The sequence below is a fragment of the Rattus norvegicus genome, chromosome 1, assembly GCF_036323735.1.
Source record: "Rattus norvegicus strain BN/NHsdMcwi chromosome 1, GRCr8, whole genome shotgun sequence".
Lineage (NCBI taxonomy): Eukaryota > Metazoa > Chordata > Mammalia > Rodentia > Muridae > Rattus > Rattus norvegicus.
Genome location: NC_086019.1, coordinates 267747757 through 267819845, shown reverse-complemented (window position 1 = coordinate 267819845; position 72089 = coordinate 267747757). Strand labels below are relative to the sequence as shown.

General features: G+C 43.0%; 1 protein-coding gene across 2 annotated transcripts; it reads right to left on the bottom strand.

The window, feature by feature from the left end:
• Positions 1-22048: 22048 nt before the first annotated feature.
• On the bottom strand, positions 22049-59773 carry Pnlip (pancreatic lipase). 2 transcript variants are annotated; one of them, XM_039102162.2, is made up of 13 exons: positions 59290-59773; positions 35077-35122; positions 33821-33975; positions 32566-32688; positions 31902-32036; positions 30675-30786; positions 29567-29686; positions 29334-29453; positions 28555-28673; positions 26127-26256; positions 25703-25811; positions 24946-25110; positions 22049-22172 (listed from the first exon to the last, which is right to left on the bottom strand). In XM_039102162.2, exons 2-13 carry the CDS (start codon positions 35120-35122, stop codon positions 22109-22111), a joined length of 1398 nt encoding a protein of 465 aa, XP_038958090.1. In that variant the 5' UTR covers positions 59290-59773; the 3' UTR covers positions 22049-22108. The 2 variants fall into 2 exon arrangements, with proteins under 2 accessions (XP_038958090.1, NP_037293.2); NM_013161.3 differs by lacking the exon at positions 59290-59773 and adding an exon at positions 35209-35236 and having other exon boundaries at positions 22051-22172.
• Positions 59774-72089: the final 12316 nt, after the last annotated feature.

The following is a 72089-nucleotide window of genomic DNA, read 5'->3' as shown; positions in this document are numbered from 1 at the left end:
GGCCTGAGTGTAAGAACTGGCTGCAATCCCTAGGAAAAGGGAGATGACATCTTCCTCGCCTCCACTTTCTCAAGAAAAATCTGCTTTTAGTTTGTTTACTGTTATTTAAAGCAGATTTCCCTCGAATATAGGATCTGCTTCTATGTAAAGATGTTTATTTAGTTCCTGAGAGAACCCTGGTTACTGGCAGCAAAGGAGAGGATGATGATGAGAGACAGGGCACGATAGAGCAACAGACTACAAACCTCCAGGAGAGTAAGGCCCCAGAATGGGATAATAGTTCACTGAGTGACAGGAAAGAACATTCCAGACAAACTTCTTCTTTTCAGCAAATAAATAGAAATTCCAGATACTCCCATCAATCTAAACTAACTTTTCTAAAGTATTAAAAAAAAGTGAGGGGGAGCTAACAGAATGGTTCATTGGATAAAATCCTTGCCATGAGTTAGGCTCCCTGATACCCACATAAAAGTGAGGTACAGCACCCCACATCTGTAACCCCAGCACAAAGGGTTTGGAGGGAAGAGGAACCCCAGAGCTTACTGGGCATCCCACTCTGGTGATGGAAGCAGGAAGATCTCTGTGTCTTCAAGGCCAGTTAGGTCTGCATAGCAATTTCCAGGACAGCCAGGGATACCTGAGAATCATCAGATCAGCACAGAAAGTTGGAAGACAGAAGAGGAAATTGGTTGTTCCTGTAGTGGCCATGCCTCAGATCCAGGACAGTGTCTTCCTCATGAAGTTACTGGAATGGTCAGCATATGAAAAAAGGCAGTTCAAATACAGTTAGTGGCACACAAAAGAGAAAGGACGCTTTTCTTCCCTGCAGCCCATTACTGAAGCTGACAGGTTCAGATCCCTCACGCACCCCACTGAAACAGAATTCATATAATTCTATGCATGTTAGCTGTGGGTGACATACCAGTGCTGTGGTGCCTATTCTTTTTGTGAACTTTGTCTTTTGTGAAGGCCTGAGCATGGAGGAAATAAAGGAATAGGGCCTCTGGTTGTCACTAAGCCTCACTTTAGGTGCAGTAACTGTATTTTAAAGAGGACACTGTAACGCAAGAGTAAATGTCAGTTGCCAAGTCACCAGGCCTGACAGAACACCCAAGTCTGACAGGCCAGAAAGAACCCTGCTCCAGATTTCCTTCCCAGCCTTCCTCTTGAATCTCACAGAGGCATGAGTGGTCTAATTTTGTTGTTTTTGTTGTTGGGACCAACTTGTGATTCATCCAATGGCCCCATTCAATCTCTTTCCAGCCATGCCTGTTATCATGGAAACACAGATTGTGGATGATGAGGTAAATGGTAGAGGGCGAATATCTGAAGTCAGACTTCATTATCCAAGACATCTCCCCTCTGTGTGTCTCTCCTGCCTCTCTCTCTCCCCTTCTGTGTCTCTCCTACCCCAACCTCCCCCTCCCTTTCCCTCTCCCTCTCCTTTTCCCTGTCCCTCTCACTCTCCCTTTCCCACCCCCCTCTCCTCTGCCCTTCTCTCCTGCCTCTTAAAGGCATGCATCCACACCTGGAACATCATGTCTCTTTGCCAGTGCTAGTTTTTACCCTTTTTGAAGACTTGGAAACTCACAGAAAAAAACAAAACAAAAATGACCAGTGCTCTTAAAAATAGGCTTATGGAGAAACTTTACTATTCTATTATATACAGTGAAGAACAGCTGCTACCCCGGGATGGTGAAGCAAGAACTGGAAATGCACAGCAACTATCAAGTCCAATTCAGGGCTAGCATTTTCTGTCTTAGGCTACTCAGACAGGTTAGCTTCCAGTTGTTGCGCGTCTCTAAAAATATGTAGCTAGCTAATCCTGAGATCAACATTATCATATCTAATAACCAATAAAACTAGGACAAAGAAGACTTATAAATTCCCTTAAGTGAAATAACAACCACCACAACAAAACTTTCTGGGCTTAGGTAGGTTTACAGGTTAACCCAAATAATGGTTGCTTTACATTGTTTACAAGATGGATGGCCATGTCTTCCACAAAGACCAAGAATGTCAATTCTTATACTTCCTCCAGGGTAGCAGTCTAAGTACAAGTTATTTTTGATATGACCCCCAAATCACAGAAAACAAAAGCAATAAATGACAAATGGATAATGTCAATTGTAAAAGTTTCTGCATAACAAAGGACTCTGTAACATTGAGAGGAGACCTACAGAACAAAAGAAAATATTTGCAAACTAAAATCAACAAGAAGGTAATATCCAATGCTGAAGAGGTGCTCAAACAACTCAATAGCAAAATGAGAATGGTCTGATTTTATAAAAGGGCAACACACCCAAATAGACATCTGTCAAAAGACAGAGAGCCAATGGGTAAATGAAAAAACATTCAGCAGCAAAGTACAAATCAACATCATGGGGGTTGGGGATTTAGCTCAGTGGTAGAGCGCTTGCCTAGCAAGTGCAAGGCCCTGGGTTCGGTCCCCAGCTCCGAAAAAAAAAAAAAAAATGAACACCATGATGAGCTATCACCTAGTTCCACCAAGAATAGCAAGTGAAAGAAAGATCAAAGATACTGCATGCTGACAAGGATTAGGAGAAAAAGAGCCCTAGTGAGGGAGAATATGAAGCTGTACAGTCATTGTGGAAAGCACCACGGAGCATCCTCAAAGTTAAACAGAATTACCATGTGACTCAACAACTCTACAGTTGAGGGTGGCAAAAGGCATCTGTGTTCCTAATGTCATGCAGCATTATTTCTAACAGCCAAGAAGTGGAAACACCCTAAGTGTCAATCAACTGATAAGACAAATAAATAACTAAAACATGACACCTATACACAATGGAATGTGACTTGGCCGTGACAGGGGTGACATTCTGTCATTTGCAAGAATATAGATAGACCCATGTTATGTCAGGCATAGAAGGGTAAGTAACACATGATCCCACCAACTTGTATCTGAACTGGAAGGAAGGTGGTCATGTAGAACCCAAGGGGTAGGTCTGTGAACACTAGAGTCTAGAAAGCATAAAAGCAGAGGAAGGTGAAACTGTTGATCAGTGAGCACTAAGCCAGAAGCAGGGTAGAACTTCCGGGGTGGGTTTCCCCAGTGAGGCAAGCGTAGGATATAGAATGTAAATGTTTCAAAGGCCAGGAACTCAAGGTGAAATGTTCACCTTGACACATGCATTTACCTTGACTTGAACACAACGAAGTATAAATTGTGTAGAAGCTCTACATGGTACACATTAAACATGGTCTATTCTTCTGAACTAGCTAAAAATATGTTGGAATGGAAAATGCTCATAGCTACAGTTTTCTTTCGGTAAGAGGATTGAGAGAGGAAAAGGTACGTGTTATTAAGTAATCAGGAAGTACTTACCTGAAGGGCCTTAACCAAATAAGTAATTTCTGCACCTATAATTTGAAAGTTCTGCGTAGCCTGAGTGTATCCAGTTCAAGAGCCCCCTTCTGAGTCCACACAGAGGCAATTTGCATTTGCCACCTGGAATGTATTCTGAAGGGAAAGGCGCACAGCAAGAACGTAAATATTCTTTATTTATATTCTTCACTTGTTGCTGGCACATTTGAAGACTGGGTAAATTCTCTCCTTTACCCAGACAACATCACGCACGTATTTTTTTTAATCCGAGGTTACTAACAGAGCACTTAGAAACGGGTATAGAACTCCTCTTCCGGTCTGTCACTGACTCCAGGCCAGAGACATGGGCCTCGTGGGAACTGCATTCTTGGGATTTCCACTGCAGCAGGTGCATCGACATTTTTTTTTAATTTAAAAAAAAATGTAGGAGATGTGGCATGGTGAATCATCTCCTTAGAGTAGCTCCATGTCTCCGGACCCCACTGTGCCTTGCTAAACAGCTCTCAGGACACTGCCCATTTCTCTCGATGATGTGTCCTCAGTGTGTACAACACTTCTCAGCACACAGTGGGTGCTCAGTAAAAGTCAAAAGGATCTCTTCTACATGAAGACAGAGTAAGGAGGATTGGAGCAAGCTTTTCCATGCTGGAAATCTAGTCTGGCTTTGGGTCAGCATACTGTACTCTGTGTCATTGAATTTACCTCACAGGAGAGCACCATCAGCCATCTATGTCCTGACATTCATGAGTGACCAAGCCAACATACTGTTTCTCAGCCACTAAGGAAACATTCTATCTGGTTTTGTCTTCCCAGTGTTCATTATCACTGGAAACAAAGCCAGAAACAAACTAAGGAAAAATAGATTTTTTTTGTGTGTGTGTGCAAAATCATCAAAAGCCAGCCATGAAAACCTCCACAGTATTTCTCAGCATGGCTACCAGAACCCGTCAGGGCACCTAGTGAAAACCAAAAGAAAAGGTCTATGTGAATGGAGTCCTTAGGTCTTCATATGGAAATTTCAAGGTCAGAAAACAAATGGCTCCTTGGTCTCCTGGGAGATGCACATGGCAGCTTCTCCTGTTAAAGCCAGAACTGACCCTGGATGTGTTGTCAATGGCTACCATTTAGGCCACTCACCAACCTCAATGTCCTGACTGTCCCTGGACCATTGTGTCCATCTCCTCCTCCCTCTCCTGTGATAGTCCAGGTTCAGGTGATATGGCAACCAATGTTTTTTCTCAGTGCAGGGCCGGCTCCCTTCTGAGATTGGCACCCCCACCTCCTCCATTAAGTGAGTACCTGCCCTCACCTCACAGATATTGAGCAGTCAATTGTCTCCAGTCTTGTCTGAATCTGTGAATTAAGAAGTGGGTTTTTCTGTTTGTTTTGAAATTGACCTTGCCAATTCTGATACTTGATATGTAGTGATTGCTTGTTTGCAAAAGTATTTTAGGCCAAGTTTCTTCTGGTAGGTGGCAGGTAGGCAGAAACTATTAGAATTTGAGATCCTTGAAAGTAAGAACTCTCACATTATAGCTAAACCATGAAGTTGGTGCCTTTAAGTCGACACAAAAAATTGCATAGCTACTTACTTTGATGTTATATGGCCAGTATAATACTGATAATGAGGCTCTTTTCTGCACATAGTAGAAGCTTGTGTGTGTGTGTGTGTGTGTGTGTGTGTGTGTGTGTGTGTGTGTGCCTATGTGTTATATATACTAATGGGAAATATGAATCAATACGGAAAAAGTTAAGAACTTCCCTTGAAAGTCTACAAAAGTGCAATTGATTAATTATCCTCAGACTTATTTTCTACTATGACTTAAATATCATTTTGGAAACACATGACTTCCACCTTCCATTTAGATGACAGGAAGAAGTAGGACCTTTAAGAAGTGATTGTGCACAGCTATTAGGAGTGAATTGTAGGGCTGTTTAGTTATTGTGGGAATGAGCACCTCATAAAAGGGTACATTCACACCCTCCTGCCCCATCCCTCTCCATCTCCCTCACCCCCCAATGTCTCATTTGTGGTGCAACAGGAAAACTTTCACCAGTTCACATATTGAATATTGAGCTCCCTAGACTCCAGAACTTTGAGCCAAATAAATGTATTTATTTCATAATTCACAAAGCTAATGATGCTATTATACCACTCTCGTCCTTCCCCCTCCAAAATGACTAAGACAGGAAATTGGACCCAGGAGTGGGGTTATTACAATAACCACCCAAAAATGTGGGTGCTGCTTTGGAACTTAGTACAGAGAAGCAGAGTCAAAATGACCCCATTTTACCAAGAATGGAGCATCAGAATAGCATTAGTGAGAACTCTGAAAGAAGGTAATGACAGTGGTAGAGATGTGACACTTTTTTAGAGACTGCTAAAATGGTTATGATCAGTGCGCTGATGGAAATGTGGGCAGAAAGGTCATTTTCATGAGGTATCAAATAGAAATGAACAGTGGTGCATGGTAAATTGAGAGAGGACTGTCTTTGTTTCATTGTTATAACGAACTTGGCTGAAATGTGTTCATGCTTTAGGGTTTTATAAATTACAGAACTTAAAAGCAACTATTTGGCACATGAAACATCAAGGAAGCAAGGCATTCAGGTGTCTACATGGATGCTTTTCACTGCGTAAGTATATGAAAGAAAATAAATAATTTCAAGGTAGAAGTTATATCAAAAAGCAAAGCAAAACAGAGAGACTGAGAAAACATGCAGCCCAGGCATTTGAAGGATTAAAGGGTGGCCTTAGAGCAGAACAGGTGTGGGCCCGGTAATAGCTTTCCAAGGGGATGATTACAACTTGGGGAAGTCAGCTGGCATTCATTAGAATGAGGGAAGAGTCCAGGACATCCACAAGATTTTGGAGTCTGTGTCTCCTCTCATAGGACAAATGATTAAAAGAGGTGGGCCAGGACCACCATCATGGCCTTGCTGATTTATGCTGCACTAAGTCTCAGGGGTCTCTATAGGAGTTTACATGTGGCTCAAGTATGACTCAGGCCATTCCCCTCTGGAGGGCACACTCAGTAAATCTTGGTTATACACATATAATATTCTCCTCAGTCTCACAGAAAGCAAGAGCTGGGAGGCATAAACTTCCATCTAGATGTGAGAGATAGCTGGGATAGCCTGGGAATGAAGACATACTATAGTATAAGTTAGAACCCTACAGAGACCCTTGCCCTGCCCTCCCCAGGGCAATACCTGAGACAGGAGTCCCTGAGACCTCAGAACTGGCAGCATGCTCACACCAGTCCAGAAGATGTGTGAGGCCCAAGTCTATGAGAGCTTCTGTATTGATTGCGCCCTCAAAACAGTAAGAACAGTTGGAGGCCCAGCCCTTACCTAGAATATTCTGGAGGTAGTTTGTAGAGCACAAGTTGTTTTTGAGTTTAATGTTATCATCCCTACTCAGCGTGGATATACTTAGAGGTGGTTAGTCTTCCCTTTCTGGCATATTTCTTCTGTTCCAAACAGAAACATCGTTCTATACCTGTCCCATAAATGTACTTTGCAAGTAGACATCTTGTTTTATTCTCACATGCTCAGGACTGAAGGACTTTGTCTGAGGATGAATCATGCCTTGAATCTTACCTTCATCTGATTTTGATCAGGCTTTGAGCTTTGGACTTGGAGAGAATTCAGGGATGTGTTAAGATAGGGCTACTGGGGAGAAAGGGTACGTTGTATATGGGAGAAGGGCATGGATTTGGAGAAGTCAGGACTCAGGATGGAATTATTGACACGGTTTGAATAGTTGGAATTTTAATTGTCACTGACACAATGTTAAGAATGAGAGCTGCTAATGGATGATTAGGTCACAAGTCCTGTGCCTTCCTGAGAAGATTATTGCTAGCATTAGAGGAGTGGGTTGGCAAAATGCAAGAGTAGGCTCTCTGTAGCCAGTCTTAAGACTTTGTGGGCTCTTCTTTTGTTCCACCTTTCCAACCCAACACTAGACAGGAGATAAAAAAGACTAGAAAGGAAGCAGGCAACCTCGTTAGACTACTTCCTGCTGATTAGGGATGTGGAGTCCCTTGGGGCAAGTTTGAGCTTCACAGCCAGGATGTCTAATTTCTTCTTTCATGTTCGTGCATAACTACTTAACAAATTGTGGCCAACAGCAACTAGTCAAGAAGCTACCTGCCTCTGAGGGCCCCAGCATTTATATACTTTCTGTAAAGTCCCCAGAGTTCTAAATGTCACAAAATCAAAGAAACAATCCGCAGCTGGCAAAATCATGCCCGCCAAAGAGCAAGGCAAATCACAGTCAGCTGCTGTGGCCAATCCGAGGCAGCCTCATATCCCACACCTGGGATTTGAACAAAAACACATTCTCATAATATTTGAGTGCTTTCAAAATTGTCACTACATAGTACCTTAATCTACTCTTCTTCACTTCTGTCTTACACGCGTCCCACCACGTGATGCTGTTCACAATACTGTGGTGTGGTGTGAAAGTGCTCAACCAGGGGCCTTGAGAGTCTACACCTTTGATCCTAGAGTCCCCTTCTTCTACATCTGTGAGCTATATAAACATCACATTTTAAATAACTTACTCTCTGTAGTATTCTTTTAAAGAAACGTAAAACAAGTCTAAATATGTCCCTATTACCTAAAAGATGGAGCCAAGTCCTAAAGATCCGTGAGTCCTCTTACTTGGTAACTATTGTGGTTCTCATGAGTGTACAGGAGGAAGCAGGTGTTGACCACTTTTGGAGACCAAGCCAACACTCTAGAGATGGTTCCAAGGTTCCTCCATTTGGAGAACCGTCAGTGAAGCAGCAGAGTCTACCATACCAGACTTCTCATCCTAAATCCACTCAATGTTTCAAGGATGTTAGTTTAACCAGAATGTTCTTTTAAGGGTCTCTCAGGCAAAATATGAGTTAAATTTCACCTTGGGGCATATTTTCCTCCTCTGCTTTCCCAAACACTCTTCTGCTCACACAGTCTCAGGGAACAATGCTCCTGCTGCAGACAACCTACTGGTCCTCACTTCTGCTTCAGGGAACCGGTGTTCCCCTCATGTCTCTGCCTAGCCCCACGGGGGTACTCATTCCAACTTCTAGACTCAACTGTTTGTCCACTAATACCCAGACATCAAAGTGCCTCGGTGTCCTGTTCCTTATGTTTGCTCTGTGTGTGTGTGTGTAGGTTCTCAACGACACACAGCCATCATGCGGCTTTGGACTTAAGGTGGAAACATTAAGTTTCATCCCAGAGCCAAACTTTGTATCTCCATTTTGGCTTACTATGTTTGAGGACCATCCTGGATTCCTGCGATAAAGACATCCCTCACAGATAAACCGTCTACGATTTAACACAGCTGTAGGCTGGCATGCCAGTCTGTGAAGGGAGTCTGGAGCAGAACTAAAACCAGATTAGTGACCAAGTTAGAGTACTAACATCAGTGGAGGAAGGTGTTTCTCTAAATAGGACTCCGTACCTGATGCTGGACAAGATGATTTTCTTTACCTAAGCATCACTGTCATCTTGAGAGAGATTTCACTGTATTCCACAGATCGAGACACCAAAACTCAGAAGGGGATGGATTATGGATTATTGTTAGGGTGATAGTTAGTTGATGAGAAGGGTTTGAACCCCTCTTTCTCAGATCCGAGTTAGGATTGTTGGTCTCTGAAGGTAAATGTTAATGTTTAAAAAATCAAATGTTTATCAGAATATTTTTTGAGAAAAGAATGAAAGTAGGCGTACTACACATTTATTCTCATTTGGTTTATTTGGGTGTTTGTGATTCACTTGACCAGGCCATGGGGGTTTCCTCTGACAACACAGCCTGCTTGAGATCGGACTCCATCAAACCCATTTGTCTCCTCATCCTCACCCTCATCACGGCTCGCACCCGGCTCTCACAGCCTTGGGGAGACCCACACAGTGAGGCTCTCCCACCTCCACACACATCTTTTCTTACCAGCTACTGCTCCCAGCAGCACTGCAAATGTCCACAGCATCAGCATCTGCACAGAGGCAAAAACATGGCTGAGTCTGATGGACACAAGATGCAAGCTAACACATGAGTCTACAAATCGGGTTCCTGACTCACCGTGGCGGATCCGTCGGGTTCTATGGACGAGGAGGGAAACACTGAGATGTCCTTTTATAGGCGAGCCTTATCTTTCTGAGCAGTGTCATGGAAAAGCGGCTCGAGAAGAGAGAGGCTCCAAGGACTCACTTCTAAGTTTAATCTCAGATAAGCCCAGGTTGATACAGGAGGCTGAGCGTTCCAAGGTGTCCGTGGGAAGATGAGAAAGTGCTAGATTTGGCATGTTCTCGACCCGTGTGCTGTGTGCTGCTCAGAACCACTCTTTTTGTAAAAGAATTAATTATTTTATCAATTTAAAAATTAGTTTCCAACTTTATTTATAAATGTGCTCTATTTTGGCAGATCCCTCCCTCCCACACCTCCCATTTCTCCACCCCCCTTTACCCTCATTTCCCACTTCTACTTTAGTGTTCTATGTTTTATACTTTTCTCCCTCTCACCCACAGAGCATGTTCATTTAACCTTTACAAAGGGTCCTTTCTGGGTCTGTTTCTTCTATTCACATTACTACCCCCAGCCACATATATCTAACCATTTGAAACTAGGTTCTGCCTATGAAAGAGAAATACAGTATTTATCTTTTTTACTGCAGAGAAGGCTCTTGTCACCTCCTTCTTAGTTTATAGTTCAATAACCAGGACTCTCAATGTATGGCCAATTCCCACAGATTTAAATAATCACGTGAACCAGCACACACATGGTTCTTCTGTTACCTTTTCATCCTCTCAAACACAGAAATGAGAAGCTATCCTTCAGAGGACACAAACCCTCTAGAAAATCAAACGGTGGCTTCCATCAATACTCCAAAGTACTTGACAATTTCTCAAGAATAACAAGCACAAGGAACAGATAAAAAATGAAAGGAATCCTATGAATTGCTAAGAACACAGTGGAGTGGTTAGTCAGCCACATTGATAAGAGTGTGGTGGTTTGAATAAGAATGGTCCCCTGTAGGCTCAGCTATTTGAATGATTAGTCATCAGGGCGTGGCACTGCTTGAAAGGGATTGGGAGGTGTGGCATAGTTCAAGGAAGTACATCACTTGGGGGTGAACTCTCTCAGTGGATCAGGATGTAGCTCTCAACTACTTCTTTAGCAGCTATGTCTGCCTGTGCGTTGCCATGCTCTCCTCAGTGATGATAACAGATACAACATTTAAAACCATAAACAAGTCCCAAATTAAATGCTTTCCTACAGAAGAGTTGCCTTGATCTTGGTGTCCCTTTATAGCAGTAGAACAGTGACTGAGACAAAGAAAGAAGAAGTAGAAAGCTTTGGGAAAAGTGGCCTGGGAATTTGTCTTAAGAAGATGTCTGATAGAAAACAACTGGATATTTTCAATTTGTGACAGGTTAGTTAAAATGAAGCTAAGTTTCTTTTAAACTTTACTCACTTTTATTTTACATATCTGGGTGTTTTGCCTGCATATATGTCTGTATATCAAGGGCATACAGTCTCTGTGAAGGCCAGAAGAGGATGCTAGATTCTCCTGAACATAGAGAGAGTTGTTAGACACCATACAGGTATTGGGACCAAACCTGGGTCCTCTGGAAGAGTACCTAATACTCTTAAGATCAGGGCCATCTCTGCAGGCCCCCAAATTTTAAAGATTATGTGTGTGTGTGTGTGTGTGTGTAGAATGTGTATGTGTGTGGTCTATGTATGTGTGTGTATGTTTTTTGTGTATGTGTGGTGTGTGTATGTGTGTGTTTGTGTGTTTATGTGGTCTTTGTATGTGTGTGCAGTATATGTGTGTGCAATGTATGTATATGTGTGAGTATATGTATATGTATGTGTATGTGCAGTGTGTGTATGTGTGTGTGTATGGTCTATGTGTGTGTATGTGTGTGTTTGTATGTATGTGTGTTTGTGTGTATGTATGTATGTGTGTTTGTGTGTGCATGTGTGTGTGTATGGTCTATGTGTGTGTATGTGTGTGTTTGTATGTATGTGTGTTTGTGTGTATGTATGTATGTGTGTTTGTGTGTGCATGTGTGTATATGTGTGTGGTTTTTGTATGTGTATGTAGTGTATTTATGTGTGTGTATGTGCATGTATGTTGTGTGTGTGCTGTGTGTGTGTGCAGTGTATTTATGTGTGTATGTGCAGTATGTGTGTGTCTGTGTGTGTGCAGTGTATTTATGTGTGCGCGTGTGTGTGTGCATGCAGTGTGTGTGTGTGTGAGTGTGTGTGTGTGTGTGTGTGTGTGTGTGTGAGTGTGTGTGTACTTAGAAAGTTTGGCAAAGGAAACATTAAAACAAGGCACAGGGAGAGATTCCACAGGGGAATGTTGCCTCATCCCAACCCTGTCCTGAGTCTCTGGGCCTGTGCTCTTCTCCCTCAGGTGACTTCATTAGCTTTCCTTTGGTTGCCACCCAAAGCACTTTCCTCACTTAAGATCCATCACCCTGGGTGCTAGGCTACAAAGACATGGGACTTATCTGTAATTATAAATGAAGGATAGAATTGTAGGGAACACGTTGACACAGCAGAACTTGTGTCTGAGTGCTTGCTGCACATCAGGCCCTCAAGTCACTGTTGAATAAATGAGCAAACCAAGAAAGAATGAACCTGGGAAGCAATGTGCTGTGTATGCTGGCTCTAGTAACAACTGCCTGCACCATCCCACAGCAGATTACTCCAAATAACTCTTCATAGCCACTTGCACACTTAAACAAAAGCCTGGACTGAAAACTTGAATGCTTTTCCCAAAGCAGCTCAGGACAGAGGCCTTGCAGCTTCATAGCATTTACTCAGTCACTCAACTTACGTTGAGCACACAGTTATGCTATTCTGGTGTCTCATGAAGTTCTAATCAAATAACTCTGTTTGCACAGGAGGTAATTCTTCTCTTACACAACACCTTGATTCTGACAGCTTTGTGATACCCAACTTCAGGTGAGGGAAAATAAAGGGCTTGAGACACCTGTGTGGCCAGATAACCCGCAAGGGGCCCGGCCTTCAGAGAGTCCGTGTTAGCCCTCTTATCTGGCTTGGCCATGACCAAGGTCCATGGGAAAGAGGACATGTTGACCTCAGATCCCAAAGTTCCCTGAGAAGGAAATTCTGCTGCTACAAAAGGTTGCTAGTGCTCTGAGTCTTCAGAATGCCATCTCACTAAACACAAGGGCTTCAGCCCCTGAAGGTGAAATGACAGTCAGTTATCCAATATCAAGTTAGAGAAGAGAAATCAGCATGCCTACATTTTAGTGAAGTTTCCTCAGGTATGCACTTTCAAATCCAATCCACTTCATCTCTGTGGGAGGTCTGGCTGTTTTCTTATGAAGGTGTGGAGGTCAGAGAGCTTTCACTGTGGGTTCATGGACAGTAGCAGACCTGCTCTGGAGGCACTCACTCCTCCCAGCGACTTCAGCAGACCGGTTTGTGTCGGCACACAGAAGGCCAGTGTTCTGGGGTCGCATGAGTACAGACTTGATCTGAAGAGTGCTCAGGTGTGAGCGAGCACAGAGGTGGTTTTAGGACAGGAAGCGAATCTGCGCATTTTTTGAGAACATAGTTTTGCCACAGTCAAACATCCCTCTTCACTGCTCAAATGCCAATTTTAGTAAACATGTAAAATCTCTGAAATTGAATATAGCAATCGTTTCTCTTCTAGGCTATCACAATAGGATTTCAAAAACACATTTACTTTCTTTTCTGCCAGTATCCAACGATGTATGTTTTAGTTCTAAAAAAATTAATAAAAATCATCAGTGTCCTAATCATTCAAACAAGGAATCATGCAAGCACCATATTCATAACTGACTTCCTGTATTTCCACATGGGTTGAGAGTCAGACCATTTTTTAAAGCCATACAGCATAACTGTGAGGATGATCTCTGTGATAATATTTCACAAATACCATTCTGATATATCTAGGGCATGTTTATATATTTTAAGACACATCAGGATAATTTCTACTGGGAAAATAAGTTTTTTCCTTCAAAACCTTGTGTATGATAATGCATACACGTGTAGGTATTTGCATGCCACAGTACATGTGTGTAAGTCAGCTTTACAAATTATTTTGTCCTCTTTTCTACCGTGTAGACTCTTGGGACCAAACTTAGTTTCTCAGGTTTGGCAGCAAACACCTTTCCCAACTGAGCCATTTTGCTGGACCACATGGCAGTGGTTTTCTCGCTGTCTCCTTGTCTGTCCTCTAGACGGTCTGCTAGACAGTCAGATATACTATGTGGATGGTCCTGTCACTACTCTTAAAATCTAAGTTCCCCTTTCCCTGTTCTGTATTCTCTTGATAAGCACTGCTTGATAGGAATGTATTATTAGACACTTTGGAAATGTAAAAATGGTTCAGACATATATTTTATGGGGTGAGGGGGACTGCACACAACAAACTGCGTTGTAATTTGACCCATTCCAGAAGGTACTTCCTTAGTTTGAGGAGTGTCTCAGTCAGTCCTTTGTGGAAATGACCTCACAGGTCTGCCCAGAGCACTGGTTCTTATCCTTCCTAATGCTGAGACCTTTACTTAATACAGTTCCTTACGTTGTGGTGACCTCCGACTATAAGATTATTGCTGTAGCTACTTCATAACTGTAATTTCGCTACTGTTATGAATCATAATGTAAATATCTTTGGAGATAGAGGTTTGCCAAAGGAGTCCCAACCCACAGGTTGAAAACTGCTACCTACAGACTTCTCAGTTAGTAGGTTCCAGATTAAGTTGCCAGGCAAGGTAATCAATCACCTCGGAGGCGGTCCTTCCTCTTGAAGGGTTTGTAAGTTTTAATGTCTCAGCACTGAGTTCCCGTGGTCCTAGGCCTTTCTTTGACTGGGCATCTCCGCTTCCTATAGTTGTCTCTTACAGTGCTTCTGAAGCACCAGCAGAAATATCTCCCTTCCCAACAGACTCTGTTTTCATCCATGTGTCTCACTGTAAACAAAGCTCTATTGATTTTATTTCTTTACTCTCTGACTCATCTATTTCTTCCTTGATCCTTACTACTCTCATCCTTCTAATAATTTAGTGTTTGATGTGTTCTTGGCTTTCTAGTTTCTTGGTGCATTATTAGGTTATCCATAATACTTCTTGAATGTAGACATTTACACTGTAAATAACCCTCATAACTACTCTTCTCTGTCCTATGAGACAGCATTGTTTCAAAGGTAATAATATAATAAACTTGTGTTATGATGCAGTGTTTACTTTATGATTTATTTGAAAAAGTTAATTTCCCTTTTAGTCTCTTCAATGAGCTGTGCTGGTTAATTTCCATGTGTGAGGGAAGTTGCCGAATTTCCTGCAGGTTTTATGCCATTGTGGTTAGAAAGGATGGTTGGAATGATTTCATTCTTCCTAAATTTTTAAGGCTTTTTTGTGGTCTAACACATGATGTATCCTGAGACTATTTCATCAGTGTTGAGAAATTCACACCTGGCCATTACCTGCCAGCATGATACTGACTGAGGAAAAGTTTAAAGGTCTGACCCCAAGGTCTGTAATAAGTGAGAGCTCTCTGCTTTCATCACATCTACCCAGTATAAAACTAGATGCCCTGGCCAGACCTTGCAGCCAGTAGAAAGAAACAGAGAAGCCCTGTATAAAGAACCAGCAAGACTTCAGGGTATAAAATTTACATTTTTAAAAATTAGCATTTTTACACACTATGAATGAACTATTCAAATGAGAAGTAAGAAAACAATCTTATTCGCAACAGATGCAAAAAATACTAAGAACGGTGCTATAGCAAACTTTTATAACCTCAGCATCAAGGAGGTTAAAGCAGTGTGATCATAGATCTCTAAGGCAATCCAGTGATAGCTTTGATAACAAGAATGCTCATTCAAATGCTCATGCACAGAGCAAAGCAATAGAACACCTATTCAGAACAACACTAAGCTAGCTCAAGATTATTTTGGTTTTGGACCCACTGCAATCAAATTCACCTACAAAAGTATCTTTATGAAACTTGAGGTGTGTATGTGAGTGTGTGTGTGTGTGTGTGTGTGTGTGTGTGTGTGTGTGTGTGTTGGAAGAAAAGGAAGAGCAATTGTCCCATCACAGAAACCCAATAAGCCTCTGTGACATCTATCAGTTGTCCCTAGCCTTCACATGGCCTACAGTATTTTTTTAGGGCAACTTATGTCTAATGCTAACAGCATCCTAATTCTACCATTCAAACTGTAGAGGGAGACTCTCCCTAAAGCTGTAGCCTGACTGTGGTATCTGTTCCCCAACAGGGCTGCCTTATCTGACCTCAGTAGGAGAGGATGTGTGTAATCTGACAGAGACTTGATGTGCCAGGGTGGGAAATATACAGGGGGCCCCACCCACTCAGAGAAGGGGATGGGAGATGGTCTCAGTGAGAGGAGTTCTGGGAAGAGGCAGCACTTGGGATTTTAATTAATCAATTAATCAATTAATTAATTCACTAAAATTGTTCTTTTGCATCCTTTATACAGTAACAATTCTTCAACTTTGCTTTTTACCTTGCCTTAATTCAAAACAGTTATCTGATACTGGTGGACAAATAGCCAATGCGGGATGAAGCAGGCTCTACAGAGTTGCTAGGACTCTTGATGTATGTGACAAAATGGACCAAGTTTTCTGCATGGTTGAAATGCATAGATTCCTTGTCTGGCTTATTCTTTGTTAGGTTTGATTTTAGCTGATTTGATTATGGGGATCGAGCTCGGGAGCTTACTTCACACTTGTGGCCTTCTCCTCATAGGCACAGTAATTGTGTCTCTAGTGTGTGTTTTCTTTCAATGCACCTCAGACGTCTACATGTAGCCATGTGCTGGAATGAACTAAATGAGCTATCTGTGCATCTGGAATTCCTTGAAGCTGGAATTCTGTGTGACTGGTATTCTGTGCAGCTGGTATTCTGCTCAGCTGGAAGTCTGTGCAACTGGAATTCCATGCAGCTGGAATGCTGTGCAGCTGGTATTCTGTGCAGCTGGAATTCCATGCAGCTGGAATTGTGTGCAGCTGGAAGTCAGTGCAGCTGGAATTATGGACACTGCAAACAGAAAATGTAGGGTTGGGGATAAAAGCCCAGCATGATGGTGACCAAGGACAGCATTGATGCCCCAAGGGGAAGTATGGAGAGGGAAGATCTTTAAACAAATCCTATGAATGGCTCTCATTTTTTGACACTTGCACCCAAGAGACCAAAGCAGAAAAGAATCAGCTGTGCTGTGTCATGCAATCCAAACTGTGTCATACAGTTTTCTAGTACAGGAAACTCAAAGCTACCAGAGTTAGTGTAATCTTTAAAAAGTCCTGCATTTTAACTCTGCAGGGAAGCTGACCTTGAAAGGAGCTGCAATTTTTTTACTTCCTTTCTGCTTCCTTCTCTACATTAGATCATAAAGCAAAATTCCACTCTTTAGCTCATTGGATCACTCATCTGTTGAAGGCCAGCTCTGACACCATAGGGTAAACTGAGGCAGCCAGTGGTGGAGTCAGTGATTGGAGTCCATGTTGATAGCAACCAATGGGGCTCCACTGATAGCAGCAAGAAATTAAAAGGAGAAAGGGAGGAGGGGAAAACTGGTGTTCATTTCACCAGACGTGATCATCTACTGATGGCACTGGGCATGAGCCACTACTGATGATGGCAGGCAACTGGAGAAAAGAAAGAAAAGGAGCTGGTAGCAACCAGCTTAAGCTGCTACTGAGAGTGGCCAGAGGGAGTTGTCACTGATAGTGGCCAACGATCAGAGAAAAGAAGGAGAAAAAAAATCATACCACACACACACACACACACACACACACACACACACACACACACACACACACACATCCAAACAGATGGACAGACACATATTTAGTAGATCTAGAAAAGCTTCAACCATCTTACATACACACTTATTTGGTGGATTGAGCAAAGCTCTAACAACGATTTTATATGCACACACACACACACACACACACACACACACACACACACACAGAGTTGATGGATAGTGCAAAGCTCTAACAAGAAGTCTCTAACAACTTCATTTTTTGTCTTTAGTTCTTTTGTGTCCCCTAAGACAAAATTCTCTATGTAAGGAAAAGAATTGCCTCATTAAAAAACAGATAAAATGTTGCACAAGAGGGAGTTACAGCAGGATTATACCCACGCGGGGATTCTGCTTTTCTGAGGAGGAAGAGAGGAGGTATTGAGAGAGGGATTTGCAAGGGCAGGACTGGGAAGAGATCAGGGTGGGGGGCTGCAATTGGGATGCAAAGTGAATGAAAAAAACTATTGGAAAAATTTAATAAAACCTCAAAAAAGAAAAGCTTCTTAAATGAGCAGATCTGAGAGCACAGCTTTCTTAGAAGTAGAGGTGCCTTACAAAGTTACTCTGAGACAGATAAGGGCTATTTATGAATATCATGGAAGGCTTATTAGTCAAGACATAATTAAATATTCAAATAATTGAAAAAAATAAGTTCAAAGCAGTAGTTTTATCCACATGTTCATTAAACCTTCAAAGCGATAGTTTTTGTGTAATAGAATTGCCTAGTCCTTGTTCCTGGCCTTACTTTATCATGGTGTATACCTGTGGCCTCAGCCCTGGACCTGACCTAGAAAGAATGTTTTTCCTTGGTCATTGATTTTTTTTTCCTAAAGTTATTCTTCTTCCTAGAGGAATGTGTGTACGTGTAACACATAAAAGCCCACTGAACTCCTTTTAAACATATGTAGCCTTTATTATTTTGCACATTCTACTTTTGATCCTAGCTTTAAACTTTCTATCAACTATCTTCTTAAAATTATTTGAATCATATCAGGAATTCTGTAAAATCATTACTTCATCTACACAGCATTCTTTCATAAAAGCTCATCTCCATGTTCATCTATAGGAAAATTTCCCAACAGGGTAGGCTAATACCCAAGAATCAATCATAAGAGACTGTAGGTAGAACAGGTCTTTGCCCAATCACACAATGTCAGAAAAACAAGGAATACAGCAATGACAAACATGAGAAGGCACAGCAGCATCAAGAAGCAATCCTGGGACACAGGCCCTGAGGCCACACCTTTCCAGGATACACCCATCCCAGCCATGCATAGCAGGGGCCATCTCAAGGAAGCTCACTTGCCCACTGCAGCTTCTTCTACTTTGGTATCTGCCACTCATTCATTTCAAAGAGTGCCCAACTCAGCAATTGCAAATAAAAGCCAATAAGAATTTAAACTAGGGGGTTGGGGATTTGGCTCAGTGGTAGAGCGCTTGCCTAGCAAGCACAAGGCCCTGGGTTCGATCCCCAGCTCCGAAAAAAAGAATAGGGAAAAAAAAAGAATTTAAACTAGAACTGGAGAGATGGCTCAGTGGGTAGGAGCACTGACTGCTCTTTCAGAGGTCCTGAGTTCAATTCCCAGCAACCACACGATGGCTGACAACCATCTGAAGCCCTCTTCTGGTGTGTCTGAAGACAGTTGCAGTGTATTCATATACACAAGGTAAATAAATCTTAAAAAATAATTTAAACTAATTTATTTTAGAAGTTTTCTTTTTATATTATACATTGTATCAGTAAGGGTTCTTGCAGCTAACCCAACAATGGCTGCTTATGAATGGAAGTTTCAAGAATCCAGTAGCTTTTCAGCTTATGAGGGTAAATGTCTCAGCTGTTTGCCAGGAACTGACTAGGAGAAAAAAAAAAAACTAGCAGGTGATCTTCCTGAGATGGCCTACCATGGATAAAAATCTACAACAGATTTGATCCTTTAGGTAAGGCTAAGGAAAATTTCATTTTAGGAAAATTTCTGCTATTAATATGCTTTCCTGGTATTATTAAACATATATAGCAATCACTAGGTATTAGCACACCCTTTTGAGCAGATTTCTGCAAAACAATGAAAATATATTATCTTGTAATGATGCTATATAGACAAATAGATGATTTCTTAATTCTTAATGATGATCCCATAATTCTTAATGATGATCCTATAAGAATTCCTAAAACCATATTAGTAATTGTTAAGCTCTTTTGTAATTGGACTACTATTAAGTCCTCACAGATAATCAAAACTTCATTGAGAACTCTGCCAATCTTCAAGTATCATGAGCTAATTGCTTCTGAGATAGCAAGCAGGCATTCTGCAACTTAGAGCCCATTCCAAGAGATTGTAAAACAATTAAACAAAGGTCATAAAAAGGGAACTAATGGTTTATTGTAGGTGCGAGGACAGAAGATAAAATATCAACTAGGTTTATCTATACAAAACCTCACTAATAACTTAGTCACAAAAATTATGGTTTTTAACTCTCCATGAATCTGTAGAACTGGTGACAGATAATGAATGTTTAGCCAGATAATTACTGCTAATGGATATGCATGTAAATGTTCTCTGCTGAAACTTACTCAATTTATGATTTGAATTTATGTGTAAACTTGTAATGAACTTTTTACCATGTGATTATGTATTCTGAAAGATGTGTAAGTGTTGAGGGCAAAGAGAAGAGGAAAAAAGGAACATTATTTTTTCTTAGAATCCCCAATTGATCCCCTTTTCTTAGAAAGCTTTTATAGGAAACTTTTTTAGAGATAACTTAGAAATAAGACTAAAATCGCATTTCAAAGTGTCCCTTTATCTTCCTGAGACTTCAACTAGCAGGATGGGAGTTAAAGACTAGCAGTTCCAGCAAAGATAGAACAAAGGGAACATTACTTAATCTCCTGCTGTTTTATGATGAGGTGATAAACAGTTTCTGGCCCAAAGGGAACTCAGGCAGGTCAGCTACAGTAGCTTAGACTTAGACTTAAGATAGGTAAATGTTTTATTATTAAACAGCAACCCTAAATATCTCTCCCGCTTTGATGATCCTCTTGCCTGGAAGCTTACCTTCAAGAGAGAACCAAGAAAAAAGGAAGTGCCAGGGTCTGGCTCCCAGAACCCCAAAGTGAGCTCTAATGCCAGTAACAGAATTGACTTGCTAATGAGGGTGAGAGCAAGCAGCCAGAAAAGATAGCTTTCTTCTTCTATGTCCTTTACATATGCTGCCAGCAGAAGATGTGGTCCAGATTAAAGGTGGACCTTCCCACCTTGAAAGATGTAGATTAAAGCTTTATATTTCCATTTCCAAGATCTGGATTAGAAGTGGTGCTTCCTACTTCAAATGATTTAATTAAGGAAAAAAAAACACTCACACAGATGTGCCCAGTCATTTGGGTTAATCTCCAGATGAGTACATCAAGCTGACAATCAAGATTAGCCATCACATACATATAGTAGGCAACATGTATTATTTCCTCTTAGTAGAATTTAAGAAATCTCTCTCTCCCCCACTCTCTCCCCCTCACTCTCTCCATTTATCCTTCTTTTTCCTCCCTTTTCCCTCTATGTGTATATGAGTGTGTTTGTTTGTCTGTCTATATGACTGTCTGTCTCTCCTTGTCTTTCTTGTGAATGTGTTGTGTGTATGTGTGTATGCATGTATGTATCTATCATCTGTTCATTAATTTTATATCTGTCTATCCATAGTGCTATAGTAACTTCTAGAGTCTTGGGGTTTGGGTACCAGTACATAAAACAGGGATGGCAAGGCTGACTAAACACCCCTGGGTAGTAAAACAAACCCAGAGGAAGACATAGGAAATCTCCTGATGTAGTTAGAAATGATTAGTTTCCCCTTCTCTAGGCTCTCTCTTTTCTTTGCTGATTGCTTCCTTTTGCCATGGTGTGGATTTTTAACTTCACATAACCACATGTATTAAGTATGTCAATTAATTCTCAAACTACTAAAGTCCCTTTTAGCAAGTCCTAGTTTATGTCTGTATACAGAAATGTTTTGACACAGTAGTTTCTGATCTTCACTACATTTTGAGTTGACTACTTTTTTTTTGTAGGGTGAGGGATGAGAATATTTTGTCTATTTTGGACATGTAGATATCCAGTTCCTGCAGCACCAAGTGAAGAGGCTCCTTTTCCTCTAAAGCACATTTTGACATCTTTGTCAAAGACTAGGTGGCCACGGCAGTCTATTTGGTCTGCCATGTTTTTATGACAGTACCATCCTGGTTTTGTTTCTATAGTTTTATAGTGTTGAGATCAGGTATGGGTATTAAAAAAACTGTGTAAGACAATAAATAGTCTGTCCCTGGGGATAAGTCCAGGATATGGAGTTTCAGGTGGAATGGGCTGGGCAGTGAGACTGGAGTCCTAGGTGAAAGCCAGATTGAGAAGGGACCAATAAGGCTATGAAATAGGAACTCTGTCTTAGGCTTACTAGAACAAGATGGGCTTGCCTTATGATTTTGGAAGATCAAATAGATAATGGGGAGGCAGAGTTTCTGTGGGAACCACAGTAAGAGAAGCAGGACCATAGAAAAGATCAGACATGCCTCAGAGTCCCTTCCTTGTCTCCTGCCGTTCCATCGCTCCGGAGATGCACGACCAGAGAATGATGGCAAAAATGGCCAGCTCTAGCACTGTCCCCCACAGTGTTACCAAAAGCCTTGAGCACTGTCTGAGGTGGTCAGGGGCATTAGTAATATTTACAGAAGACATGACGGCTTTATCATTTAAGCGATATTCCCAAACCCAAACGCCACAACAAAAGTTTACAATCATTTATGGCTCTTGACAATAACTGAGAGCTTAAGGTTTTATCATCTTATCCAGAAGATTCATTAGAAATCAACACTGAGAACAGAATATATGGCTTTGATACTAGACTTTATTACAGTGGGACTTGGTGGTCACACATCAGCAGCCTTCTAACATGCAGACAGTGTAAGCAGGACATCCTCCCTCACTGTATCTTGACTACAGAAGTTGAACCTGAGGAGAGAAAACACAAAAAGGTTACCTCTTCTTCACACAAGTAGAAAGTTGGGTAAGAGTTTAGACATACCTGTCCCTTCATGTCTCTACCTCCTGCCCCAGCAGTCTGATAAGAGCATGGTCAGACATTAGGATACTAGAGACTAGATCACCCCACCAACCTCCTACCATAATTACAAATGTCTAGGGAAGAGCTGTCAGTCACATAGTACCAGAAGTACTAGTCTTTTTTATTATTTCAGACCACTGTTGATTGTGCATAACTGAAACTGTGGGGAGCAAAGCCACGTGATCAGGGACTCTAGCAGTGTTGTGGTTGCTATGTTTGGCTTTTAAGGAATTGCCACCAAACTACTTTCTAGATGGCTGCATCATTTTATATGCTACAACCTGTGCTCAAACATTTAGGATTCTCCTCGTCTTCAAACATTCTTGGCATTGTCAATCCTTTTTAAATTTAAGTATTTAAATACAGTATGGTGGCATCTATCATTGCTTCAACTTGTACTTTTCTCAAAAAGTTGAGTAATAACACAACTTTTTTCTGGGCACTTGTGATTTATATCTAAAATATGTTTCAGATAGGCATAATTCAATTAGGTATAGATCCAAAAAAGGTCAATGTGATGATCTCTACCTCCTGCCCCTGATGTTGACCACCTTCATTTAATATAATCACTATATTAGCTGGGTATAGTTCCATCATCTTTCTATGTGTTTTTTTGTCGTTTTGATTTTTTTGCTCTCTTTGCCTGTTTAGGTTCACTCTGAGATTTTTTAATTTCCCCTTTTATGGCTTTTTGTTAATTTGTTGTAGTTTTTTATCCTTACAGTGCTTACTTTAGAAGTGGTAATACATAAGTGTAACTTGCTATATGAAACTTGGAAATGACAGTCTACTGATTCACAGATGGCATGGGTCCTTCCAACAGAATCTGCCAACTCTCCTCTCCTACCCTTCATGATGTTATCATACACTGTATCTATTTATATCCTGCACCCCATCAAATGCTGTATTTATACATGTACCATGCTCCTCCTTCAGCATATGCTGCATTTATATCCTATACCCTTCATACACTCTACTATCACATGCTGTATTTACACATACATAATACGTTCCCCATACTCCATCAGTATATACTGTATTTATACCATGTCCCTCCATCATTATACACTGTATTTACACATATATTATACCCTCCCCACACTCTACTATCAAATGCTGTATTTACAAAAATATTATATTCCTGATGGAGTGTATGCTGTATTTATACAGACCCTCACTACACTCTCACCAAATGCTGTACTTATACATATACCTATCTCCCTCCTTTATCATATGATATGCTTGTACATAAACCCTCCTACCCTCCCAGTACTGCCCTCAGTATCGCCATCTTCTCCTGACATTTTCTAGCAAGCAGAGTAAGTGTTGATAATGATAATACCCTCATCTGTTGTTCTCACATCCATACCAACTCAACTGGATGTTAACTCAGTGATTACTTTCTTCCTTGTAGGTTGTATTGTCCAACTGTTTGTGTAGCTTGAGCTATTAGAATTAGTGTCAGGTGTTGGATTTTTATCTTGTTATTGCTAAACAATTTTACATCTTATTTAAGTGAGTTGTGGGATGAAGTTCTTTCAAGTCTGGCTAAATCTAGCAAAAGAATACAAAAACAAAAAGTAAAAACAAAACCAAACCAAACGTAAACAGGATCTTACTAAATACTCCACCCAGTATCAATAAAATGGTAAGCTTCTGTAACCTGCCTGGTGGAAACAGGCTCTAGTCTCACCCTAGAGAGAAGTGGGCACCAATCCAGTCCTTCTGGGCTTCTTGTTCCCTAGCCATGGTTGTTTGCTGACAATGCGAGGTTGTTAGATTGTGCCAAATAGCCAAGGGGACTTTCAAACTCTACCATTCCTTTCTGTGGACCCATCTTCTCTGGTAGCCCATGCCACAAAATCTAGCTGCTCAAGATCCCAATTCTTAGCTTTATCTCCTAGAAGTTGAGGGTTCACTAAAACCTGCCTACATCACATCCTAGAGATTCCCTCAGGGATGTCAGCTGATCAGCCTATTTTAAGGCACCACCCTGCCTGGTTTTTATCTTCCAGGCTTCACTGTCCACTGTTGCTTAAAGTTCAGTGTCTTGAAAACTCTTGTGCATGTGTTTTGTGTGAACTTTTGTTATCTGAGGGGCCTTAGACTCCTCTGGCAAGAATGCCATTCTCACTGGTTTCTGAAGGATGATCCAGCATTTGCCCCACTCTGCAGCAGAATGTGGTTACCCCACAGAGAGGGGGGCTGACACTGGTGTTGTCCATGGATTTGTTCTCCTGGCATCCCTCTGTAAACATCCTTAGCTCAGGGTATGTCAGTCTCAGTAAAAATGGAGAATTGATCTTCTGGACTGTAGACTTCTCCAAGAAGACCAGTGACACAGAATAGTGTACTTCTAGTTTGTTCCCTAATAATGAGTTCCTGACAAACCTTGGTGAACCAATGGAGCTGGGAGAAGGGCAGAGTACACACGTGAGTCACCCACATAGTTCAAGTCTGCCTTCCAAAGGAAACATTCTTCTCCTGTGTCTAAGAATCCATCGAAATGGCATTCCTAACATTTGACACTATCTCCTAATGACAAATGAGATCTTAGGAAGCAGACCTAGCTGGGGCAGTGTGATCCCCTATGAGAGGTGTGAATTGCTTTAGTGCGAATAGACGCATTTAATCCTTCTCTTTTCAATTCTTGTTACTCACACTCTGCCGTCATTTCGTTCCACTGAAATCCTTGATGCTCCCACTTTGGGTAGAGTTGGGTTGATCACATTGTTGTACCAAATAAATTTAACTTTCTGCAAATCTCCAACATCCACATCAGAGTCAAATTCCTTGACATGAGTGTCACCTGGATGCAGAGAGCCCCTGAGAAGTTGGGATGACAACAGAAGTATATGTGAACACACAGAATCAATTACACACACATATATGCCCAGTATTTAAAAATATACCACTTTTCTAAAACCAGTTCAAATTCTATTTGAACCTAAGCTGCCAACCAGACATTTGTCACTCAAATGTCTGAAGTAAATTTGCAATGTGCACTTGAGCACGGTGGTGGGCATTTCTATCAATAACTCAGATTATTTTTGTCATCCTCTCTTTAACACAAACTCAAATGTGTCTTTGCCACAATCCTCATGGTTTAATAAGTGACACTGTCATGATAAAAATCTTTTCTCTGCTGTTGTGTAGGGAATAATTATTTACTCATTATAAATCAAATGTCAGGTAACAAAATAGACATGAATGGCTTCCTTAGAAAATAGAAAAAGATTAAAACTGTGATATTGCAGTGCATTAATGAGTAATGGCTACACAGCAGCTTTCTTTTTGTTATATGTGACTACATGTTACATACATATAATAGAAAAAACCCATCAACAACATACATCAGACTTTGGAAGCCTGCTAAAATGTAAGAAGCACTCAATGATACTTTGAATCTTTTACTCACTTGAAAACTTCATACTGTTTAGAGTTTCCTCCATTTCCAAACAAAGAAACTAGAATGTGCCCAGTGACCTTCTGTCCAGAGAGGGTGACAGTCACCTGGTACCGCCAACCTGCAGGAGGCAACATTTGTACACTGTCATCTGGGAGGGAAGAGGTTCTGACTACTGGTTAACAACATACTGGGAAGCTGCAGAATGTGATCCATTCTGGGTCAGGCATTCGGAAAGTGTGGACTTAGAGAACATTTCCAGAGGGTTTTGCCTTGCTTTTTTTCAAGTCAAGAGCCTAAGAAGTTCATCTTGTTTAAATTTGCTAGGGATGAAGCTCAGTGGCAGAGAGCACTTACCGGCATTTATCAGGCTCTGGGTCTCACACCCTGTCCCATCCATGCCATCAACTGAAAATCAATTAAAATGGAAACTTACGTGCGAAGTTGCTCTTGTCACCAGTGTTCAGGTAAAATTTCTGGTAGAGTTCTTTTGTCTTCCCAGGGTATTTGTCAGCATAGTGACCCATCTGTGGGCATCCTTCACTCCCACATGGGAAGCACTTATTCTGTGACATTGAGGAAAAGGTGACTTGGTAAGATTCTTGCTTTTAATAGGGCATACTTTTTCCAACATGGTTTATGACTGAATCAAAGCTAATTCTGTTCCCGATTATAACGGTGGGACAGCAATGGCATCTCAGTGAAAGTTCATAGTATATCTCATTATCCTTGGGAGTTTCATTGGCAAATTGCACAAAACTATAAAAACCACACCATAGGATAAATGGCATATAATGTATTTATCTTTTCCCCCCTTTGTCCCTGTAACTTACTTTGTTTATTCTAAAACATCCACTCTCTTGCTAAGTGATTAGAATTTATTTCAGAGAGATCACATAAGAACAGGAAATGACAGTCAACTTCTGCTAGGCACAATAGGTTTCATTAGAGGATGACAGTCCCCAAATTCAGGCCCTTCTCCATTCCCTTAGCGTCTCTTGGCATGCTCACATCTCAGAATGTGAATCTCCCAGTGTGGTGAGAAAATGGCTCAGTTGGACATTAAGACTTAACCAGGCATCTGGCATCTAAAGGAAACCAGTTCAGGAAAATGCCCTCAGCCAGGAACTGTGGTAAAAGGGGTGGAGCATGAACAGCAGAACGCTGAGGACAGATAGCACAACTTCCACTCTGGAGGGAAAGCTCTCCCACAGGAGAGGCTCCTGGAGGACTTCTCCATGAGAAAATTAGACAACGGGCCTAAGGTCATCTAGCAAGCTAAGGAGAGACTAGGTTAGCCAAAGAGAAGCATGTGCATGTTTTCACAGACATTTTCCCAAGAAGAGTACAAAAGTCCCATCCTTAATCAATAAGTATGTTCATCAGTATGACAGACAGGTGTATCCTGGATTCCAAAGAAGCCAGGAGACAATGCACCCAGGGGCCGCAGCCATTTTCTCTGCAGAGCACATGCTTAATTGGATATGTGTGGGCCTGGGTGGCCTGGGCCCACACACATCACCTGGATGGCCTAGGTCCACACACATCTCCTGGGTGGCCTGGACACACACATCACCATGATTACCTGGGCACACACACAGCACCATGATGGTCTGGCTACACACATCACCAGGATGTCCTGAGCACACACACACATCTCCTGGATGGCCTAGACACACACACATCACCATGATGGCCTGGGCACACACACATCACCATGATGGCCTGGCTGCACACATCACCAGGATCCCTGAGCACACACACATCTCCTGGATGGCCTGGACACACACACATCTCCTGGATGGCCTGGACACACAGACATCACCAGGATGACATGAGCACACGGGTTAGGATGGAGACATAGGAAGCAGAATGTGAACACTGGGACATTTTCTGTACAAAAAGTGCTGTGAATCTTACAAAAGGACTTTTATGTCACTGAATCAGACAGCTTCCATTGCATGGAACCTAAATATTTTTGGATCACTTGTTTACAGGAAGATAAACGTAAAATCAAACCAAGTAGGGCTCAGCTCTTACCGTATAAGAAACTTACACATGAACAAAATATGTACCCCTCTCTCATATTTTGATTATTTTATTTTTGTTTTTGTTCTGGGCCAAGCACTTAACATGTGTCCTGTGATTAATTGCTTTACCAAGAGAATTGGGTCTGATGTCATTACATTTCTAGATGAAGAAAATCATCGGGGAAATGAAATACTTCGCCCAATGTCATTTAAGTACTTGTTCTTAATAACTAAGATATATTTGTCTTGTACTTGTGACTTATGTGGAATGTTGGTTACTTCAAATTTTCTTATTTTTTGATTTGCTAAAACTATAGTGCAAAAAAAGTCAACTTTATAAAATCTAAGTCATTAGAAACATCATGTTCAATATTACATGATTGAAAATGTGACAAAACTTAAAACCTAAAGGTCATCAGTTAAATAAAACCTCTAGTTCATCAGTACCTTCTAGTCACAGCATTCAGATTGCTACAAACTAGCTTTCTATGTGTTTGTTTAGGAGTCCTTGACCCTGAACAAGATTGAACATTTACCTGAGACAGAGGAATGTTAGGTAAGGCGTTTCTACTTATGAGCCCCTTGTTCTATACCCCTGTAATGCACTAAGGCTTTTTGACTACTGAAACGCATATGCATGCGTTAATATGACAAATATTTAACTATAAATGGTCAGGAAATGACATCATCACAAATTCTAAAGGGAGTCCAGGGACAGCACACAGTGCCAAGTGTGAGCTTAGCGTGCACATGGCTCTGGGTTGGATCTCCAGTCATGAGGGGAACACAATAAAATGTAAAACAAAACCCACAGGGAAGCTGGATGCTACTTACTGCAGAAAAAACATTGTAAGAGCTACAGGAGAAGCCAGAGAAGCCAGTCGGGTTGACGATACTGTCGGTGTAATATTTGTAGCTTCTCAAGTGGTTACAGGCAGCAAAGTCGCGAGTTCCTGTGAAGTCAGGCATGACATCAGTGGCTGATTTCACTTCTCTAAGTCACACAGCGGTGAGAATGTGGGGCTAATAATCATGCACTCTAGTGAGAGCAAACTCTGAACATAAATCAATTATGAGGTATGTGTAGGGTATAAGAAGGAAAAAGAAATTAAACGAAGTTTAGAACCAATAGTTATTAAGCGACTTGGGAAGAGAAAGGCTGCCCCATTTAGACATCTAGTATGTAATACTTTCCCTAAATTAGGTCTCTCGGCAGTTAGGAGTACTTGCTACTTCTGCAGAGGACTGCAGGTTCAGTACCCAGCGCTTACATGGTAGCTCATCACCGCCTGTAACTACAAGTTCCAGGCTACCTGAATTTTTCTGGCTTTCCACATGAACCAGGAAGCACTAGTGTGATACAATTAAATACAGACAAAATACCTACAGAACCAAATCTTCTTAAAAGAAATGAAAAAGTTGGGTTGTAAAGGCAAGCGCCAACCCAAAGTTTCCTCGCTCTCACTTGTCTCGGCGAAACTTATGTTTCAGGGACATAGTGGGAGTCCTTTGATATAAAAAAATATGAACTCTGTACAACTCCAGAGTGGCTAGCAAATTTAACAATGAGAAACACACTTCACAGAGGTAACCCGTGCGCACCATGGTTTTACCTTCCCAGATCCCGTCGATGTCAACGATTTGGGAAAGGATATTCTTCTGACATCCAGGCATTTCCATCCCTCCATTAGGAAAGAAATCTAGGTGACCCACAGTCTGGCTCATTCCAAATCCTGAAGATTTTTAAAAGTAATAGAACGTTCCTATCACTATACGATCAAGGCACAGTCAAACGTCTCTAATACCCAGATTGAAGTCATTCAGCAGACGGGCTGGCGGAGCTCACCTAAGTTGGGGATGATGGGTGCAGCATCTGTGTGAATTGCATCCACAAACTGGGCATCGGTGGGGTCCAGACGGACTTCTTCAGGTGTGCCCTGGAAGTAAGGTTCAGCCGCGTCCAACCCTGAAACAGATTGGAGGTGCCATCAGTACAACGAGTTATGTCAGTGTGTGAATATTTCACTATTGTAATGTTTGCGTGGAGAGCTGTCGGGACCGGCTGTGCTCGAGGATGTCTAGTTCCCTCGAGAATATTGTTCCTTAGCAGTGGTTCCCCTCAAACAGCTGACCCCAGGAGAGGCCGAACTAAAGGTTGTTCAGGCTAGAGATTTCTGCCAGATTCTAGTCTTCTAGAAAGGCAGGAGCTTTCTATGACTGAGTCCACAGCCTGGCAAGGTACAACACCTGGCAGAGCAGGCTGTGGCGATCAATTTGTAAACCATGGGAAAGAACAAATGTTCTGGGAGAATGACTTTTTCAGTAAACCAACGGAGACCCTGGCTGTCCCGACTGATTCAAATGCAATCAACTTTTCCAATATATAGAACGAGAAAATCTCCAGGTCGGTTTAGACAGTTGAAAGACGGAGTAGGAAACCACGTATTCCCTGAAGTATCCAGGTCTCAGGTCCAGCACTGCAACACCTTCCTTGTCAGGTGACTTGGCCCTAATTCAGGCAGCTGCAGTTTGCAAATGGCATCGTGAATCTAATTAGCCCTACCCAGAGTGGAAGCCCCGGCCAGCAGGGCAGAGCCTCTGCCTCCTCCCCCAGCAATGACGTTATAGTTGATGAAGCTTAGATTTGTCATTCAGAAGGATGCAAGCAGAGCTCAGCTCATCGCGCACAAACTCAGAAATAGGCAGTGTTTCTGGATCGTCTTAATCCAGGGTTTGGTTATATGCAATAGATTTATATGTTAAACAATAGGGTGATGACCGAACACTGGATAGCTCACCAGGTCGCAATGCTCTGAGCTCTGATCACCTGGCACAACTCAGAAAGTGTGACAACTTCTGAGCAACCCTACCACCGTCTCCTCCAGTACCTTCCGGGAGTCCCCCACTGAAGGTCACATACGTTCTCGACATCTAGAACCTGCTGTTGAACCAACCTGTGATCCTCCCAATAGCTCCGAATGTCCTCTTTCCTGCCTCCCCAGCAACGTGGGAACCCAGGCTGTGGCCAATCAGGTGGACGTTGTCAGGTGAGTAGCCGAGGTCAGACTGTTGGAGGAAGGCATCATTGAAATGGTTCCAAGTAACGAAAAATGCCAGATGGTCAAGGGGGCCTCCAAACCTTGGTTTCTAAGGAGATGTGTCCCCTTCCCCTTCGGAGCACCCCCCCCCCCCGTCACTAAGAAGAAGTGGAAATTAGTTCAAGTAGGCCTAGAATCCTGTGCGTCCTCCCACTGCTGAGAGAGAAACCCTGGAAGGACACACGAGGTCATAACTGGAGATGGTGAGGCAAGGATTTGGATCAGGGCCCGTGAGGCACTCACGCAAGCTCATTTGAGTTTGACATCTTTTAAGACTTTTTTAGCGCCCTGGTCAGACTAGATTGCTCCCATTGTGTTTATATTCGATTAAATAAATGAAAACTGGGGAGATGGCTCAGTCGGTGAAGCACAAAGGCCCAGAGTAGGGTCCCTGTAACACTCATCTAAAAGATGGATGCCGTAATCGAAGCACTACAGGGGCAGAGACAGGCAGGTCCTTGGAACTCAGTCCTGCCCGAGTAGCAGAACGGATGGGTTCCGTACTCAGTGAAAGACGGTGCTTCAAAAATAGAATGTATAGCAATCCAGGAGAGACTCCATACGCATGTACAAACAGGTTTGCACACCCCCGTGGGCATTGCATCCCCCACAACACACTAAATATTAATAAGACAGAAATATGAATATGTGGCTGCTATCAGCATATCAAACTGATAACATAGGGGGAAATTAAAGCAAATCTGAGTCTGGCGCTGTATCTCAGCAGTAGAGAACTTGCTTGGTATGAGCAGCCCTGGGGTCTATGTCCAGAACTACAATTAAATAAAACAAAACAAAACAAAACAAAATAAAACAAAACACCACAGGCGGAATTCAAGGGATATTGCCTACCTAGTTGTTTAAGTTCATTTAATTAATGTTCAAAACTAGTTACTGAATTAAATAGGCTATTGATGAAGCCTGAATGGAGATTGGGGTGGGATTCATCTTTAAGCAAAGGGGTGGGGGACATCATCTTATTTAAATCTGTCCTTATCAATGATCAGACCTACAGGTTTTGTTATGGGAGGAGAATCCAGACAGCAGTGTCTAAGAGCTTTTGCGTAACCCAGACTCAGTTACCTTCAGAACGTTAACCAATAATGCCACTTCTGCACCCACGACCCGGACGTTCTGGGTAGCCTGGGTGTATGTAGCCCGGGAGCCACCTTTCCAGTCCACACAGATGCAGTTCACACTCTCCACTTTGAACATGTTCTGATGGAAGAGACACAGCACACAGTTAAGTAATCCAGGTTCTTTATTCACTGTTGATGAACGTATTCCAAAATTCGGTAAATTCTCTTCTTGACCTGCCTAATAGCTACCATGTTAACCCCAATGCTATGACCAAAATGTAGTCTCTAATGAGTATGGAGATCTTCCTCAAGCCTACTATTGGCTCCAGACCATTGTGGAAACTAAATTCTTGGGGTTTCTACTGCAGCAGCTATGTTGGGACCCATACTTAACTTGAATGCTACTGCATGGTAGCTTCTCTTGGTAAAGTCTGAAATATCTCTACAGCAGTTACTAAGTAACTATGTCATGAGCCCTGCATAACTCCATACCCCATGCCCCAAGTGTCCCAGGACCCTTGGACCCACTGCTACCTCCTCCCCATGCCCAGCTCCAGGCTCAGTGGTCTCAGACTCAGGCTTGGTGGTGACCAGCCTTTGTCCTCCTTAGTTGGGGCCAGTGTTTTGCTGGTCTTTAACACTTCCTCTTAGAAAGTACCACGGTTTACCTTGCACATGTCAGATAGCCAGTTCTCCTCTCCCTTGTCAATGAAGCCGTGGATAATGATGCGGGTTTTTCTGTTCGTTTTGAAATTGGAGTTTCTGATACTCGATGCATCTGAAGTAATTTTCTGTTTGGGGTACAAAAGTGTTTGAGTCGAGTTTCTTCTAGTAGCCTCTACAATCGTTTATGCGTGGGCAGAGATGGTAGATAGGATTCTTGAAAGCCTACATAGGCAAGTCATTCACAGCCATCCCCATCCCCATGTTGTTACTGTCCTTGTAGCTGTTTGACTCACACAGTATGTCTCCCAAGGTGTTTGTAATTAAGATTTTCAATGAAAGTCTTTTGTATATATGCCTACCTACCTACCTACTTACCTACCTACCCATCCATCCATCCAACCATCCACCCATCCATCCATCTATCGATCTATCTATCATCTATAATCTATCCAATCTTAGGAAATACATATATATTCTAATATTCCTCTGGGCATAATGGAGCTATTGCTCAATAAATTCAGTGTAAGTTAAAAATATTATAACCGAGTCTTGCTTTGTTTGGGGGCAGGGTCTCATGTAAACCAAATGTCTTCAACTCATTAAACAGCAGAGGACAGTCTTGAACTCCTGAACCAGTGTCTACCCTTCAAGTGCTTGGATTAAAGATGCTACCATACCTGACTGGAAAGCATTATAGGTTGGAATGTACCATAAACACCTAACCTAGTTTTTCTATCATCTCTTTGACACAGATAGAGCTGTCAATCATTCACCTTCATGACTGGTGCAAGACTAGAAGCTGTGGCTCAGTGCTTCTCCTTCCTGTGGCTACAGGTCAGCATATGGCTAGTCCAGAAGCTTCTACTGTAAACGCATCATTTCCAAACAAATCCTGGTAAATTGAGCCATCTTAGGGGGATTCCTTATGTGTGTGTTTGCACTACATCAGGAAATGTTATTTAAAACACAAAAATAAAATATAGCATATTCTTTATTGCTATATGCATCCATATGAATATATATATATTCTATCCCTGTACGTATAATGTTTTTATATGGTATACTGGATATAAAACATGAGTAATAAGAATTGAATGGTTATAAGTAAGTTTTTAAAGAGTTTTTAATCTGACTGCTCTAGAGGTCTAAACAGATACAAATTCTTCTTCTCCTGGATTCTCATTAGAAGACTTGGATAGTCACACCAATTACATAAAGTGTGTGAAATTTAGTCCCGAAAACAACAGCTGTTCCTACCTGGTAGTTGTCTTGGTTCTCGTTGGTGTAGAGGAGAAAGCGGGTGTTGATTTGTGCTGGGCTCCAGGGCAGTGCTTTCAGGGGTCTGTCTATGGTTCCTGACCACGGGGCATCATCACTGAAGCAGCCGAGTTTGTCAAAGCAAACTTCTTTTCCTGAAATCACCGACAAATGTCTCATAGATACCACTTTAACCTCTCCAATACACAATCGACCAAATGTAAGTTGAATTGCATCCCGCGGCAGGTCTTCCTCCTTGGCTTTCTCAAACACCCTCTGCTCACACAGACAGCTGCCCCTCCCTTCTGCCTCGGGCCCAAGTCACTCCCCTCTGCTCAGTATCAATCAAGGACTGATTATAGCTTTTTGACACAGATGTTATCTTTGGCCATTGGTGCCTAGACATGAGATGGCCCTTTGTCTCAGGAACTGGTTCAGGTAGCTACCTTTTGTCTTTAGCCTGTGGGTGAAGAATTTTAAGATTTATGCAAGGGCCAAACTTTGAATCTCCACCTTGGCCAAAGATGCGGCTGTCTGAATTGTATTTGAGGACCCTCCTGGACTTCTGTGATGTAGGAATTACTTATGAAATTACTCTTCATACAAATCATCGGCGATGTGATGGCTACAGTCTGGTGTGCTACTCTGTGAAGGAACAACTCAAAGAATGTGTTCTGGAGTTGTGTGAAGCCCAGAATAAAGGCAGAATAATAACGGCAGCTCTTGAGGAGGCTGAATTTCTCTAGACTTTACTGTGTGCCCAATGCTGGGTAAGATGACTTATTTCTCTGACTGAGTCCTCATGGTCATCCCACTAAAGGATGTCGCTATGCCCATTTCACACAAATATCCACAGGTTCAGATGTCTTTAGGATTTTATATAGCTTCATGGAAGTGTAACTGCTGAACCTAGTTTCAGACACCTCCCTTGACCTAAGAGGGGCTAGGCTCAGAAAATAAATATTCAGTTAATTGGAAGCTCAGATAAACAGTGTTTAGCCCAATGTCTCGGATGATTTGTCTGCCCTATCACTTGTCTGAAACGAATTGAAATAGCATTGGGAATTGTATCTCACACTACTGCAATCTCTGGTGCTCTTAATCCTATGTTAAGCTCAATTTATTTCTAGCCTTCCTTAACACTGCATTGCTCTTAACCAAGTCCTCATCCTCATCACGGCTCGCACCCAGCTCTCACAGCCTTGGGGAGACCCACACAGTGAGGCTCTCCCACCTCCACACACATCTTTTCTTACCAGCTACTGCTCCCAGCAGCACTGCAAATGTCCACAGCATCAGCATCTGCACAGAGGCAAAAACATGGCTGAGTCTGATGGACACAAGATGCAAGCTAACACATGAGTCTACAAATCGGGTTCCTGACTCACCGTGGCGGATCCGTCGGGTTCTATGGACGAGGAGGGAAACACTGAGATGTCCTTTTATAGGCGAGCCTTATCTTTCTGAGCAGTGTCATGGAAAAGCGGCTCGAGAAGAGAGAGGCTCCAAGGACTCACTTCTAAGTTTAATCTCAGATAAGCCCAGGTTGATACAGGAGGCTGAGCGTTCCAAGGTGTCCGTGGGAAGATGAGAAAGTGCTAGATTTGGCATGTTCTCGACCCGTGTGCTGTGTGCTGCTCAGAACCACCATTGTTTTTTAAACAATCTTTTCTCTGTTCCCGCAAACAGTCCCTTCTTCCTGTCAATCTTCTTCGCTCATCTCTGTGTGCCCATGGGCACCTGCTTGACAACAGCTGTCTTGAAGACCAACTGGGTCAGCCACACAGCTTGTGCAGCCCCTGGAGTGATCCTGACTCCCCTTGAACACAGTGAAACACAAGCCCACACTGCTAACTTATTATTCAAGAACAACACGGAGGGGAGGGATAAATTAACACCAGGGCACATAGGGTATGCACACCTGTGACCCCAGCACAGGGGGCACTGCTTTAGGGGAATCGTGAGTTTCAGGTTAGCCTGATATCGCTGTCTGTCTGTCTGTCCGTCTGTATGTCTGTCTATCTCTCTCCCTCTCCCCCGTCTCTCTCTTACACACAGACACATGCACATGCACACACACTCACACACGCACACACACACACACGCACACGCACGCACACACACACTCACACACGCACACACACACTCGCGCACGCACACCCAATCAAAACAAGTAAAGCCAAGGAGGCTCGGGGGATGAAGGTGCTGTCTCACAATCTTGACAACACGAGCTTGATCCCCAGAAGCCACATGACAAAAGGAGATAACCAATTACCAACACTGCCCTTTGACCTCTACATGCATTCTGTGTCTTCCCACAATAATAATAGTCAAAAAAAATATCTAAAAAGGAGAGGAAAAAGAGGAAGAGAAGAAAACAAGGAGGAGACCGATGGATAGGAGACTCCACCATCAGATAAAATTATGAGTAAAATAGGAAAATTAAAATTCACCGTGCATAAGTGTGGGCCTGCAACTTTGTTCTGAAAGCAGTGTTGCATGGCGGAGAGCTGGGGTGGGTTAGTGTGGCGGATCGCTTAAAGTTACAGGAGGAGACGCAGTTTTAAGGACTAGACCCGTTTATCCTGTGAGTCAGAGATTTGACAGGACCATACAAAATTGGTTCATATGTAGTAGAAAGAGCCAAGGAATAAATGAATATATAACTGAAGAATCCAACAACAACAACAAACAGATAGAATTTAAAAATAATCTCTAAGAGCCATTAGGAACTGAAGTCTTGGGTGAGGGGTGTAGCTGTGTCAAATGCTGCCCAGCATACTTGAGGCTGGGGTTGAATTTCCAATATCACAAAAGAGATAGAGGATCTGAGAGAGGAGAAAGGAGGGGAGAGGGAGAGATGAGGAGGATGGGGGTAGGGAAGGGGGAGGGAAAGGGGAGAAGAGAGAGGGGAGAGATGAACGAGAGCTCAAATTTTGCATTCCTGAGCTATTTACTCCTGGGAAGGCTGTGTTCTTGCTACAGTAATATTTCCTATGAGTCAACATCCATCCTGGGTTATCGAGTCATTTACATCCTGCTTACCAAGTAGTTCGCACATTTCTGAACTGGCGTCTAAGTTGAGTGCCTCATAATTTGGGGACCCTTGTTTCATCCAGCCTACTGAATGAGAACTTAAAGTCACCTCACTTGAAATGCAAGGCCAATGGGGAACTGGTTGGTAAACTGAAATCGTTTCTCATTTCAGAAATAGTTTCTGAATGTTCCAGAAAGGAAAGTCAGTCTCCGAAATTTAGAAAGGCTGGCAGAGGGGTGGGGCCTGATCTGCTGTCTCTCCCGTCACCCTGTTACAGTGACCTCCTCAAATCCAGTCCTGCTGAACTCCCCAGCCGAGAGCTGAAATTTAGGATTCCTGTGTTCAGACGGCTCACGTGCTTCCTGGGTTTCTGCTTCTGTCTTCCATGGTCGGGAGCGTCACCATCTCCCCCCAGGGACTAGAACTAGGCTTTCTTCCCCAGCCTCTCCTGATGCATGTACCCCGCCCCGCATGCCTGCAGGTGTCCTTTGTGGCAGAGGGTCCTAGAACAGGAGTTTCATGCAGGTGAGGCTACCATGTAGGTGATGGGAGGAGACAAGTCCCTATACCCCAGGCCAGCCTTGAACTCACTAAGTAGCTATCCAATTATGGCCTTGAAGTTCCTTATGCCTGCACCTCCCGAATTCTGGGACTGCGGACATGCACCCTCACACCAGTTTACATATTGCTGGAGATCAAAGCCAGGGCTTCACACATGTTAGACAAGCATTCTGCCAATGACGTGATACACTGCCAGCCCCCAGCAGGCTTCAATGAGCACAATATCTAATCCACAATCTGTTCAGGTGGAAACATCGGATGTGGGACTGAGTGTCTCAGTGTGGGAGTTGAACGGCCACAATAGGGCAGTCGCCTCCTACAACCTCCTAAATTACAAAAATATATTTGTTTAACTCTCAACCCCAGTATGATGGAGTTTAATAACTATTTTTTACTTCAATTCCTGATGAAAACCATTGCTTCATAGATAACCTGGGCCTATGTCTACCTCAAGGTTTAATGAAAGATCAGTCTCTTTGTGCCCAGTCCCCTGGGCACAACTGCCATGTTGAGAGCACAGTGCTCTGCTTGTGGAGGAGGACTCTCTTCAGTGTGACACAGTGCTCTGCCTGTGGAGGACTCTTTTCAGTGTGACACAGTGCTCTGCCTGTGGAGGACTCTTTTCAGTGTGACACAGTACTCTGCCTATGGAGGAGGACTCTCTTCAGTGTGACACAGTGCTCTGGCTGTGGAGGACTCTTTTCAGTGTGACATAGTGCTCTGCCTGTGAGAACTCTCTTCAGTATGACACAGTGCTCTGCCTGTGAGAACTCTCTTCAGTATGACACTGTTCTCTGCACATGGAGGTCTCTCTTCAGTATGACACAGTGCTCTGCACACATGTGGAGGACTCTCTTCAGTGTGACACAGTGCTCTGCCTGTGGAGGACTCTTTTCAGTGTGACACAGTGCTCTGCCTGTGAGAACTCTCTTCAGTATGACACTGTTCTCTGCACATGGAGGACTCTCTTCAGTATGACACAGTGCTCTGCACACATGTGGAGGACTCTCTTCAGTGTGACACAGTGCTCTGCCTGTGGAGGACTCTTTTCAGTGTGACACAGTGCTCTGCCTGTGAGAACTCTCTTCAGTATGGCACTGTTCTCTCTGCACATGGAGGACTCTCTTCAGTATTACACAGTGCTCTGCACACATGTGGAGGACTCTCTTCAGTGTGACACAGTACTCTCTGCACATGGAGAACTCTCTTCAGTGTGACACAGTGCTCTGCACACATGTGGAGGACTCTCTTCGGTATGACACAGTGCTCTGCACATGGAGGACTCTCTTCAGTGTGACACAGTGCTCTGCACATGGAGGACTCTCTTCAGTGTGACACACTGCTCTGCACATGGAGGACTCTCTTCAGTATGACACAGTACTCTCTGCACATGAAGGACTCTCTTGAGTGTGACACACTGCCCTGCACATGGAGGACTCTCTTCAGTGTGACACACTGCTCTGCACATGGAGGACTCTCTTCAGTGTGACACAGTGCTCTGCACACATGTGGAGGACTCTCTTCAGTGTGACACAGTGCTCTGCACACATGTGGAGGACTCTCTTCAGTGTGACACAGTGCTCTGCACATGGAGGACTCTCTTCAGTGTGACACAGTACTCTCTGCACATGGAGAACTCTCTTGAGTGTGACACAGTGCTCTGCACACATGTGGAGGACTCTCTTCAGTGTGACACAGTGCTCTGCACACATGTGGAGGACTCTCTTCAGTGTGACACAGTACTCTCTGCACATGGAGAACTCTCTTGAGTGTGACACAGTGCTCTGCACACATGTGGAGGACTCTCTTCAGTGTGACACACTGCTCTGCACACATGTGGAAGACTCTCTTCAGTGTGACACAGTACTCTCTGCACATGGAGAACTCTCTTGAGTGTGACACAGTGCTCTGCACATGGAGGACTCTCTTCAGTGTGACACAGTGCTCTGCCTGTGAGAACTCTCTTCAGTATGACACTGTTCTCTGCACATGGAGGACTCTCTTCAGTGTGACACACTGCTCTGCACACATGTGGAGGACTCTCTTCAGTGTGACACAGTGCTCTGCACATGGAGGACTCTCTTCAGCGTGACACACTGTTCTCTGCACATGGAGGACTCTCTTGAGTGTGACACAGTGCTCTGCACACATATGGAGGACTCTCTTCAGTGTGACACAGTGCTCTGCACATGGAGGACTCTCTTGAGTGTGACACAGTGCTCTGCACACATGTGGAGGACTCTCTTGAGTGTGACACAGTGCTCTGCACACATGTGGAGGACTCTCTTCAGTGTGACACAGTACTCTCTGCACATGGAGAACTCTCTTGAGTGTGACACAGTGCTCTGCACATGGAGGACTCTCTTCAGTGTGACACACTGCTCTGCACACATGTGGAGGACTCTCTTCAGTGTGACACAGTACTCTCTGCACATGGAGAACTCTCTTGAGTGTGACACAGTGCTCTGCACATGGAGGACTCTCTTCAGTGTGACACAGTGCTCTGCCTGTGAGAACTCTCTTCAGTATGACACAGTACTCTCTGCACATGGAGGACTCTCTTCAGTGTGACACAGTGCTCTGCACACATGTGGAGGACTCTCTTCAGTGTGACACACTGCTCTGCACATGGAGGACTCTCTTCAGTGTGACACACTGCTCTGCACATGGAGGACTCTCTTCAGTGTGACACACTGCTCTGCACATGGAGGACTCTCTTCAGTGTGACACAGTGCTCTGCACATGGAGGACTCTCTTCAGCGTGACACACTGTTCTCTGCACATGGAGGACTCTCTTGAGTGTGACACAGTGCTCTGCACACATGTGGAGGACTCTCTTCAGTGTGACACAGTGCTCTGCACATGGAGGACTCTCTTCAGTGTGACACAGTGCTCTGCACATGGAGGACTCTCTTCAGTGTGACACACTGCTCTGCACATGGAGGACTCTCTTCAGTGTGACACAGTGCTCTGCACATGGAGGACTCTCTTCAGTGTGACACAGTGCTCTGCACATGGAGGACTCTCTTCAGTGTGACACAGTGCTCTGCACATGGAGGACTCTCTTCAGTGTGACACACTGTTCTCTGCACATGGAGGACTCTCTTCATTGTGACACAGTGCTCTGCACACATGTGGAGGACTCTCTTCAGTATGACACAGTGCTCTGCACATGGAGGACTCTCTTCAGTATGACACACTGCTCTGCACACATGTGGAGGACGCTTTTCAGTGAGACACAATGCTTTGCACTATGTGGAGGACTCTCTTCAGTGTGACACAGTGCTTTGCACTATGTGGAGGACTTCTTTCAGTGTGACGCAGTGCTCTGCACACATGTGGAGGACTTCCTTCAGTGTGAATGGGGACACAGTTCTCCACACGGGGAGGACTATCTTCAATGGGAGTGGGGTCCAGCACTACGGCCAAGGCTCCACAATGCACAAGCCCCTTGGACACTCTTCCTCACATCTCCAGACTACAGGTTTAGAGGTCAGCCTTCAGCAGTAAAGACCTGGAAGCTGCCACAGGCTCCTACTGAAAACACATCCCTAGGTCTCCACGCTCAGAGCATAATCTAACGGACTCAACTTTGACCCAGAAACCTTAGAGGGCCTGATATAAAATACAAGACTGGAAGTTTCTTATCAAATAGCATTGTTTGCCGAGGAAGTTAAGTCTCCCTTATGTAACACTCTGGTCCTTTGTGATATCGAACTCCGAATGAGGGAGAGAAAGGGCTGGAGACACCTGTGTGGCTGGATCACCATCACAGGAGCCAGCCTGGGTTGGTCTCATTTACCTGGCCTCCAGAGAACCTGCCCTTAGGTCTCTTATCCCACTTAGCCATGGCCAAGGCTATCTATGTGAAGAAAGGCATGTTGGTCAAGGGTTACAAAGAAACTTTCATGACTATAGGGGGTGGTTGGCATTTTGTGCCTTACATGAGAACCCTCTTGCCAAATGCAAGGGGTCTAGTTGCACAGACACAGAGAGTGAAGCAACAGCCAATGCTTGCTGTTTCGAGCACACCTAAAATTCCAGCATTAGTGAGTTTCCATAGCTTTGCTTCTTATTCAACTCAAACCTCTGGGAGGCCTAACTGCTTTCGCTGGTTTGGTTTGGTTTCAACAAAGACCATGAAGCTCAGAGTTTAAAGAGTCTTTCAAGGATAGAGTTTGAGTGGAAGTTGCAGAGTGTCAGTTTGGAGCCACAAGTTCTTCCCGCTCACCTCTGACCTATTTGTATGGCCACTTGGAAGGCTGTGCTCACCCAGTCTAGAATTGACGTCAAGAGTGAATGAGCCCAGAGGCTGTAGTGTGTTGAGAATACACACACCTGTTCAAGGCTGAGTATTTGCTTTCTAAGACAAGCGTTTGCACACGCATGTAATTTTGATAACATTGGTTTTTGTTTAAGTCACATTTTTTTCTTTTTTCTTTTTCTTCTTTTTTCTTTCTTTCTTTCTTTTTTTTTTTTTTTTCGGAGCTGGGGACCGATTAAGTCACATTTTTATCCCTAGCCCTGATGCTGCAAATGGGAACTTTATAAGATGGAGATATAAGCTCTGTGCTATTATATGATAATCATTTCTTTCCTGGTCACCACGGTAGCTTTGTAACTGCCTTCCTCGTCCATAGGTTTATCTCTCCTGTGCCCCATGTCTGCCTTCTGTGCACCGCCAGCCCTCAGTTCTACATGCAGACTGCACATGTTCCTGTTCCCCCTCTTTGCCTTTCCCCGTCTGTACTTTCTTGCTTAGCATTACCCAGGAGGAATATAATGCTATCCACACCTTAGAATGTCACTGGAGAGAGTGAAGTTCAAGTCTATATTTTATATAATCCAGTAAACCTGAAATATTACTCTTTTGGGGATAGCTCAGTGGTTAAGACACTGACTACTCTTCCAGAGGTCCTGAGTTCAATTCCCTGCAACTACATGGTGGCTCACAACCATCTGTCATGGGATCCGATGCCCTCTTCTGGCATGCCTGAAGACAGCTACAGTGTACTCATATACATAAAATAAATATAAATCTTTTTTTTAAATGTACTCTTTTCGCTCATGGTTCCAACCAGTCATGCTTCAGAAAATACAACCGTTTATTCTTCGAATCATCACGAATAAGGCTTCATATAGTCTGTTATGTTTATAACACGATCAAACCAGTTGTGTAGATGTCTGTTCGATTTTCCAGCCCTTGTGAACTTCTCTCAGGACCTGAAATGTGTGCAAGGCGGGTGGGGCGTGGGGAGTGGGTTTCTGAATAAGATAGGGACCTTAGACAACTGATAGGAACTTCCCGATGATATTGACAAGGAAAGGGAGGAGAGAACAATGTCAAGGTTCACGTACCCCGGGAGACAGGACTTAAGAGGAAGAGGGGAAAGAAAGCCATCAGGTGAGATGGCTTGACCAGATGAACTGTTTCCAAGCTGCCCCTTGTTTCTCTGAGATGAGTAATTTTGTTTGTCAGCTGGACTGGACTGAGAGGTCCTTGAAATTTTGGTAAAAATATACTTATGGGTAGCTGTGGAACGGATGAATCTGCAAATTACCTAACTCTCAAGACTGTGGTCCTCCTGGTGGGTAACTCCCTCCTCATTCCTGCCTTCTTTCAGAGGCTCTTTCTCCACAAGCCCTAAATTTTCATCTCTCTTAATTACTATACCAGGTTCCCGGGATACTTAAGGCCCAGGACCTTCTCATGTTAACTTTCCTAATGCTGAGCATTGCAGAGATTTTAGACATACGTTGGGGATAAGATTGATGAAAGGCCATTCAGAGCGTGCCCCACCTAGGGATCCATCCCATATGCAGTCACCAAACCCAGACACTATGGCAGATGCCAAGAAGTGCTTGCTGCTGACAGGAGCCTGATATAGCTGTCTCCTGAGAGGCTCTGCCAGAGCCTGACAAATACAGAGGTGGATGCTCACAGTCAACCTTTGAACTGAGAAATGGGGTCCCCAATGGAAGAGTTAGAGAAAGGACTGAAGGAGCTGAAGGGGTTTGCAACACTGTAAGAAGAACAACAATATTAACCAACCAAACCCCCACAGCTCCCAGGGACTAAACCACCCACCAAAGAGTACACATGGACAGATCCATGGCTCCAGCCGCATATGTAGCAGAGGATGGCCTTGCTGGCCATCAGTGGGAGGAGAGGCCTTTGGTCCTGAAGGTTTGATGCCCCAGTGTAGGTGAGTTTTAGGGTGGGTAGGTGGGTGAGGGAGCATCCTCTAGAAGCAGGGGGAGGGGATGGGACAGGGAAGTTCTGGAGGGGAAATGGAGAAAGGGGATAACATTTGCAATGTAAATAAAGAAAATATCCAACAAAAGACAAGAAAAAAGAAAAAGAAAAGACCTATGAGCTTTGAATTGGACCTTGAGACTGGAAGGGACTCCATTGGGAACAACCAGAAGGCTCATTGAGAATGGGCAGCTGAAAAGCTTTGTAGAGAATAGGGTCTAGCACATAGTAGGCACTTAATGCTATCATTGTTTAGATTAATGTTATCTGCTAGATTTGTGGTTGTAGAAAACCTTGCACAACTTGCTAACTGTGATGGCTTGCATATGCTTGGCCCAGGGAGTGGCACTATTAGAAGGTATGGCCTTTTTGGAGGAGGTGTGTCACTATGTGAGTGGGTTTGGAGACCCTCCTCCTGCCTGCCTGGATGCTCAGTCTGTTCCTGGCTTCCTTCGGGTGAAGACATAGAACTCAGATCCCACTGCATCATGCCTGCCTGGATGCTGTGATGCTGTCATGCTCCTGCCTTGATGATAATGGACTGAACCTCTGAACCTGTAAACCAGGCCCAGTTAAATGTTGTCCTTTATAAAACTTACATTGGTTATGATGTCTGTTCACGGCAATAAGACTCTAACTAAGACACTAACTTAGCCCAGTTTATTTCCTTTAGTTAATATCAGCATCCTCCCCTTCATATATAATAGGCAGTAACTCTGATAGCAACATAACATCATGTATTGAACACACAATATACTTTCCATAATTCCTTTGTTATACTTTGTGTCTACATGTGTGTCTGTGTAAGCATGTTATATATGTGTGGTGCCTGTGGAGGCCAGAAGAGGGTGTCAGTTACCCTGGAGATGGGATTACTAAGGGTAGGTGATGTCGTCCGCAGAACAGCAAGTGATGTTAAGCACGGAGCCATCCCTCCAAACACTACCAAATTTCATTGTGAAATGCTGTACCTCGCCAAGTCAAGTTAAATAAACACATACTTAAAAAACTTGATTACTAAGAAATCACTGATAAATAATCAATATAACTCCACTATTAACATAAGACAACAAAGCCAGTTATTGCCTTCCTTTCATATGGTGAACACAGCTAGGTCTAGACAGTATCAAACGTGCTTGGAAGGCAAATATTTCAGATGAAGTAGCCATTTAGATGATTGGGGTTAAATTAAATTTAGTTTAAAGTTAAATTTAATTTCCTCTAAAGCATCATTTCTTGGATGCGTAGTTAAGTAAAGTATTTCTTAAGTACATGATGTGCAGAAAGTTGTATGAGTCATAGAAAAATTACTGGAAAATGTTCAATTTCTTTTATTCCTTTCTGTTTCTTTATGGGTGATGTGATCCCTGGCGACCGCCATGACATTTTCCCCACTAAACATTTCAGGCAAAGCAAGACTATCCTGAAGGGCTGGGGGAGTTAGAAACTGCAGGAAGTGCAGCCTCTCAGAGATTGACGTGTCATAAGTTCTCTGATGAAATCAGGTTCCATAACATTGATGAATGGTGTTCTTACTCAAGGGTTGGGTATGTATTTTGGAGGGTAGATCTCTTGCCAAACAGGCATGAGAGCCAGAGTTTGCATTCCTGGCACACATGTAATGCCAGGCAGGTATGGTAAGCCTAGCATACAAGTTGCAGACACAAAATCCCCAGAAGAAGTTGTCCAGATAGACTATCTGAATTAGGCAGCTCTAGATGGAGGAAGAGACAATGACCCTCTGAATAAGCATGAGTGTGTGTGTGTGTGTGTGTATATATATACATATATATATATACATATATACATACATGTGTGTGTTTGCATCATACATGTGTGTATGTGTGTATGTTTGTGTCTGAATAGTAGAACGTGAACAACAAGGAAGACCCCTGGTGTCAGCCTACTTCTGACCTGTATGTACACAGGCACCCATGTGTCTGCTTATTCACATGCCAGTACACATGCACATGGCTCTCCCTGACATGCCACATACACATGCAGAAAAGAAATGTAAAAATAAATTCTGTCCAAGATATCACAACAGCTTTCAACTGGATCAGAAGCAGGTTGAAACATTAAACTATGAGGCAAGTGCTTAGCAAGTTTGTTGCCAAGAGTTGTTTCAGAGGGATAAAAGGTGAAGCAAAGTTAGACGGATGATGGGCTGCTCCACCAGTCTGACTCCACCAATGGATAGCGCAGAGTACATCAGCACAAGGTCGGTGATAAGTTCCCTTTCTCTTCCCTCCTTTTAGCACAGTCCCCACCAAACACGGAGAGCTAAAGTGACATTTAAAACTCATTTGTGGGGCTGGGGATTTAGCTCAGTGGTAGAGCGCTTGCCTAGCAAGCACAAGGCCCTGGGTTCGGTCCCCAGCTCCGAAAAAAAGAAAAAAGAAAAAAAAACTCATTTGTAATAGAAAGAAGGAGTCATATCAAGTACTCAGTGAATTTGATGAGACATAATGTGGTCCCGGGGAAAAGGCTCTCTTTGTACCTGGTGGTTTTATAGCCTCAGAATCAAAGAATTCTTTTTTTTGCATATAATATTTATTTGTATCTTCTGATAAAGAAGCCTATACTCTGGCTACTCAATGTGTGGTCCATAAACTAAGAGTTCCAGCATCATTTGAGAGCCAGCCAGTGAGAGCCCGAGAGCCACTTCCACCTGATAAACAGGTGTGTGCTCACCAAAAAGATCTCCATCGAGCCTTGAAGGCCATGAACATCTGAGAGATACCCATCTGGATGTCTGCGATTTGACTCATGACAACTATGATTTATTTATTTATTTATTTATTTATTTATTTATTTATTTATTTATTTTTGTTTTTGAGAGAAAATCACTCTATATATCCCTGGTTGTCCCGGGCTTGCTATGTAGGTCAAGATGGCCTCAAACTCATAGAGATCCACCAGCCTCTTCTACCCAAGTGCTGGGATTAAGGGTGTGCATCGTCATGCCTGCCTCCTAATAGATATTTAAAAGTGAGAAGGTAAAGTTAACAAAATTGCTATCCAAATAAAAACAGCTACATGGCCTTGGAAATGGAGGAGCCCGTCTGACCAGGGATCACTAGAGATCTTCTCTGAACTGCAGCTACAAAGATGAGTAGATGATGCACTGGGGCTTCTCCAAACTGAGAAGACACAACACAAAACAATATTTATGCCACTGGAAGAGCAGCCACTTAGAGACGAATTGCCCCTCTGTGAGTTGGCCACTCAGAGTCCTGGGTGTGAAACATTCCTCTATACGGCAGACGGATGCCTCTCCCTTAAGACGAACTCTGCATGCTGGGTATTCTGTGAACTTCCTTGAATTGCCTAAGTGCGTGTGTGACAAGCACTGCCTGGCTCCCTCTGTGAGCATATTTTGCACTCTCATCCTCCCTAGGAAATAGGAGTTTTCGTGAGCAGCTTAAGGGGGTGCACGCAATTCGCAGCCCTGTATGGGCCACTGGGAGGGACTTTCTGCTATATCCTTCAGGACAGAACCCATACTGATCTCTTCTTCCTGTAGACATGGACTTGCACCAGCCAGTGCTTTCCCTGTTGTTTCTGTCCCAGTGGCCCCAGACTCACATAGCAGGGAGTGCCCAAGCCTGTGGGCTGCTACTCCCAGAGGCTGACAGTGCTGCCATTCTCAAGGCCCATGTTTGGGTTGACAGATGGTTCTTCCTGTGCCTATAAACTTGATGTTTGTAGACTAAGTGCAAATACATTGCCATGCTGCCTTTGCAGAGAGAACACGCTCAGGGTTTACACACCCGCTCTAAGTCCTGTCTGTGTGCGGACAAAACTCCCATACAATTCCATGAAGCAAATCTTCGATCTTACTGTTTATGTTACCCAAGAACACCATGGGAATTGGCCCCCTGCCATTTTCCTTTGTAAAAATGGGAGCAGTCATGGTAAACATCCTCGGTTATTGGGCAAATGTCAGAACTAACACCCACAGAGTCTCAACACAGCCCCCGACACAGTCTAAGTGTCAATAGCTGCAAATTTGGGAGTGTGTGAGGGTCGGAAGGTCCTAGGGAATGACCAGGACCCTGTCAGGGATGAGCGGCTGCTTCTGTAATGTGGCTTTGCCTCGATGGGCAGTTCCTGCTCAGGGCGTAAGCCTGGAAATACCAAAGACCAAAGAGTTTTCTCTTCTAGGATGCCTGGAGATAACCACAAGTCCTGAAGAGTGGGAAACTTTGGGGGAAGCAGAGGATGGGGGGAGCTATGAGAACGGCATCTCTATGATTTAAATCTACAAGGCTGACAATGCCAGAAAAAATTGATAGCAAGTAGATAGAAAAAATAATTTTAAATGTAATGATCTCACACGAGTAGTCCCTCATACATTTTAGCATTAAATGCAAATTATAATTTAACCTGAATGAGGATATGAATCTTGAGAATTTTACTGTCATAAGACAATGATTCTTGTTTCATGAACAGAATATAGAGGCAGCGGCTACCCAGTCTGGAAGCAGTTGTGGTGCGGTGTGCAGATTTTCCCACTAGAGGGCCCCACAACTGAATCTATTGGAGCAAAGTCAAAAGGATCTCTCAGGATGAAGCCATCCATACTTTCTGAATTGAAAGGCTTTGAGTCTCTACCACCTTCTTATTTCTGTTATATCTGTTATTTATCAGTCAAGGTCATTTCACATGAAAACTCGCAGGTGTCTGGTCAGAGCCTTTTAAAGGTGAATTTACTATGACCAGAATAAAGTCAGAAAACAATGAAGAAACAGGATAAGCTGTAGAAATTTCAGAATGAATGACAAACGAACTAAGACAGATTTGCTGACTAGCATTACTTTGCAAAGATAGCAATTTCAGAAATAAGTTCAAGCATTTTTTACATCATAAATGCAGAAACTGAGGCTCCCCATAGCCAAATCCCCCTAACCCAGTCCCATGCTTGATCACCAGCCCCTAATGTGACAGCATTCTCTGTATTGGCATCTGTCAGCCATCTGTCTGTCAATCAGCTAACCTACTCTATTTTATTCTGTTCTAATTCTGTAGGAAATTGCGTTTATAATTCTGAATCCCAGGGAAAGTCCCTAGACCCCCTGGAGTTGGCAAATTGTTGGAGTGTTTCCTTCCTTATTAGGTTCTCTACCACGCTCCTGTGACCTCAGGCTGTGCCCCAGGTTTCTCCAAACTCCCTTCAGCAGGCAAATGAATTAGTGACTATATCATAGCCATACAACATGGCAATGCTTAGTCATCTAGAAACCTGGAATCTCAAGATCATCTCGCTGAATTAAGGAGTCTGGATACACGAGTTTTTCAGACTGATTCGCTTTTCTAGGAAATGCATGGAAAGAAAATATGCAGCTTCTTCAGGCCGAGGCAAGAGGACAAATGGATTCATGGCTGTGAAAAAGTTAAGGCCCAGGCTAGAAGGGGTGGTATGGAGGTGTATGTCAGGGTGGGAACCGCTAATGGTGCGGTGTTACCACAAAGGTATACATCCATCAAAACGCAAGAGTGGAAAGTTTCCATAAGTACAACTTTAAATAATTTAATAACAAAATTAATTTAAAGAGTAGAGTCCAGACAGACAGTCCAATGGCTGAAAGCACTGACTGCTCTTGCAGAAGACCCAGGTTCACTTCCCAGCACCCACACCGTAGCTCATAACTGTCTGTAACTTCAGCTCAAGGAGATCTGATGGCCCCTCCTCCCTTCTGTGGGTATCGGGCACATACGTTCCTGCCATCACACACCTACATACACAATGACACCAGATGAGACAGGTCACATTAAAATCCCTAACCGAAAAAAGAAATTAAATGGGAGGGCAAGAATGATGTCAACACATATAAGTTAAAATTAAATTATATAATGTTTCCTGAGATTCCAAATATTCTTGCTCTCCCTTCTTTGTGTGTGTGTGTGTGGGTGTGCTTGTGTGTGTGAACATGCACGTAAAGCCCTGATGTCTCTGACAGGAATCATCCTCAGGTGCTCCTCCACCTTATTCAATGGAGCAAGTCCTGTCAATCAAACCTAGAGCTTTATCAATATGGCTAAACCTTGCTAGCTAGCTAGCTGTCTCTCCACCCCAAGGCCAGAATTACAGGTGGTGCACCCTGCAATTTTGCCTGGGTTCTGAGCAGCTCGTATCAGATTCTTGTGCTTGCACAGCAAATGTCTACCGATGATGAGCTGTCTTCTCCACTTCTATTATAAACATTCTGAGACATACTTCCTGGTAGGTATATATGAAGTCCAGAGTTTCAGGGTCATAAATTCACGACAAACGTCACTTGTTCAGTTTCATATTGATTTGATAAAATACATACAGCTTTAACAAACAGTCTTGCTTGAAAGTCGCCTTTGTCGCTGCCTTTCAAGCATGTGTCCTTGACATTCGCACAGGCGCTGTGGGAAATACATGGGAAATCTTCCAAAATCCAAGGGTGTAATAGTTTACCCACAATATGAGCTGAGAACTTGTCTTTGTTAACTGACCAGGTGATAAGCTAAAATAAAGTTTGCAGCACGTATTAATCCTTGCTGAGCTTCTCTCCCAGAGGTTCAGAGCCAACCAGGATCTCCTAAGATCTCCCTTGCAACTGGCAGACATGCTCCTCTTAAGGAATCAGGATGTCTGTCCTTGCCATTTCTCAGGCCGGCCATTATGAAACAGATTTCCCCAGCCCGAGGTATCCTGGGCTATTTACTCATTCAATTCCATTTTCTGTTGAACTTAAGGTCCCCATCACAACCAATTTCTCCCTTCCCATCTGTGTCTGAACCTTTCTCTTTCCATCTTGTCTGACCTGCATCTGAGACATTTCCGGAAGGTTCCATGCCTCACGCCAGAATGCAAATGCATTCTTATTTCTCTTTGCTATAGAGCCAAATAAAGAAGGCAAGAAGTGAAACATGAAGCCAGGCATGGGAGACTTTTGTCTTCCCATCAGCTCAGCAGGAGCAGGATTATGGGAGTGTGGTGTCAGGGCACACGGGAAAGTATCATTGATGTCTGCCATGAGTCTCTAGAAGAGGCACTCACCTGCTCCCAATTTTAAACCCTGAAAGGCTTGTAGCAGTAACTATTATTGAAGGGAGTCCTAACTGAACACAAGAGGTTTACCTGTGAATGTGATCAGTAAGTGCACACATGAGGTTTACCTGTGAATATGATCAGGAAGTGTACACATGAGGTTTACCTGTGAATATGATCAATAAGTGCACACATGAAGTTTACCTGTGAATGTGATCAGTAAGTGCACACATGAGGTTTACCTGTGAATGTGATCAGTAAGTGCACACATGAAGTTTACCTGTGAATGTGATCAGTAAGTGCACACATGAGGTTTACCTGTGAATGTGATCAGTAAGTGCACACATGAGGTTTACCTGTGAATGTGATCAGTAAGTGCACACATGAGGTTTACCTGTGAATGTGATCAGTAAGTGCACACATGAAGTTTACCTGTGAATGTGATCAGTAAGTGCACACATGAGGTTTACCTGTGAATGTGATCAGTAAGTGCACACATGAGGTTTACCTGTGAATGTGATCAGTAAGTGCACACATGAGGTTTACCTGTGAATATGATCAGTAAGTGCACACATGAGGTTTACCTGTGAATGTGATCAGTAAGTGCTCACATGAGGTTTACCTGTGAATGTGATCAGTAAGTGCACACATGAGGTTTACCTGTGAATGTGATCAGTAAGTGCACACATGAAGTTTACCTATGAATGTGATCAGTAAGTGCTCACATGAGGTTTACCTGTGAATGTGATCAGTAAGTGCACACATGAGGTTTACCTATGAATGTGATCAGTAAGTGCACACATGAGGTTTACCTGTGAATGTGATCAGTAAGTGCACACATGAGGTTTACCTGTGAATGTGATCAGTAAGTGCTCACATGAGGTTTACCTGTGAATGTGATCAGTAAGTGCACACATGAGGTTTACCTGTGAATGTGATCAGTAAGTGCTCACATGAGGTTTACCTGTGAATGTGATCAGTAAGTGCACACATGAGGTTTACCTGTGAATGTGATCAGTAAGTGCTCACATGAGGTTTACCTGTGAATGTGATCAGTAAGTGCTCACATGAGGTTTACCTGTGAATGTGATCAGTAAGTGCACACATGAGGTTTACCTGTGAATATGATCAGTAAGTGCACACATGAAGTTTACCTGTGAATGTGATCAGTAAGTGCACACATGAGGTTTACCTGTGAATATGATCAGGAAGTGCACACATGAGGTTTACCTGTGAATGTGATCAGTAAGTGCTCACATGAGGTTTACCTGTGAATGTGATCAGTAAGTGCACACATGAGGTTTACCTGTGAATGTGATCAGGAAGTGCACACATGAGGTTTACCTGTGAATGTGATCAGTAAGTGCACACATGAGGTTTACCTGTGAATGTGATCAGTAAGTGCTCACATGAGGTTTACCTGTGAATGTGATCAGTAAGTGCTCACATGAGGTTTACCTGTGAATGTGATCAGTAAGTGCTCACATGAGGTTTACCTGTGAATGTGATCAGTAAGTGCACACATGAGGTTTACCTGTGAATGTGATCAGTAAGTGCTCACATGAGGTTTACCTGTGAATGTGATCAGTAAGTGCACACATGAGGTTTACCTGTGAATGTGATCAGTAAGTGCACACATGAGGTTTACCTGTGAATGTGATCAGTAAGTGCACACATGAGGTTTACCTGTGAATGTGATCAGTAAGTGATCACATGAGGTTTACCTGTGAATGTGATCAGTAAGTGCACACATGAGGTTTACCTATGAATGTGATCAGTAAGTGCACACATGAGGTTTACCTGTGAATATGATCAGGAAGTGCACACATGAGGTTTACCTGTGAATGTGATCAGTAAGTGCACACATGAGGTTTACCTGTGAATGTGATCAGTAAGTGCACACATGAGGTTTACCTGTGAATGTGATCAGTAAGTGCACACATGAGGTTTACCTGTGAATATGATCAGGAAGTGCACACATGAGGTTTACCTGTGAATGTGATCAGTAAGTGCACACATGAGGTTTACCTGTGAATGTGATCAGTAAGTGCTCACATGAGGTTTACCTGTGAATGTGATCAGTAAGTGCTCACATGAGGTTTACCTGTGAATGTGATCAGTAAGTGCACACATGAGGTTTACCTGTGAATGTGATCAGTAAGTGCACACATGAGGTTTACCTGTGAATGTGATCAGTAAGTGCTCACATGAGGTTTACCTGTGAATGTGATCAGTAAGTGCACACATGAGGTTTACCTGTGAATGTGATCAGTAAGTGCACACATGAAGTTTACCTATGAATGTGATCAGTAAGTGCACACATGAGGTTTACCTGTGAATATGATCAGGAAGTGCACACATGAAGTTTACCTGTGAATGTGATCAGTAAGTGCTCACATGAGGTTTACCTGTGAATGTGATCAGGAAGTGCACACATGAGGTTTACCTGTGAATGTGATCAGTAAGTGCACACATGAGGTTTACCTGTGAATGTGATCAGTAAGTGCTCACATGAGGTTTACCTGTGAATGTGATCAGTAAGTGCTCACATGAGGTTTACCTGTGAATGTGATCAGTAAGTGCTCACATGAGGTTTACCTGTGAATGTGATCAGTAAGTGCACACATGAGGTTTACCTGTGAATGTGATCAGTAAGTGCTCACATGAGGTTTACCTGTGAATGTGATCAGTAAGTGCACACATGAGGTTTACCTGTGAATGTGATCAGTAAGTGCACACATGAGGTTTACCTGTGAATGTGATCAGTAAGTGCACACATGAGGTTTACCTGTGAATGTGATCAGTAAGTGCACACATGAGGTTTACCTGTGAATGTGATCAGTAAGTGCACACATGAGGTTTACCTGTGAATGTGATCAGTAAGTGCACACATGAGGTTTACCTGTGAATGTGATCAGTAAGTGCACACATGAGGTTTACCTGTGAATGTGATCAGTAAGTGCACACATGAGGTTTACCTGTGAATGTGATCAGTAAGTGCTCACATGAGGTTTACCTGTGAATGTGATCAGTAAGTGCACACATGAGGTTTACCTGTGAATGTGATCAGTAAGTGCACACATGAAGTTTACCTATGAATGTGATCAGTAAGTGCACACATGAGGTTTACCTGTGAATATGATCAGGAAGTGCACACATGAGGTTTACCTGTGAATGTGATCAGTAAGTGCTCACATGAGGTTTACCTGTGAATGTGATCAGGAAGTGCACACATGAGGTTTACCTGTGAATGTGATCAGTAAGTGCACACATGAGGTTTACCTGTGAATGTGATCAGTAAGTGCTCACATGAGGTTTACCTGTGAATGTGATCAGTAAGTGCTCACATGAGGTTTACCTGTGAATGTGATCAGTAAGTGCTCACATGAGGTTTACCTGTGAATGTGATCAGTAAGTGCACACATGAGGTTTACCTGTGAATGTGATCAGTAAGTGCACACATGACCTGTGAATGTGATCAGTAAGTGCACACATGAAGTTTACCTGTGAATGTGATCATCTGCATCTACAGATTGCTTTTTCATTGTGATTTTTATGATGTCATAGTTCTGAGTCTCTACATGCTTATGCTTACAGTTGGAAAGGCTTTCTTACTACAGAACTTATTGTGGGAGTTTGGCAAAGATATATATATCCCGCTACATACTTTTCTTAGGAATAACTTTTCTAACTTGCAGGAAAATGAAACAGAAAAATAGGCAATAATTCCCCTTAATCCAACAAGACCATTCAAAACTCAGTGTGATTTCGGCTTAGAACAAATTCTTATTGGCCTATGTACATCTTCATAGTAATGTAGAGAAGTGGAGAGGACTAGCAGCACCCATGGCTAAAGAATCAAGAAAGAGTTAGTTCTAGGCCACAAGACAAAAGATGGCAAACCAGGGAGCTGGGATTCAACTCGGGAAATTCCAACTAGAAACGTGTCAGGAAATGTCTCTTCAAGGGAACAGGCATGGGAGACTTTTGTCTGCCCATCAGCTCAGCAGGAGCAGGATTATGGGAGTGTGGTGTCAGGGCACACGGGAAAGTATCATTGATGTCTGCCATGAGTCTCTAGAAGAGGCACTCACCTGCGGAGAACAGGGCAAGCAATAGCGAGCGAGACAAACGGGAGAGCAGAGTTAGTGCACCCGGCAGATCACAGGGTAGGCTGAGCGATGGTGTACCTTGTAAGGCAAAGCACGAAGAAATGAGCTACTCCTAAAACCGAGTCAGATCAGTTGTGGATAGAAAAGTGTGAATTTCCTTTCCAGTGCATGTTGGACATCTGATTATAAAATCATTTTTTAAAAAGATGTATTTATTTAATGTATGTGAATACACTGTTGCTCCCTTCAGACACACCAGAAGAGGGTATTACATCCCATTGCCAATGGCTGTGAGGCACCATGTGGTTGCCGGGAATTGAACTCAGGACCTCTGGAAAAGCAGTCAGTGCTCTTAACCGCTGAGCTGTCATCTTTCCAACACCCCTAACTATAAAATCTCATGTTTGGTTTTAATGCGTTCTTATTCTCTGGGGAAGAGGAGGACATCAGAGAAGAGAAGGAAATCTTAGAACCAACTGTTTCTGTAACTTTCGGGTCAACCCTTGGGTCAGAAAGACCAAGTCTTCACAGCAGCTCTAGCTACAACACCAAAACCTGAATGGCGGCAGCTCCGACATTTATAGCTGTGTGTTGATCTTGTTTACTGAGTGCAGCACTGAGTAGTACTAACTTCTCCCCCAAATCCGTGGGAATAAAGCAGAGGGGAGGAGGAGGAGAAAGGGAAACCTATTTTAGTCTTTAAATTTTCAAAAAATATAATACTGTCAGAAGAGAATCGTCCACTTGGGATAGTATAACAAACTATCCTTAACCTATGGGCTTATAGAAACAGAAATGCATTATGGCCGGGGAAGCTGGAAGATGCTGGCAGATTGTACTTCTATGCATCAACTTTTCTTGCTGTGCCTTCACATAGAGAAAGGATACATGGTCTCTCTGGGACCTCTCTACAGGGACGCTAATGCCATCAAGGAGGGTTCTGCCAATCACCCCGGAAATGCTCCTCCTCCTAGTAGGATTATCTGGGGGTTAGGCTTTTACTATTTGCATTTTGGGAAACACGCAAACTGAAGCAAATATCCACGTCAAGTATAAAGATTAATAAGCAGTGGTTGTAAGTCTTTTGCTCAGAATCGTCCAGGGGTGTCACATTCTCCTCAAAGGAAGTCTTCACTGGGATCCAAGTCCAGCTCCTTCAGAATGAACACTTACTCTTATCAAGCTCCACACCCTTCCCAGAGTACATTCCATTCAGCTGGGGTATCCTGCCTCAGCTCTGACCTTCTTCCGCCTGCAGCTATCTTATACCTCTGGCTTGAGTCTCCCTTCCCCCAGGGCTTCCCCAGGAGGCTATCCCTACAGTAAGCCCTTCCTTGACCACCAAGCATCAAACTTCAAAACCTACCCACTTTGACCTAGGCTCCCTGTCTTCTGCATTTCCTTTTTAAAAATCCTTAGCACGTATCGCTATAGAATGCATACTGTTAACTACTCGTATTGGTTGTTTAAATCTCTCCATCAGAATCAGATTGGGGGCAGAATTCTGTTATCTTTCCAAACAGAAGGAGGCTCTTCAAATACCCGTTGAAGGCATTCCTGGACAAGGCCCCACAGATCCACCCTGTAGCTGAGGGAGCAGGACAAAGCCCCAGGTGAGGGGATTCTTTTTCATCCTCTTCTCTCCCAATTGGATGCCTCAGCACGTTTCCAGTGCCATACTTCCTTTATACTTTGATATACAATATGCATTTGGACCTTTAAAATAGTGCGGGTGGGGTGATGTGTGTGTGTGTGTTCATGTGTGTGGCGTGTGGAAGCCAGTGGATGTTGTCAGGTGCCTCTCTCATTCTCTACTATATTTTGTGTGTACGTATTCATGTGTGTGCATGTGTGTGTGCCTGTGTATATGTGTGTAAGTGTATTTGTGTGTGCGCGCATGTGCACATACATGTATGTGTGTGTTCTTTGTGGTTTTTCTTTTGCATTCACGGTTGTACTTCTGAAACTCACCCACGTCATATGTAACTTTGATTCTGGGTTCGTTTCAATATGGCATTATGCTGTACGATCACATCGTTGTTAATTTAGGGTGGGATTTTTTTAAAGCTGGCTGACATTTGGATTATTTATGGTATTCGGCATTACAAAGTTTGCTGCTTGCTGTGGATGCTCAGGATCATACTTCATAAATTACAGGCACCTGACAGCCTGAGCTTCGTCTGTGCTGGATAGCATCAGCTGATTCCTCCAGAGAGCAGCACGCTGTTCCAGGACATCTGTACCTCACCGTAACTTAACGTCACCGAACATTTAAGAAGAACCCCCAGTCAAGTCTTTCGGTAGTAGAACCGCCTTGTGATTTGGGTCAAACTCACCTGATCGCCAATCGTACTTACTCGGTCACCATCTCTGTCTGTTTGGGTTTCTTTCTCTGTAAATTGCCTTGACCATTCTTGGTTGGTATTTGTTTCCTCTTTCTGTTGCAAATGTGATCCCCCCCCCCCCAACTCAAGCATCTCGGCTATGAGTGCCGGGTAAGCTACTTATGCTAGAACATACTCTCCAGGTGTGGGACTGGATCATCAACCTGTGTGATCTCTTTCCTGGAATAGAACTTGATGATGCAGTATGATTGAATATATTACTTTTCTTTTATGCTATAGATTTTAACCTTTTAAATGAATTTTTAAATAATTGTTTGTAGTAGCAAGCAGTATGCTATCTCTGTGGAGGAAACAGTATTTTCTTCGTATGCTAAAAGTAAATTAATAAATAAAAACCATGAAAGATAATTTGGGAATTCCGGGAGGTATTTGCTTGTTGAATTTACATGTAAAAATAAACAGATTCCGTTCCAAAGAAATACTTTATCTTGTGAAGAAGAGGATCTACAAAACCAGGTAAGGCACAAATTATCTCAGAACTGAAATAAAGACTAACAGTGTCAACACCTTGAAGCCGGAGTGCTTTTGTTTTGTCTTTCTATCTGTATTGTCTGTATCAGTTTCACTGGCATTTCTGTGAGCATGATGTCTAACAGAAACAACTAAAGAAAGAAAAGATTTATTTGGGCTCATGGTTTCAGCCTGTCATAGTGGTGAAGGCATGGAGGAACTGCTCAGTTCACGGTGGTGGAGACGTGTGGCAGAGGCTGCTTACACTATGGGGGACCAGGAAGCACAGAACAAGACAGGAAGTAGGCAGGGATAATGTTCTCCTAGAGACCTCCACCCACCTGCTTGACCCTATCTCCCAAAGGTTCCACCATCTCCTAAAACAGAGACATCAGCTGGAGACTGTGTAGCAACCATGAGCCTTGGGGCACATTTCAGATTCAAACCTATTGGTATTACGGTCAGCTTGTAACTGACAAAACTGAGCTTCAGAAATGCTCAACAGATGAACCAGCTATGCACAGAACAGTTTATGTTCTTTATCAATGGAGACTGCCACTCTCTGCTTACAGAGAAAACCCCGGACTCAGTGGATGCCCTATGGAACTAGGAGACTGAGTCTCACAAAACATGCCAGTCATATGCACCTCTATCAGAATGGAATGCAAGATGGATACATTGTAGCAGGATATGTATATACATTATTGATACATAATGTCCATCAGGGATTTGTTTCTTGATTAGGCAGATGATTCCAAACTCTGGAAATCTAGTGATGGAAACTCAGAAGAGGAATTTTATGGCTGATGTTAAAATACTTTAGAAAACAAAGTCATTGAAATAATGACATATTGTGAAGCAAACTAGGGTTCTCAAGTAGTAATATCTTGGGCCTCAACCACAGTTGGAGGTGTTCAACGGCATTTTGGATGGTTACATCTGTAGGATTGGGTCTGCAACCAGCGGGCAGAAGTCAGACATGTTGTGAACATTCTACAATAGTCCACAGAGTGGGCCCCAATGCCTAGTCTGATGACAAAAATGTATCTTGTCCCCAAATACCAGTGACGTCAAAGCTGAGGAATGACAAGTGAACAGAGCAGACATCTACATCAGACCCAAGTATCTACATGAATAGAATCTAATGCAAAGGCATCATTCTTTTTTTTTTCTTTTTTTCGGAGCTGGGGACCGAACTCAGGGACTTGCGGTTGCTAGGCAAGCGCTCTACCACTGAGCTAAATCCCCAACCCCCAAAGGCATCATTCAATCACTGGAACGTTACAGATTTCATAGAACCAGGCTATTTGAAAAGGAAATAAAAGATAATCTAAACTCATTTATCACACCCACAAATGCATAAAAACGAAGACAAAAACATAGCATTAAAACAACAAAAACAAAAAATCCCAAAATATAAACCACAACCTGGGGACAAAACATAGTATCAGAAAAACAAATATTCTTGATGTGCAAAGACTTTTAAAATTCAGTTTAAAAAAAAGCCATAAGGATGAAACCAGTGATGGAGATACAAAGATACATAGAGCAACAACTAAAGTTACATATAAATCATCCAACATAGGAGTGAAAAACTAAAATTAAAATTAGACAAATTTCTTACCTTTTGATAAGAGACAAAGCCAATGCTCAACAATGTCTGATGCACGGGCTGTTGCGTCAGGGCCCAGGGTTGAGTCCTGCAGTGCTCTCTATCAGCGGCAATAAATACTGCTGTGTACGTGGGCTATCCATTCTCTCATCTCATGGGAAACTACAGCAGGCGTGGCTCTATAATGAATAGTCTGCATTTATGTTGCCCAAATGCTGGCTAAACAGCTCCCCTTTCTATAGACTGACCTTGTTTGTATAAATCTATACAAACCCAATCTTCTTGGCACGGACTCATGAGAGGCAGCACCAGGGAATTGTATTAGCCACAGTGATTTATCCAGCCCTTTAGACTGCCATTTATTTCCCAGTAGAAAAGTAGTTTAGAGCATTTCAGTATTTCACTACTCACCGATTTCCCCCCAAACGTCCATTAGAAGTTCAAGTTTAAAAAAAAATAAATAAAACAACCCTCCTACTGGCCTGCAGACATCCTAATGGCTTGGGTTGTGCTCATGAATATTTCTAAAGAAATAATTGTTGTGCATAGTACCAACATCCAGAAAGGATCCTTGTTTTACTGGGGGGAGGGAAACAATCTCCTTCTATTTCTGCATCTAAATTACCCCAGATTCTTGCTCCAGCAGAGTGCTTGAATAGAACCGTTAATATTCATCTTCTCTATGGGACGTGTGACCCGAGGTGAGAACGAGGAGTCTGCCTGGGGCCCAGATGGACTCTGCTGAGGATGAGGATACCCAGTGGGCAGTACACAGAAGACTCTCACGGACCACAGGTGCTGCACGTACTTGCCACCATAACTCAAAACCTGTTCCCTTCCACCTTCCCTGCAAACGAGATGTCACGATAACCCAACTATGACACCACTGCCTCATTCAGGGCCCCTCTGGTGGGTGTCAACAGGAAAGAAGGCAGGTCTCACAAGCTTCTGGAAAAACCTGCAAAGGGCGAAAGCAATGAGTCAGGTACACAAGTGTTTCAGATGGATGGGCAGATGGCTCAGGGGCCAAAGCACTCTGTGGGCAAGGGTGAGGAGCTGAGTTTGGATCCCCAGGAAAAATCTGAATAGGCATAGTAGCCACTCATAATCTGAGCACCAGGGGGGCAGATACAGGAACCCTGAGAAAACCTGGCTAGCTAACGGATGGACAAACTCTGGGTTCAATTATGAGACGTGGCCTCAATAAACAATAGAGATCATCACTGAAAGATGACATCTGACATCAACTCCAGGATGCTACATACATGGTGCACACACACACACACCTATGTGCAGTCAGGCACACATACAAACACACAAACACACAGGTACACTCCTGCATGCACATGAGCATACACGCCTGAGCACAGGCACACGCACACACATACTCACATATACACTCACACACACACATACTCACATATACACTCACACACACATATACACATATATACACACTCACACATATACACACATGCACATATACATACAGGTATACACAAACACGCTCATATATACACGCTTGTTCACACACCCATGCGCATATATGCACACACACGAACCCATGCACATTCAACTCAGGCACCATGCATACAAACACATGCAAAAAAGTATTTTGAGCATTTTGGAAAGAAAAGACATTTCCTTGCTGGGACATCCCAAAGCTGCAAGGAAGGAAGCCATTCTTCAGAATCCTTTGTTTATATGGAGGACCCCACAGATATTCCCAGGAGAAACCACACATTACCAAGGAGTGGTGATGACATTCATATGAATGGGAATACACCATCAGCCCCGAGCTCCGGGAAAATGAAGAATCGACTGTCCTTCAGAAGTCAACTGCTAGGCAGCCTTCGTTGTCACTGGCTCTTTGCTGCTTTCCTTAGAACTACTTTACGCTCCTCACCACATATTATAAGGTTGCCTCTTTACTCCCTGATAGTATTTCCTCTCACTGCCCACTTTACATCACAGTTCAGCTCCAGCCACACTGGCCATTCATCAAACAAAGCCAACAGGCTCTTGCTTCAGGTAAATATTTTCTGAATGAATAAATGGCCGTGTATTTGAAAGTCAGAGAAACAAGGACTCCAGAGGGCAGTCCCTGCATCTTCCCATCTGTATGGGTTCCAAAGAGGCAAGTCAAAGAGCAGGGTGGAGTCCGTGGAGCAGCACGGTCCCCGCACCAAGGCTCCATAGAGCAGGGTGGTCTATGCACTGAGGCTTTCATGGAGCAGGGCGGTCCGTGCACCGAAGCCTCAGTTGGGACAGTTGCTATGCCCTCCTCTCATCTCACCTTTGCTTAAACACAAATTAGTGTTTCCTGCCCGCCTTCATGCTCTGGGCAGATCTAGCATTTCATGGGTAGCCATCTTGTTAGTAACTTGGCAATTCTGAAAATGCCTCCTGTCTTCAAAAACCAGACCTGTCCCTCCAAGAATGGAGTGAGCAGACAGGGAGGAGTACAAAGGAGAGGCAATTTGTCAATTCCAGATTAACAAATTTAAGTGGGATAAAACTTTAAATCAGTTGCCAAGGGGGATGAAGAAAAGGGTTTGGACTCTTAGCAGGATACTAGCTAAGAGGCACTGCAGCTCTGAGAAGCATTACACCTCCTTGGATTTCCTTGCTGGTCTCTAGAGCAGCAGGTCTCAAAGACTAGAAAACAGCTGCAGCAATGAATTCCCTTCTGCAGCCCAGCTGAGTGGGGAGTTTTAAAAAGCTGAGCTAGGAAGGAGTGCCTCACGCTGCAACCACTCACCAAGTCCTAGAGGCTGCTTCAGCCAGCTCTCCTGATGGGAGATGCTTCAGGGGCATTGAGTCTCCCCTGACTCTTTCCCCTCTGAATCCTGAAGGTAGCCTTCCTTCTTTTCCTCCTTTATCAGATCTTGTAGCAGTTGGCTTTGCAGCCCTGGGCATCTGAATGACAGATTTCCAGTTGCATCCTGATTGGCTGAAAGATACATGCAAATAAGGTAAAAAAATAGGACCAATCAGGGAAGAGCCGTCAAAGTTGGTGTCTAAGCGGAAGAACCCTGAACTCGCCAAAAGCTGCTAACATTTCAGTCAGGTCCTCTCATGTCTCTGTAGAGGTAGGCACACTTATAAAGTGTTTTTGTCTGTTCCTGTGGCCACAGCGTCTTTGCAAGTCACAAAGATGTCCTTCCCCGCTTTGTCCAGCTGGGTGGGGGTGGAGTCCTTTTAGCAGCTTCAGCTGATGAAGTAACAGCTATTCACAGGTCTTCTCTCTGCGGCCTGTATACTCCAGCAGCTTTGTCCTGAATGTGCAGATTCACGCCAGCGTGCTTTTCCCTGGTGCTCTCTGTTCTCCTCTACTTTCCCTTCAGTAGATTGTGTTGAATGGGTCGCGATGTCACTGCAATATGTGTGCACAAGCAAGACTCCATGGGTACGGGGATGGGCAAATGGAAAGACTTTCTTTCACAGTATCAGAAAGAAAAAAAGTCAGCTACTGTTACCGCTAACATGGTGGGACTTCCCCCAACATCCTAGCTTGGTAGCTGTGGGTTCTGATTAAAAAAATTTTTTTTTCAAGCAAATAATTTATGCTGGGTTATTTATTTTATCCTGTACCAAAAAAGAGCTTTGAGATGCTCACTTCCTGCTGCACAGACTTTTAAAAGAACAGGCTAATGCCAGGACACATCCCTGGGGGCAGGAAGCACACAGCCAGGCTGGAGAGCAGCCCGGGCATCTGTGTTCTTAGGGCATCCTGACAGAGCCTGGCACATTCTCCTCTTCTCAGCTGCCGTGATCCTTGATTCTGATTAAGTCGGATACCCGAATTAACAGGGACAATCAGTAAAGATTGTTGGGAACCCAGGGGCTATGCTGAATCACTGTGTTGTGGACACCAGCTGCTGTTTTACCCAGACTGTCAGAGAATTTGGCTGTTCTCTCTGCAAACATCCGAGCATCCGAAAATGAGGCTGTTATGGGAGTTTCTCTTATATTCTTAAGACGAACCTATTCTGTGGTAGCCACAAAGGTGCAGAAGGTATAAAGAGAATTATCCTGTGAGAGAAGAGAATCAACCCATTTTCCACGAATGAATTTCTTTAAAACAGCTTTCTGCTGTTAAAGAAATTAAAATATAATGGCGTCATTTTCTTCCCCTGTCCTCCCCATTAATGTGACCCCCACCACTCCCCTCAACTCATGGCCTTGTTTCCTCTCTTTCTTTAATCGTATTGCTACATGTGCTCAAGCATGCACAAACATAGATCCTACCTGCTGAACCTCTTTAGTGTTGTGTGTGTGAATGCTTTCAGGGTTACTACTTAAGATTGATTAACCTAGGGGCACTTGAACGGCAGGTCCCCTGCACTCCAGACACCTCCCGAACCTGAAGGGACCCGATCAACAGTTCTCTGCACCCAAATCCCGTGGGAGGGAGAGCTAAACCTTCAGAGGGGCAGACACACCTGGGAAGACAGAAGAGCTACACTCTGCCCACATTTCTGACTCAAGAGGAAAACACCTAATGCCATCTGGGACCCCGGTGCACGGGGGCTCCGGGAAAAGGCGGCACAGGCCCTCCTGGTTGCCGCCCTCACAGAGAGTTCAACAGAAGCCACCCACAAGCAACTTGAGCCACGGGACCACAGATAAGACCAACTTTTCTGCTCCAAGTGACCTGCCTGGTGGACTCAGGACACAGTCCCACAGGAACAACTGAAGACCAGTAGACAGGAAAGACTACACCCCCAAAAGCAGAACACTCTGCTCCCATAGCTGGCTGAAAGAAAACAGGAAAACAGGTCTACAGCACTCCTGACACACAGGCCTATAGGACGGTCTAGCCACTGTCAGAAATAGCAGAACAGGGGTTGGGGATTTGGCTCAGTGGTAGAGCGCTTGCCTAGCAAGCACAAGGCCCTGGGTTCGATCCCCAGCTCCGAAAGAAAGAATAGAAAAAAAAAAGAAATAGCAGAACAAGGTAACACCAGAGACAACCTGATGGTGAGAGGCAAGCGCAGGAACCCAAGAAACAGAAACCAAGACTACATGGCATCATTGGAGCCCAATTCTCCCACCAAAGCAAACACTGAATATCCAAACACATCAGAAAAGCAAGATCTAGATTTAAAATCACATTTGATCATGATGCTAGAGGACTTCAAGAAAGACATGAAGAACTCCATTAGAGAAATGCAGGAAAACATAAATAAACAAGTAGAAGCCTATAGAGAGGAATCACAAAAATCCCTGAAAGAATTCCAGGAAAACACAATCAAACAGGTGAAAGAATTAAAAATGGAAATAGAAGCAATAAAGAAAGCACAAAGGGAAAAAACCCTGGACATAGAAAACTAAAGGAAGAGACAAGGAGCCATAGATACAAGCATCACCAACAGAATACAAGAGATAGAAGAGAGAATCTCAGGAGCAGAAGATTCCATAGAAATCATCGACACAATGGTCAAAGATAATGTAAAACAGAAAAAGCTACTGGTCCAAAACATACAGGAAATCCAGGACTCAACGAGATCAAACCTAAGGATAATAGATATAGAAGAGAGTGAAGACTCCCAGCTCAAAGGATCAGTAAATATCTTCAACAAAATCATAAAAGAAAACTTCCCGAACCTAAAGAAAGAGATGCCCATAAACGTACAAGAAGCCTACAGAACTCTAAATAGATTGGACCAGAAAAGAAACTCCTCCCATCACATAATAGTCAAAACACCAAATGCACAAAATAAAGAAAGAATATTAAAAGCAGTAAGGGAAAAAGGTCAAGTAACATATAAAGGCAGAACTATCAGAATCACACCAGACTTCTCACCAGAGACTATGAAAGCCAGAAGATCCTGGACAGATGTCAAACAGACCCTAAAAGAACACAAATGCCAGCCCAGGTTACTGTATCCTGCAAAACTCTCAATTAACATAGATGGAGAAACCAAGATATTCCATGACAAAAACAAATTTACACAATATCTTTCTACAAATCAGCACTACAAAGGATATTAATGGTAAAGGCCAACATAAGGAGGCAAGCTACACCCTAGAATAAGCAAGAAACTAATTGTCTTGGCAACAAAACAAAGAGAAGAAAAGCACACAAACATAATCTCATATCCAAATATGAATATAACTGGAAGAAATAATCACTATTCCTTAATATCTCTCAGCATCAATGGTCTCAACCCCCCAATAAAAAGACAAACTGGATAAGAAAGAGGACCCTGCATTCTGCTGCCTACAGGAAACACACCTCAGAGACAAAGACAGACACTACCTCAGAGTGAAAGGCTGGAAAACAACTTTCCAAGCAAATGGTCTGAAGAAGCAAGCTGGAGTAGCCATTCTAATATCAAATAAAATCGATTTTTAACTAAAAGTCATCAAAAAAGATAAGGAAGGACACTTCATATTCATCAAAGGAAAAAATCTACCAAGATGAACTCTGAATCCTAAATATCTATGCTCTAAATACAAGGGCACCTACATACATAAAAGAAACCTTACTAAAGCTCAAAGCACACATTGCGCCTCACACAATAGTAGTAGGAGATTTCAACACCCCACTCTCATCAATGGACAGATCATGGAAACAGAAATTAAACAGAGACATAAACAGACTAAGAGAAGTCATGAACCGAATGGACTTAACAGATATTTATAGAACATTCTATCCTAAAACAAAAGGATATACCTTCTTCTCACCACTTCATGGTACTTTCTCCAAAATTGACCATATAATTGGTCATAAAACAGGCCTCAACAGATACAGAAAGATAGAGATAATCCCATGTGTCCTATCAGACCACCACGGGCTAAAGCTGGTCTTCAATAACAATAAGGGAAGAAAGCCCACATATACATGGAAGGTGAACAATGCTCTACTCAATGATAACCTGGTCAAGGAAGAAATAAAGAAAGAAATTAAAGACTTTTTAGAATTTAATGAAAATGAAGGTACAACATACCCAAACTTATGGGACACAATGAAAGCTGTGCTAAGAGGAAAACTCATAGCGCTGAGTGCCTGCAGAAAGAAACAGGAAAGAGCATATGTCAGCAGCTTGACAGCACACCTAAAAGCTCTAGAACAAAAAGAAGCAAATACACCCAGGAGGAGTAGAAGGCAGGAAATAATCAAACTCAGGGCTGAAATCAACGAAGGAGAAACAAAAAGGACCATAGAAAGAATCAACAGAACCAAAAGTTGGTTCTTTGAGAAAATCAACAAGATAGATAAACCCTTAGCCAGACTAACCAGAGGACACAGAGAGTGTGTCCAAATTAACAAAATCAGAAATGAAAAGGGAGACATAACTACAGAATCAGAGGAAATTAAAAAAAATCATCAGATCCTACTACCAAAGCCTATATTCAACAAAACTTGAAAATCTGCAGGAAATGGACAATTTCCTAGACAGATACCAGGTACCGAAGTTAAATCAGGAACAGATAAACCAGTTAAACAACCCCATAACTCCTAAGGAAATAGAAGCAGTCATTAAAGGTCTCCCAACCAAAAAGAGTCCAGGTCCAGACGGGTTTAGTGCAGAATTCTATCAAACCTTCATAGAAGACCTCATACCAATACTATCCAAACTATTCCACAAAATTGAAACAGATGGATCACTACCGAATTTCTTCTATGAAGCTACAATTACTCTTATACCTAAACCACACAAAGACCCAACAAAGAAAGAGAACTTCAGACCAATTTCCCTTATGTATATCGACACAAAAGTGCTCAATAAAATTCTGGCAAACCGAATCCAAGAGCACATCAAAACAATCATCCACCATGATCAAGTAGGCTTCATCACAGACATGCAGGGATGGTTTAATATACGGAAAACCATCAACGTAGTCCATTATATAAACAAACTGAAAAAACAAAACCACATGATCATTTCATTAGATGCTGAGAAAGCATTTGACAAAATTCAACACCCCTTCATGATAAAAGTCCTGGAAAGAATAGGAATTCAAGGCCCATACCTAAACATAGTAAAAAGCCATATACAGCAAACCAGTCTCTAACATTAAACTAAATGGAGAGAAACTTGAAGCAATCCCACTTAAATCAGGGACTAGACAAGGCTGCCCACTCTCTCCCTACTAATTCAACATTGTTCCTGAAGTTCTAGCCAGAGCAATCAGACAACAAAAGGAGATCAAAGGGATACAGATTGGAAAAGAAGAAGTCAAAATATCACTATTTGCAGATGATGATATGATAGTATATTTAAGTGATCCCAAAAGTTCCACCAGAGAACTACTAAACCTGATAAACACCTTCAGCAAAGTGGCTGGGTATAAAATTAACTCAAATAAATCAGTAGCCTTCCTCTACAAAAGAGAGAAACAAGCTGAGAAAGAAATTAGGGAAACAACACCCTTCATAATAGTCCCAAATAATATAAAACACCTCGGTGTGACTTTAACCAAGTAAGTGAAAGATCTGTATGATAAGAACTTCAAGCCTCTGAAGAAAGAAATTGAAGAAGACCTCAGAAGATGGAAAGATCTCCCATGCTCATGGATTGGCAGGATTAATATAGTAAAAATGGCCATTTTACCAAAAGCGATCTACAGATTCAATGCAATCCCTATCAAAATTCCAATCCAATTCTTCAGAGAGTTAGACAGAACAATTTGCAAATTCATCTGGAACAACAAAAAAACCCAGGATAGCTAAAACTATCCTCAACAATAAAAGGACTTCTGGGGGGATCACTATCCCTGAACTCAAGCAGTATTACAGAGCAATAGTAATAAAAACTGCATGGTATTGGTACAGAGACAGACAGATAGACCAATGGAATAGAATTGAAGACCCAGAAATGAACCCAGACACCAAGGGGCCAAAACCATCCAATGGAAAAAGATAGCATTTTCAGCAAATGGTGCTGGTTCAACTGGAGGTCAGCACATAGAAGAATGCAGATCAATCCATGCTTATCACCCTGTACAAAGCTAAAGTCCAAGTGGATCAAGGACCTCCACATCAAACCAGATACACTCAAATTAATAGAAGAAAAAGTGGCGAAGCATCTTGAACACATGGGCACTGGAGAAAATTTCCTGAACAAAACACCAATGGCTTATGCTCTAAGATCAAGAATCGACAAATGGAATCTCATAAAACTGCAAAGCTTCTGTAAGGCAAAGGACACTGTTGTTAGGACAAAACGCCGACCAACAGATTGGGAAAAGATCTTTACCATTCCTACAACTGATAGAGGGCTTATATCCAAAATATACAAAGAACTCAAAAAGTTAGACTGCAGGGAGACAAATAACCCTATTAAAAATGGGGTTCAGAGCTAAACAAAGAATTTACAGCTGAGGAATGCCAAATGGCTAAGAAACACCTAAAGAAATGTTCAACTTCTTTAGTCATAAGGGAAATGCAAGTTAAAACCACCCTGAGATTTCACCTCACACAAGTCAGAATGGCTAAGATCAAAAACTCAAGTGACAGCAAATGCTGGCGAGGATGTGGAGAAAGAGGAACACTCCTCCATTGCTGGTGGGATTGCAGACTGGTACAACCATTCTGGAAATCAGTCTGGAGGTTCCTCAGAAAATTGGACACTGAACTACCTGAGGACACAGCTATACCTCTCTTGGGCATATACCCAAAAGATGCCCCAACATATAACAAAGACACATGCTCCACTATGTTCATAGCAGCCTTATTTATAATGTCCAGAAGCTGGAAAGAACCCAGATACCCTTCAACAGAGAAATGGATACAGAAAATGTGGTACATCTACACAATGGAATATTACTCAGCTATCAAAAGCAATGATTTTATGAAATTCTTAGGCAAATGGATAGAACTGGAAAATATCATCCTGAGTGAGGTAACCCAATCACAGAAAAACACACTTGGTATGCACTCATTGATAAGTGGATATTAGCCCAAATGCTTGAAATACCCTAGATGCACAGAACACATGAAACTCAAGAAGCATGACCAAAATGCGAATGCTTCACTCCTTCTTTAAAAGGGGAACAAGAATACCCTTGGGAGGGAATAGGGAAGCAAAGTTTAGAACAGAGGCAGAAGGAACACCCATTCTGAGCCTGCCCCACATGTGGCCCGTACATATACAACCACCCAATTAGATAAGATGGATGAAACAAAGAAGTGCTGGCTGACAGCAACCGATGTAGATCTCTTCTGAGAGACACAGCCAGAATACAGCAAATACATAGGCGAATGTCAGCAGCAAACCACGGACCTGAGAATGTGACCCCCGTTGAAGGAATCAGAAAAAGGACTGAAAGAGCTTGAAGGGGCTTAAGACCCCATATGAACAACAATGCCAACCAACCAGAGCTTCCAGGGACTAAGCCACTACCCAAAGACTATACATGGACTGACCCTGGGCTCCAACCTCATAGGTAGCATGAATAGCCTAGTAAGAGCACCAGTGGAAGGGGAAGCCCTTGGTCCTACCAAGACTGAACCCCCAGTGAACGTGATTGTAGGGGGGAGGGCGGTAATGGGGGAAGGCTGGGGAGGGGATCACCCATAGAGAAGTGGAGGGGGAGGGGTTAGGGGGATGCTGGCCTGGAAACCGGGAAGGGGAATAACAATCGAAATGTAAATAAGAAATACTCAAGTTAATAAAGATGGAAAAAAAAGATTGATTTACCTATCTGGTGCTTGTCTTAGTTATGGGTTCATCGCTGTGAAGAGACGCCATGACCACAGCAACTCTTACAAAGGAAAGCATTCAATTGGTGCTGGATTACAGTTCAGAGATTTAGTCCATTATCATCATGGCAGGCAGACATGGTGCTGGAGAAGGAGCTGAAAGTTCTACATCTGGTTCAGCTGGCAGCTGGAAGAGAGAGAGCCCCTGGACCTGGCTTGGGTGTTTGAAACCTTAAAGCCCACCCCTAATGACATACTTCTTCCCACAAGGCCACACCTCCTAATGCCACTGCCTAAACATTCAAAGAAGAGTCTATGGTGTCCCCTCTCATTCATATCACCCCAGGGCTCATCCCTGAGGAGTCAAATTCATTCATTCATTCATTCATTCATTCATTCTCTCTCTCTCTCTCCCTTTCCACAGCAATCTCCCATCAGTAAGCCTCATTTCAGAAAGCACTGCCTTGCTGTTTTCAAAAGTCTGCAGGGGATCGGGAGGTGGCTTTGTGTAAATGTGAGGGCCTGAGATTGGTTGCCAGCACCCATGTAAAAGGCTGGGCACACTTGTAATCCTGTCACTGCAATGGTGAAAGACAGAAGGATATCTGGGGCTCACTAGACAGCTAGTCTAGCCATCTGATGTAAACTGAAAGTTCCAGTGAGAAACTAAATCAAGAAAATAATGTAGACACCTCCCAATGAACAACACCCTAGGCAGACCTCTAGCCTAAAATGCATTCATATATAAAAACACCCACACATCTGTGAAAATATGAATACCCCTATCCACTTGTACACATACACACACACACACACACACACACACACACACACACACACACACACACACACAGGGGGAGGGGGAAGGAGAGAGAATATCTTATGTCTGTATGGATGTGGTACCTGTCAGTAATAAATCTAATGGCCTATAGTTTGGGCAGGATATAGAAAGTAGGACATCTAGGAGGCAGAGAGTATTCTGGGATAGAGCAAGGCATGGGAGACTCATCCAGGGAAGAAGTGACAAGATGAACACAGGTAATCAACTACGTGGCCGAATGTAGGGTAGAATAAATCGGTCAAGTTACGATCTAGTCAGAGAAGAGCCAGTCTCTATGGCCAAGGTATCTGTAAATATATTTTGAGTCAGAGTCTTATTTCTGAGAAAAAGGGGCTGAGGGGAACAACTGTGGGCACTTCTATAATTAGCGTCCTGGAAATGAGTCTTCCGCTAGCAGCTTTAGATGAAGATGTAGAACTCTCAGCTCTGCCTGCACCATGCCTGCCTGGATGCTGCCATGTTCCTGCCTTGATGATAACAGACTGAACTTCTGAACCTGTAAGCCAGCTCTGATTAAATGTTGTCCCTATAAGAGTTGCCTTGGCCATGGTGTCTGTTCACAGCAGTAAAACCCTAACTAAGACAACAAGGGATTAATGCCAATTAAAGTTGAAATGTGACATGCCATCATAGTATCCAACTGCATACAGTGACAGACAGTGATCTGCTTAAAAATGGCACAGACTGGGGACTGGCTACCTACAATGAGGTAGGGTGTCAACGCTACTCTGGTTAGCCAACTACTCTCTGTAGAGGTGGGGCTCCCACAGGAGAATTGATAAGCTCAGCCTAACACTTGATAATAATCCAGGCTTTGACCTCTGAACAAAACCAGTATTGCTTGAGAATATGCTTAGAAAGGAATTTAAATAAAGTTGAGTACAGAGAAGGAGATTAAATTAAGAGAGAAAGGGGCAGGATAATAATCTCCAAAGAAGGGAGAAAGAAATAAAAATTGATATAAATGTTTTCAAGGGTACACAGAGGTACTAAATAAATAGACTTATGCTTTTGATCCCAATACTCAGGGGGAGACCTCCTGAAGAACTCATTTATAGTCAAGAGAAAATCCAAAGGACCAAAAAAACAAAGAACAAAACAACAACAACAACAAACACCTGATTGGGGACAGTTGGGGACAGCTCTGAAAATGACTGGGACAAAAAAAGAAAAAAAAAGTCTCCAGCCAAAACGTCAGCTTGCACGGCCAATAAATTTTGTTACCTACAGTTTTCGTAACTTATTATTGCAAACCATCATTTCATGAATGGAGATATAGTACAATTTGGTTATATGATCAAACTAACTTGTAAAGAA

Excerpts from the sequence above, each read along its gene's own strand:
- Pnlip (XM_039102162.2), bottom strand. The coding sequence starts at position 35,122 with ATGCTGATGCTGTGGACATTTGCAGTGCTGCTGGGAGCAGTAGCTG. Across the intron at positions 32,037-32,565 it reads GGCTATCTGACATGTGCAAG|AACATGTTCAAAGTGGAGAG; the intron begins GTAAACCGTGGT and ends CTCTTCCATCAG. Across the intron at positions 28,674-29,333 it reads CATCGACGGGATCTGGGAAG|GAACTCGCGACTTTGCTGCC; the intron begins GTAAAACCATGG and ends CTGACTTCACAG.